This window comes from Balaenoptera physalus (genome assembly GCF_965194825.1).
Source record: "Balaenoptera physalus genome assembly, contig: SUPER_3_unloc_4, whole genome shotgun sequence".
Taxonomy (NCBI): Eukaryota; Metazoa; Chordata; class Mammalia; order Artiodactyla; family Balaenopteridae; genus Balaenoptera; species Balaenoptera physalus.
The window spans coordinates 44,553-116,641 of record NW_028126549.1 but is presented as its reverse complement, the minus strand read 5'-3'; the positions used below and the strand labels follow the sequence as shown (position 1 = coordinate 116,641).

Here is a 72,089-nt window from a genome sequence, read left to right as displayed (position 1 = left end):
GCAGCTGAGGGATGCAGGCTTTAAGTCAGCTGCCTTGGCTTTAAATCAATCAGCCCCCCCTTTAAGTCAGGTGACCCGACTTTAAATCACTGTGTGCCCCTCAAGCCTGCCACTTCAAAAGTTGGGAACTTCACTTTGATCCCAGCACCTCACACAGCTGAATGCACACTGTAGTCACCCCCAAGCCTGGCTTAGAGGCAGGATATAAGGTAAGGGGATGGGCTGCACACATGGTGAGGAGGGTGCACTTCATGTACCAGAAGGGTCCAGGTACTCTGGGTACAGCAAGCAGTGCACGATACAGCAGCTCCCTGGCAAAGCTGGTGATGCACAGGGGGAGCAGGCACACTCAGGCACGCAGAGGTTCCAGGCCGGGAGCTGGGGCACAGCCAGCCAGGAGGGTGTGAAAGCCGAGGATCTGAGCCTTCTTGAGAAAGGCAGAAACAGAGGATGGATGAGAAACAAAGACCAGATGAAACATGGATTTGAAAAGCACACCCTGCTCTTGAAATTGGGGTGGGGTCACCACAGATTTGAGTCTTCTTACGCCCCAGTACCTAGTGCTTTGGCATTTGCCCAATTACTTATAAAATGTGACTGATAATATCTAAACCATAGACTACTGCATTTGGAGTGGTTTTGCGTGTTTATGTTTCTATAGTGGAATAATCTTTTCTACAAGAAAAATGTACACAATCTGAAATAAATTCAAACCCCTCTTTGAAAAGTACTATATCGGAATTCCCTGGTGGCACAGTGGTAAAGAATCTGCCTGCCAAGGCAGGGGAGATGGGTTCGAGCCCTGGTCAGGGAAGATCCCACATGCCGCGCAGCAGCTAAGCCCATGGGCCACAACTACTGAGCCTGCAGACCACAACTACTGAAACCCGCGCGCCTAGAACTGGTGCTCCACAACAAGCGCAGCAAGAGAAGCCACCGCAATGAGAACCCCGCGCACCGCAACAAAGAGTAGCCCCCGCTTGCCGCAACTAGAGAAAGCCTGCGCATAGCAACGAAGACCCAACGCAGCCAAAAACAAATTAATTAATTAATTAGTTAACTATTTGAAACAAAAGTACTATATCCTTCTGTACAGCTTCTCTGGGAAGAACAGAGAGATGGCGTAGGAGAGTGAGAAAGACCCATATTTAGTGCACATCTCTCATGCAGGTGCTCTGCTGGCTCAGATAGATTTATCCCCACTTTACAAAGGAGGAAATAATCTCAGAGAGGTTTAGTAATTTTCCCAAAGCCAAACAGCTATGGAGTGGCAGAACCAAGATCTGAACCAAGTCTGTTACCTTCAAAGCCTAAGTCCTCATCACAACAAAACTCAATTAATATTTACATTTATCGAATTACATTGCAACCTGGGGAGTTCTTGGCACAATCCTGAAGAAGAGTGAGAAAGAAAGAAATAGCATTGTTCCTACAGTCAACCCACATTTTTGGAGCAGCTGCTAGATGCCTGGCCCTTTTTGGGGTTCAGCAGTGATCAAGACAGGAAGAGTCCTGCTTTCATGAACCACGTAGTGGGGAGGAGAGACGGGTGCAACTTGGGTGAGGGATTTCACCTTTCTGGACCTCTGTTTTGTCATCTGGAAAATGGGATGGGTGTTCCTCATTTTCTGGGATTGTCCAGCCCTCACATTCTCTGATTCCATAAGAAGCATTTGTTTTCCTGTTTCTTTCAAATTCATTCAGGCCGTGAGCTGTGATGAATGTTGTTAGCTGCTCCCCAAATCACTCTATTCCCACCCTTTTCCTGTGATCAGGTCTTTCCCGAAACATGACTCACAGTCAGTCAAGTCACAGAACCTAAGGGGCACCCAGCAGAAAAATTCCAACCCTTGCTTCCCAGGAGCTCTGCGGTCTACCTGCCAGGTAAACTTAACTCATCTGGCACAAGGTGGCCATCCCTGGTTTAACATCAACATGATCTCAGGCACAAACCTCCTTGTTTTTCCATTTTGTCTTTAAGTTACTTGTTGAAACAACTGCACAAATATGACACAGATATAAAATCAGGCATCTTCTGCCCCCAGTGCCTACTAATAAATGATTTTCTGCCACTTTAATGATAAAGATAGAACATTTCAACATTCTGCTACCCTTATTATTTGTCATTTTTGTTGATATTTCTATTGACTACATCTTTCAATATTTTAACAATGGAACATTTATTTAGGGTGTTCCAGACCCAGCCTTTAGTGGTAAAGGTTTTGTTGTTATATTTCTATTATGTTTCCTTTAAAAATCATTATCCTATTTAAATGGATTAGGTCAATTCTATAGGCATTTATCTTATGATATTGATGAAATTGATACATAGAGGGCAGTAGTACAAGTTGATTGGACTTGAGAACCTCTATTAGCACAGTTAAGTATAAATATTATGTATATGTAAACCAAAGTACAGGCCGAGTGAGATTCTTTGACTTTTTTCCTCTGTCTGCCCCTCAAGCCTGTGAGAAATGGAATATTTCTTGCCCTATCAGTAAACAAAGGATGTCATAGTCTTCAGCCCTTGCAGCCCTCCAATGTGAGCCGGCGGGCCCTGAGGCACTCAGGATATGCAAATACAGAATGCAGGCCCCAGAGAGCTGAGGTGCATATCAAAGGAAGGAATTCAGTGAGCCCAGGCAAAGAAAAGCGCCGCATTCCTCACCTTGGGAGAGCTGGTTTTCCTTAGTTAACAATCACCTTTTGATGTTCCCCATTACCTGCGCCAGTCCACTGCCCTGTCCCCTCCCCCCGGTACTTTAGCTCAGGGAGGAAGGAGCGCAGAGGGACTCGGCTGAATAAGGGGCCTGCGTGCCTCCGGAGGAGTTTTCAGCCGCTTTCCCCGCAGTCGGGAGGAGGGGAGCTGACGCTGCAGCCGGACCCTGCGCCTCCCTTGCCCCGTTTCCCCTCAGGACGCTCAGGCCGACCCTCTCCCCACGCCCACCAGGCCTCGCTAGCCAGGCCGAGGGCAGGAGCGAGAGGAGGGCCCGATGTTCCCGGGGACCATACGCTGGAGGCCGTTCTTTCTGCACAGCAGCGGCGGGTGGCAGCGAACCCCTGCCCCTCAGAAGCTGGTCTTCTGCTACCGCCCGGGCACCGGACCAGGTGGAGGGTCGGCGCCCACTTACCCGGCCCGCTGTCCCCGCGACTGTCATGGCTTCGGCCGCCGGGAAACCTCCAGAGCCGGCAGCCTCAGTGAGGTCGCCCTCCCCTCGGTCTCCGGGGCAGTTCCCTGAAGGCGGAGGGAAGAGACCCCGCCTGAGCCGGGAGTTCCAGCTCTGAGGAAACGCGGGCTCTCTTCAGCGCGCAGTGGGTGGGACCGCTCTGCCCCGAGGCCTTCCGGGAGGGAGCGGGGCGGCGGGGGAGGGAGCCGCCAGGAGCGCAGGGCCCCGTCGGGGGTCCTGGAGGGGCGGCCCGGCCGGGGGGCCACGCCCACTGTGGCCGCAGCCCAGGCCTTTTTCCTGGAATCCGACACAAAAAAATTAGAAAGATACACAGTCTATAGTAAATACTCACAAATGATTGTTGCTGCTGTGCTCACTATTCTATTAAAGGTGTAAAATCCATAAAACACTTTAAGTTCAAAATTAAATATGAATTTTTACCTTTCTAATTATGTCTCTGATATTCACAGTTGTGGTTAATGAATCAGAGACTGTGGCATCACTAGTTAAAAATGAGCTTGTTAAAAAAATAGAACTCAGGCCCACCGGACCTACTGAATCACAATCTGCACTTTTACAATCTCCCCAGTGTACTCGTGTACCCATGAATAGTTGAAAGGTACATTTCTACCTCGACAGCTCTTTTCTCTATGAGAAATACACACATTTTATCCAGTTTGATATAAATAAAACACTCAAAAATGCATATGCCTGTGTTGAAACCATCATTTTATCATTTCTTTTCCAGACAAGTATAGTCTCTATACTGGTTTTGTGGATCACATGCCATACTCTTTTCTTGTAGTTAGAAATAAGGTAGAGAAAGTTACTTTGTAAAAAAAAGTATATATATATGTATTAATGGATAATTGAAGACACTCTTCTAAATTAAAACCTTCTCTTAACTTGCTGTTTTCTTCTTGGGTCATATTATGAACTCTTCCCGTGGCCACATGACATATGTACGTTTAATTTCAGGGACTGCTGACATTCCAGGATGTGGCCATAGATTTCTGTCAAGAGGAGTGAGAATGCCTGGACCAAGATCAATGGGAATTGTACAGGGATGTGATGTTAGAGAAGTATAGGAACCTGCTCTCCTTGGGTGAGGATACCTTCCTTCCAGAATTCCTTATCCAACCACAGGGTTTGGAGTCCTTCATTTGTAGAATGTCTCCTGGAATCTTCTGCTTCCTACAATAGGGTTTCAGATTGCAACGTTTCAGGAAAGATTGGGAGTTTGTGGGTGTAATTTTTCTTATTCCTTTAAAATTGCAGCCTCCCTTTTAATATACTTTGTAACTGCTTGGGATGTGTCTATATGAACTGTGTACTATATGCTTCTGTTATAGTCCTTACAATATTTTATTGCCTTATTTTCTCTAACAATTTTCCATGGATTCTTTGGGCTTAAGGTATATTAAAAGGGAGACTGCGAATCTGGGAATTCCCTGGTGATGCAGTGATTAAGAATTCACCTGCCAATGCAGGGGACCCGGTTCGATCCCCGGTCCGGGAAGATCTCACGTGCCACGGAACAACTAAGCCATGGGCCACAACTACTGAGTCTGCATGCCACAACTACTGAAGCCGGTGTGTCTTGAGCCCGTGCGCCATTTATTTTTTGGAGAATAAAACCACTTCTGAGTGATTAAAATTTAGGCCAGCTAGTCAAAATGCTTTATCACCTGTTCTTCTAAAACACTGGTCAATGGAACAAGTTTTACTAGGGATAACAGTGTAATTGTATTCTGGAGTTCATATGGGCAGTATGGTTTATGACCTTGATGCTGGATCACGACATTTCAACGGTATAACTGCTATTAATTCTCTGTTTGTTCAATGATTAAAGTCTCACGTGATCTGAGTTCAGACTGGAGTCATCCTGGTTGGTTTCTGTCTATTGCAGATTTCTTCCAGTATGAAAGGACAAGAGCAATACGGCTTCCTTTACAAAATGTCTTCAAACTAAATGATGATATAATCTACATTCAATTAATTTATACATACCCTACTGTAGAACAGGGTTCGTTACGCTGGCAGAGCCCGGTAATTATGTAAAACTGAAACTTTTTCTGCACTGGTTCAAGTCCTCTTCCTAAGAATATGTTTATAATCAACATTCTTTCACAAATTACCCAATTTCATTCACCATAGCATTCCTCATATTAACTAAATGGAAAATCATAGGCTATATACAAATCCAGAAAGGGTCAAAAATCATCAGCCCCCATTGATGATCACAATCCATTGCTGAGGCATTCAAATTACTTATTAAAGAACCACTATGTCCATCAACATCATCAATTTATATATTATTGCCCCAATGCTAGCCTTAACCCTGGCTCTCACAACATGAATTCCTCTTCCCATATCTTATCCACTAATTAGTATAAATGTAGGCATATTATTTCTATTAGCCATATCACACCTAGCCATTTATTCCATCCTCAGATCTGGATGAACTTCACATTCAAAATACACACTCACTGGAGCTCTAGGAACAATAGCACAGACAATCATCTCATATGAAGTAATGTAGCAGTTATTCTATTCTCAGTCTTACTGATAAATGGATCATTTACACTTTCAACAGTAATTATTACACAAGAACACCTATGACTAATTTTCTCCTGACCCCTACCCAGAATTGGTTATCTCCGCAGTAGCAGAAATCCAATGAAGCCCCACTTGATTTAACGGAAGTAGCATCAAAACCTGTATATGTCTTCAATGTAGAAAATGTAGCAGGCCCATTCACCCCGTCCCTCCTAGAGAATATGTCAATTTCCCTATAATAAACATTACCACAACAATCTATTTTTAGGAGCATTCGACAATCCCTAGGTGCCAGAATTATATACAGCCCAAGTCATCATTAAAACACATCTAACAATCTCCTTTCTATGAATTTGAGCCTCCTACCTACAATTTTGATATGATCAACGCATACATCTCTTATGAAAAGTTTTTTTACGACTAACATTAACCTTATGTATATGAGAGTTTTCACTACTTGTCATCATACCAGGCAACCCACCACAAATTTAAGAAATATGTCTGACAAAAGAGTTACGTTGATAGAGTAAATCATAGAGGTTTCAATGCTCTTATTCCTGGAATTGAATTCTTCCTAATAATTTTACATTCTCCATGCTACCTACCACATTACACCACATGCTATATAGTAAAGTTCTCTAAGTAAGCTTCAGGCCCATACCCCCAAAAGATTTTTGTATATCCTTCCTGTGCTAATAAACTCTCATTGTTTTTACCATCATTCTACTGACCATTTTCTCAGGAAATATAATTGTATAACAAGCTCACACTGGTTAATGGTATCCCCATTCTAATAAAAAACATGAACCCATAAGCTACAGAAGCATCCAACAAATATTTCCGAAAACAGTCCACCACATCAATACTACTTATAATGGCTATTATCATTAATCTAATATACTCTGGTCAAAGAGCACAATGAATAACAAGAATCTTTAATCCAGCAGCATCCACCCTCATGACAATCGCCCTTGTCACAAAAGTAGGACTTTCCCCATTTCACTTCTGAGTGCCTGAAGTCACACGAGGCATCCCATGAACAGCAGACCTGATGCTATCAACATGACAAAATTGCACCCCTATCAGTTTTATACCACATGTCACCATCCATCAACCTAAATATACTATTAATCATAGTGATATTATAAATCATAGCTGGAGGCTGAGGCAGACTTCGCCATACTCACCTGGAAAATATTACACCCTCCTCATCAATTGCCCATAGAGGATGAATAACAGCTATTATAATGTATATTCAGATTATAACAATCCTAAACATACTAATTTATATCATAACAACACTATCTTCTTCTTATTTATGCCCAGATCATGTACTACAAGAGTATCATGATCACACACATGAGATAAAACACCTCCCATCACAATCCTTTTCCTCACCATTATAGTATCATTAGGACATCGCCATTCATTATCAGGCTTTCTACCCAAATGAATAATTATCCAAGAGATAACAAAAACGACAACATCATTCTACCAACACTAATAGCCATCATAGCAGTCCTCAGCATATATTTCTACTTGCAGCTAACATACTCCACATCACTAACTATATTCCCTTCATTAAACAACACAAACACAAAACAATTTGAACATACAAAGAAATAACCTTCCTATCATTACCAATCATAATACCCACACGGTTACTACACACAACACCCATTCTATCGGTGCTGGACTAGGAATTTAGGTTAGTTCAGACCAAGAGCTTTCAAAACCCTAAACAAGTGAAATTGACTTAATTGCTAAAAATAAGGATTGCAAGACTTTATTCTACATCAATTGAATGTAAAGCAAACACTGTATTGAAGCCAAATCTTTACGAGATTGATGAGTTTTTACCCCAGGAAACTTTAGTTAACAGGCAAATCCTCTAGTCAACTGGCTTCAGTCTACTTCTCCTTCATTTGAGAAAGAAAAAAAGAAAAAAAAAAGGCAGGATAATCACTGGCAGAACTGAAGCTGCTTCTCTGAAGTTACAATTCAATTTGTTGATTCACCACAGGGTTTGCCAGAAAGAGGGCTCAATCTCTGTCTTTAGATTTACAGTCTAATGCTAACTCAGTCATTTTACCTCTGTTCATACACTGCTGATTATTTTCAACAAATCACAAAGATATCGGCATTTTATATTTACTATTTGGTGCTTGAGCTGGAGTAGCAGGCAGCACCTTAATTATATTAATCCAGGCTGAGCTATGCTGACCTGGACCGCTACTTGGAGATGCCCAAATCTGTAAGGTTGTCATAACAGTCCCTGCACTTGTAATAATTTTCTTTATAGCTGTACCCGTTATGATTGCAGGCTTTGAAAACTGACTTGGGCCACTAATAACTCGGACACCTGAAGTAGCATTTCCCCCAATAAATCATATAAACTTTTGACTACTTCCCCCATCATTCTTACTCCTACTCATATCACCAATAGTAGAAGCTGGTTCTGGTACCAGTGGGACCGTGTATTCAGCTCTAGCCTGCAATCTGGCCCATGCAGGAGCTTCTGTCGACCTAACTGTTTTCTCCTTACATTTAGCAGGTGTCTCCTCAATTCTTGATATTATTACTTTTATTACTATAGTCTTTAATACAAAACCAGCAGTCATATCCCAATACCAAACACCATTCTTTGTTTAATCTTCCCCAACTATAGCCATATTACTATAATTACCAATCAAAGTCCAAGCAGCCAGAATTGCCATGCTGTTAAGAGATAGAAATCTAAACACTACTTTCTTTGACCCTGCAGGAGGAGACCGAATCCTATACCAACACCTCTTTTGATACTTTGCTCACCCTAAAGTCTGTATTCATGGCCTAACAGGGTTTGTTATAAACTCACATATCATTACATACTATTTAGGACAAAAATTGCCTTTCAGCTATCTGGGAATAGTATGAGTCATGTCCACTGGTTTTTTAGGAGTTCTCTTGTGGGCCCATCATATGTTTACCATAGGGATAGCTGTGCACTCAGGAGCATACTTTGCATCAGCAACCGTAATTACTTCTATCCCTACAGGAGTAAAAGTATCTAGCTGATTAGCAAGTCTTTATTTAATTTTTCTTTTTCTTTTCTTTTTTTTTTTTTTTTTGGCTGAGTTGGGTCTTGGTTGCTGCGCATGGGCTTTCTCTGGTTGCGGTGAGCTGCAGCTACTCTTCGTTGCGGTGTGCGGCCCTTTCATTGCAGTGGCTTCTCTTGTTGCAGAGCACGGCCTCTAGGCGCGTGGGCTTCAGTAGTTGTGGCTTGCGGGCTCTAGAGGACAGGCTCAGTAGTTGTGGCACACAGGCTTTTTGCTCCGCGGCATGTGGAATCTTCCCAGACAAGGGCTCGAACCCGTGTCCCCTGCATTGGCAGGTGAATTCTTAACCACTGCGTCACCAGGGAAGTCCCTGGTTAGCAACTGTTCACGGAGGTAATACTATATGACCTCCCACTATATTATGAGTTTTAGGCTTTAGTTTTTCTTTTTACAGTAGGTGGTTTGACAGGAATCATCTTAGCCAACTCATCCCCAGACATTGTCCTCCAGGATACATACTATGTAGTAGCACACTTCCATGACCTAATGTCCATGGGAGCAATCTTCACTATTATAGGAGGCTTCCTACACTGATTCCCACTATTCTCAGGTTATTCAGTTAACTCAGCATGAGCAAAAATTCACTTCACAAGTATATTTGTAGTAGTAAATATGACTTCCTGCAGCACTTTCGTGGCCTCTCAGGGATGTCACTACGTTAGTCTGAGTACCCTGAGGCACACACAACATGAAATATTTTGTCTTTAGGCTCATTCATCTCAGTAGCAGCAGTAATGCTAATAATCTTCATACTTTGAAAAGCATTTGTGTCTAAACAAGAAGTCTTAGCAGTGGCAATTGCTACTCCTAACCTAGAATGGTTACACGGATGTCCTCCACCATATCCTACGTTTCAAGATCCTACCTATGTAAATGTAAAATAAGGAAGGACTCAAGTCCTTTTCAACCAGTTTCAAGCCAACACCATAACAATTATGTCTTCCTCAATAAATGATAAAAGTAAAAACTGATGTAGCTTTGTCAAAGTTAAATGATAGGCTAAAATCCTGTATATGACTAAGGCATATCAATTTCATCTAGGCTCTCAAGATACAACATCACCGATTTTGGAAGAACTTTTACATTTTCTTCATCACACATTAATAGTGATTTTTAAAATAAGTTCTCTAGTCCTCTATATCATTTCACTAATATTGACATCTAAACTCATATGCATACAATAGATGCACAGGTAGAGAAAATGTGAACAATTTACTAGCTATTATTGTAATCTTAATTGCCCTATCATCATTGTGAATCCTTTACATGATACATGAAATCAATAACTCTTCCCAAACCATAAAAAACTATGGGTCAGTAATGATACTGAAGCTACAAATACACAGATTACGAAGATTTAAATGTTGACTCCTCTGTAATCCCCACATCAGAGCTAAAACCAGGAGAATAATGACTAATAGAAGTCAACAACCGAGTAGTTAGGGATAGTCATTGAATATTAGTTTCATCTGAAATTGTTGTACACTCCGGAGTTGTTCCTTCTCAGGCCTAAAAGGAGCTGCTATCCCAGGACGCCTAACTTAAAGAATCCTAATATCAACAGGACCAGGCCTATGTTGTGGACAAGAGAGCTCGTTTTCCTGAGTTCAAAGACAGGACAGAGGGATATGGCTGAGACATGGGGTGAATCTGCAGCCCATGGGGATGCACTCTCCAAGCTCCAGTATAGGAATGGGGCCTCTAGGGTCCCAGGCCACCCACCACGCCCTCTGGAGCAGGATCTGGGCAACATTCCCTGTCAGTGATGAGGCAGCCCTAGCACTTGTCACGCCCCGATGTCGTGTCCTATGTGGGCCCCATGCTCTTGGGACCACACCCCACACTCTGCAGGTCCATGCTACAGGGTCCTTCATGCCTCAGGAGTAGAGACCACACAGCAAGCAGTTCCCTCCGCAACCAGCAGGAGGAGGGGAGGAGAGCAGGGGCACCAGGGGACTGTCACTCAGACAACAACACCCCAGCGGTGCCAACGGGGACAGTGATGATGCAGATGAGGCACAGACCAAGAGATGGGACCAGAGGACCCAAAAGGCAGCTGGTCAGGTCCTGGCTCACCTGCACCCCGGACACCTTTGTCCCGCATACACCCCCTTCCTCATACACCCTCTCCTTAAATGCAGATTCTTCAGGTGCGAACAGGCAGAGCTTCAGACTGAAAGTCAGCTCTTCCAAAATGACCCGTCAGCAAACACTGCAGGATTCCACTCCAGTGGGTGCCCTGGAGTCGACAACTCAGGGACTGAAGTGCATATCGGTGCCAGGGGCAGTGGGAGGGAATGGGGAATGAGACTTTCATGGTTGTGGAATTTTGGTTTTGCAGGATGAAAAGTTCCAGTGATGGTGGTAATGGCTCCACGAGAAAGTGAATCTATCTGATGCCTCAGAAACGTGCACTTAAAATGGTGATGATGGTAAAGGGTATGTGACGTGTGTTTTATTTCACTTGAAATAAATTCTTAAAATAATGTCTTGTTAATTGAGATTCCATTTCGACTCCCCTTCATCACAAATGTCGGAGGCCCAGACACAGTCCCCTACCTTAGGGGCCATCACGGTACCCTCACAGAGCACGTGGGAGACCATTCTTAGGGGGGGCTAGTCTGTGCTCACCTGACCTCTGTCCAGGGGGACCCAGGCAGTGGTGACCCCCATAGATTAGACATATGATATGCTATAGTATTAATACGATACCACCAAGTGTTGTCACTCACCGGAACACAGAGCAGCAACCCACTCAAACATGCCTGACCTCATATGATTGTGACAAGATGAAGAGAAGAAAAGGAACCACAGGTTAATCAGGACAACACCCTTAATGCAGAGGTTGGAAATCTCAAAGGGGACAGGACACACTGCAGGCAAAGAGCGCATATGCGGTCTCCCCATCCATGTGATCCTGACGCATGCAGGTATGGTGAGACCCACACAGTCCCCGCACCCTATACCTGGGGCCACACATCCACACTCACCAGGGTGACCCACCTCCCCAGACCCCTCCACCTGGGTCACATGTCCACAGTCCCAGGGTGACCTCACCTCCCCAGACCCTGCACCTGGGGTCACACGTCCCCTTGGTCAGGACACCATGGCTCTGCAGGGGGCTCCCCCAATGTGTCAACAAGCTGGGTCCCTGGGACCTCCTGGGATGGGAAAAAGTGTCAGGTGGGTCTCCTTTCCCCACACTTGTCCCAGAGGAGTCCTCCTCTTCTCACTTTGGTTCTGTGTGATTTTAACTGTTTTTACAGCTTTCATACTAGACTTGAACACACGACCCTGGTGCTGGCATGCTCAGTCCTTTCTCGTCTCACTTACATGTTGAGAAAACTCACAGGACAGCAGGGCTGAAAGCCGAGGGGCAGCTCTGGACTCTGCTGAGTAGGGACGGTAGACTGGAGGGAGAGCTCAGCAGCAGCCTCAGCTGTCACCCATCGGGCTTTTGCCCGATCTGCGTGCCCTGCAATCAGTTCAGCAGCTAAACCTGCATCCCTATGCACCATGCACGTGCTGGTAAATTGGAATTATTGCCAGGTAGTCCTCCTGAGGATTCTCCATGAGCCCCAGGGAAGGTGAACCTTGCAGGGATTAAGACTAAGGCCCCGACCATAGCACTGACCCTTGGGAGGACCAGGTCACCACACTCAGAAGAGAGGCTGTTACGTAGACAAGCCCACCTCAGCTCCAGACCCCAGACATCTAAGCACTGACATTCAGATGCAGGCACGGAGCTTCCCAGTACTGAGGCCAGGCCGGGTCTCTACCCAGGTCCCCATAGTCCTAGCGTACACAGAACATGGTCAGGTCTAAATCTTCTTATTATAGACAACACATGGTCAGCTCCAAACATAATCAGTAGACAGGACATGCAGAGGTCTAAATCTACCATGTAGACACAACTTGATCATGTTTAAACTAGCTTAGGGCTGATCTCATAGGAGGTACAGATCACACACATGGGTCTCTCATCTTTGGACACCCACATCAGGAAACTGAACAAAATCTTTGTCATTAAACATTTCAACAGGCAAAACAGAAATGTTCCCAATTTCTCTGGCCACCTGATGGTCAGGATCCACGGGCGAGCCACGAACTTCTTAGAGTGCAGCCCAGTCTGCTGCCAGGACAGACAAGAAGTGGCCTGATTCCAGCCTCCCAGGCTTCCAGAAGGAGGCGGCCACACTGCAAGCCAGGTCAGAAGAGTCCTGCATGGTCCGGGCCGGGAGATCCGGTCTGTCCATTCGGCTGGCCGATTCCGGGCGGGGCGCTCAGGGCCGCTGAGAGCCCTGCACTCAGGTCCTGCTTCCCTGCAGCGTGTGCGTGTGCGTGTGCGTGTGCGTGTGCGTGTGTGTGTAGAGGGGGCGGTGGCTGACGGCTCGCATGGTTCCCAACCCGGGCACCGCGCTGTCTTCGAGGGGAGGCACGGGGAGAGGTATGGACACAGAAGCCGTTGGAGAGGAGAACCCACCGCGGAACTCCTTGCACACTGGCTCGCCCCACCCGGAGACCCGCCTGCCCATCGTGGGCCGCATGTCGCCCCCCAGTCCCCCACCCCCGAGGGCAGGGTGCCTGCTCTTTCAACAGCACAGGGTCTCACATGAAGGAGACCCAGTGGGGACTGTCAGCCCCCGACTCCTGATGCTGTGTTTGGGGAGAATGAACCCCCTTGACTGGGCGATGGGACCCTGTGAGGAAAGAGGTGGTGGCCCGATCCAAGTCGGGGCCTGGCTGAGATATGAGAAAACAGGAGCCAAGGGCAGGGCCTGGAGGCCAGGCCAACAGGAGGGGCACCCCCAGCCTTGGCCGGGCTCTCCAACGGTGACATTGTTGCTTTAGGGGACCTGGGACAGGTGACTGAATGTAATGGGAGTCTAAACTGGACCCTGAATGGGGCTTAAAGAAGGTGTGAAGGATGTTACTGAGACAGTGACAGTCATTGGAAGACAAACTCTGTGTCAGGATATCCTGCTCCATCCATTTAAATCCCTGAGATCTGTGACCTTTACGTGGCTACGCAGGATTGTTAGAGCAGCTGCGTGTGGATATATCTGGGGCACAATTCAGTCTGCAGCCAACTTGCAAGTGGTTCCAGCAAACACACAGGTGTGCGCACAGGCAGGCACAGCACACACACAAACATATGCACGTGCACAGCACAAATATATTCACACACTAGCATGTGAACACACATGCACCCATATGCCCATGCACACACTAATGTGTGCAAGTTCACATACCTATGCACATGCACAGCATATGTATGCAAACAGGCACATGCACACGCATAGCACACACACAGGGAATAAAGTGAATCCGTAAAGCATTAATTCCTGAACACAAGTGAAGCTGACATGTATTTTTCCCTTTTCTTAGCCTTGATGTTTTCCACAACAAAAAGTTTAAGAAAAAAGTTAATGGCAAATGACTTTTGATTCATAGGACTTTCTGATTTTATTCCACAAATATTATGACAGTAGAAATGAATGTAGATATTACATGTGTCCACTAATGGATGAATGGAGAAGAAAAACACGGTCCATCAATACAAGGGAATGCTATTCAGCCTAAAAAGGAAGTCAATTCTGACACAGGATGCAGCAGGGATGAACCTTGAGGGCATTATGCTCAGTGATGTAAGCTAGACACAAAAAAACAAACAGTGCTTGATCCACTCATACAAGGCCCCTAGAGCAGTCGGAAATATAGAGACAAAAAGTAGGATGTTGAGGGCCAGAGGCTGAGGGAGGGACAATGGGGAGTGAGTGTTTAATGGGGACTGTTTCAATTTTGCAAGATGAAAAAGTTCTGGAGGATGATGGTGGTCAGGTTTGCACAACAGTGTGAATTACTTCCTGACCCTGAAATGTGCACTTAAAAATGGTTAAGATAGTATATTTTATGTTATGTGTACCAGACCACAATTTTTAAAACTTTTCAAAAAACAACAGGAAATAGTCCATGAATACCACAAGATGCACAACTTCACTAACAACAGAGGGATTAAAGCCATAAGAAAAATACTGTGCATACACCTACCAGAATGGCAGACATGAAAGACATAGTATCAAATATGAGCAGGATGTGGAGCAATGGAAAGCCTGGTACACAACGGGGGGATGCAACCACTTCTGAAGCAATCGGGCCTCAGATAGCGAAGTCCGTGCACAGAGACCCACAGTGCTCCTCCCAGTTGAACACAAACCCACCAGCCCTGCACCAGGACACACGGACATGGACTTGCAGCCACAGGAGCCAAACCTGAAGGAACCTGAAGGCCATCACCGACGGATGCAGAAATGAACCATGCACGCTCCTATGAAGGAATATTCCACAGCAATGGAGTACATTTTGTTTAAAGGTAGTAAAACTATAAAAATTATTTTTTAAAGAAAACTATATTTACAAGATGAAAGAATCTATAATTCTGGCACCTAGGGATTGTCGAATGCTCCTAAAAATAGATTGCTGTGGAAACGTTTATTATAGGGAAATTGACATATTCTCTAGGAAGGACGGGGTGAATGGGCCTGCTACATTCTCTACATTGAAGACATGTACAGGTTTTGATTCTACTTCTGTTAAATCAAGTGGGGCTTCACTGGATTTCTGCTACTGCGGAGATAATCAAATTCTGGGTAGGGGTCAGGAGAAAATTAGTCATAGGTGTTCTTGTTTAATAATTACTGTTGAAAGTGTAAATGATCCATTTACCAGTAAGACTGAGAATAGAATAACTGCTACATTACTTCATATGAGATGATCGTCTGTGCTATTGTTCCTGGAGCTCCAGTGAGTGAGTATTTTGAATGTGAAGTTCATCCAGATCTGAGGATGGAATAAATGGCTAGGTGTGATATGGCTAATAGAAATAATATGCCTACATTTATACTAATTAGTGGATAAGATATGGGAAGAGGAATTCATGTTGTGAGAACCAGGGTTAAGGCTAGCATTGGGGCAATAATATATAAATTGATGATGTTGATGGACATAGTGGTTCTTTAATAAGTAATTTGAATGCCTCAGCAATGGGTTGTAATCATCCATGGGGGCTGATGATTTTTGGCCCTTTCTGGATTTGTATATAGCCTAGGATTTTCCATTTAGTTAATATGAGGAATGCTATGGTGAATGAAATTGGGTAATTTGTGAAAGAATGTTGATTGTAAACATATTCTTAGGAAGAGGACTTGAACCAGTGCAGAAAAAGTTTCAGTTTTACATAATTACCGGGCTCTGCCAGCGTAACGAACCCTGTTCTACAGTAGGGTATGTATAAATTAATTGAATGTAGATTATATCATCATTTAGTTTGAAGACATTTTGTAAAGGAAGCCGTATTGCTCTTGTCCTTTCATACTGGAAGAAATCTGCAATAGACAGAAACCAACCAGGATGACTCCAGTCTGAACTCAGATCACGTGAGACTTTAATCGTTGAACAAACAGACAATTAATAGCAGTTATACCGTTGAAATGTCGTGATCCAGCATCAAGGTCATAAACCATATTGCCCATATGAACTCCAGAATACAATTACACTGTTATCCCTAGTAAAACTTGTTCCATAGACCAGTGTTTTAGAAGAACAGGTGATAAAGCATTTTGACTAGCTGGCCTAAATTTTAATCACTCAGAAGTGGTTTTATTCTCCAAAAAATAAATGGCGCACGGGCTCAAGACACACCGGCTTCAGTAGTTGTGGCGTGCAGACTCAGTAGTTGTGGCCCACTGGCTTAGTTGTTCCGTGGCACGTGGGATCTTCCCGGACCGGGGATCGAACCAGGTCCCCTGCATTGGCAGGCGAATTCTTAATCACTGCATCACCAGGGAAGTCCCAGATTCGCAGTCTCCCTTTTAATATACCTTAAGCCCAAAGAATCCATGGAAAATTGTTAGAGAAAATAAGGCAATAAAATATTGTAAGGACTATAACAGAAGCATATAGTACACAGTTCATATAGACACATCCCAAGCAGTTACAAAGTATATTAAAAGGGAGGCTGCAATTTTAAAGGAATAAGAAAAATTACACCCACAAACTCCCAATCTTTCCTGAAACGTTGCAATCTGAAACCCTATTGTAGGAAGCAGAAGATTCCAGGAGACATTCTACAAATGAAGGACTCCAAACCCTGTGGTTGGATAAGGAATTCTGGAAGGAAGGTATCCTCACCCAAGGAGAGCAGGTTCCTATACTTCTCTAACATCACATCCCTGTACAATTCCCATTGATCTTGGTCCAGGCATTCTCACTCCTCTTGACAGAAATCTATGGCCACATCCTGGAATGTCAGCAGTCCCTGAAATTAAACGTACACATGTCATGTGGCCACAGGAAGAGTTCATAATATGACCCAAGAAGAAAACAGCAAGTTAAGAGAAGGTTTTAATTTAGAAAAGTGTCTTCAATTATCCACTAATACATATATATATATATATATATATATATATATATATATATATATATATAAAATTTATTTTTTTAAAAAGTAACTTTCTCTACCTTATTTCTAACTACAAGAAAAGAGTATGGCATGTGAGCCACAAAACCAGTATAGAGACTATACTTGTCTGGAAAAGAAATGATAAAATGATGGTCTCAACACAGGCATATGCATTTTTGAGTGTTTTATTTATATCAAACTGGATAAAATGTGTGTATTTCTCATAGAGAAAAGACCTGTTGAGGTAGAAATGTACCTTTCAACTATTCATGGGTAAACGAGTACACTGGGGAGATTGTAAAAGTGCAGATTGTGATTCAGTAGGTCCGGTGGGCCTGAGTTCTATTTTTTTAACAAGCTCATTTTTAACTAGTGATGCCACAGTCTCTGATTCATTAACCACAACTGTGAATATCAGAGACATAATTAGAAAGGTAAAAATTCACATTTAATTTTGAACATAAAGTGTTTTATGGATTTTACACCTTTAATAGAATAGTGAGCACAGCAGCAACAATCATTTGTGAGTATTTACTATAGACTGTGTATCTTTCTAATTTTTTTGTGTCGGATTCCAGGAAAAAGGCCTGGGCTGCGGCCACAGTGGGCGTGGCCCCCCGGCCGGGCCGCCCCTCCAGGACCCCCGACGGGGCCCTGCGCTCCTGGCGGCTCCCTCCCCCGCCGCCCCGCTCCCTCCCGGAAGGCCTCGGGGCAGAGCGGTCCCACCCATTGCGCGCTGAAGAGAGCCCGCGTTTCCTCAGAGCTGGAACTCCCGGCTCAGGCGGGGTCTCTTCCCTCCGCCTTCACGGAACTGCCCCGGAGCCCGAGGGGAGGGCGACCTCACTGAGGCTGCCGGCTCTGGAGGTTTCCCGGCGGCCGAAGCCATGACAGTCGCGGGGACGGCGGGCCGGGTAAGTGGGCGCCGACCCTCCGCCTGGTCCGGTGCCCGGGCTGCAGCACAAGACCAGCTTCTGAGGGGCAGGGGTTCGCTGCCACCCGCCACTGCTGTGCAGAAAGAGCGGCCTCCAGCGTCTGGTCCCCGGGAACTTCGGTCCGTCCTCTCACCCCTGCCCTCGTCCTGGCTCTCGAGGCCTGGTGGGCGTGAGGAGGGGGTCGGCCTGAGCGTCCTGAGGGGAAACGGGGCAAGGGAGGCGCAGGGTCCGGCTGCAGCGTCAGCGCCCCTCTTCCCGACTGCGGGAAAGCGGCTGAAAACTCCTCCCGAGGCGCGCAGGCCCCTTATTCAGCGGAGTCCCTCTGCGCTCCTTCCTCCCTGAGCTAAAGTACCGGGGGGAGGGGACAGGGCAGGGAACTGGCGCAGGTAATGGGGAACATCAAAAGGTGATTGTTAACTAAGGAAAGCCAGCTCTCCCAAGGTGAGGAATGCGGCGCTTTTCTTTGCCTGGGCTCACTGAATTCCTTCCTTTGATATGCACCTCAGCTCTCTGGGGCCTGCATTCTGTATTTGCATATCCTGAGTGCCTCAGGGCCCGCCGGCTCACATTGGAGGGCTGCAAGGGCTGAAGACGGTGACATCCTTTGTTTACTGATAGGGCAAGAACTATTCCATTTCTCACAAGCTTGAGGGGCAGACAGTGGAAAAAAGTCAGAGAATCTCACTCGGCCTGTACTTTGGTTTACATATAGATAATATTTATACTTAACTGTGCTAATAGAGGTTCTCAAGTCCATTCAACTTGTACTACTGCCCTCTATGTATCAATTTCATCAATATCATAAGATAAATGCCTATAGAATTGACCTAATCCATTTAAATAGGATAATGATTTTTAAAGGAAACATAATAGAAATATAACAACGAAACCTTTACCACTAAAGGCTGGGTCTGGAACACCCTAAATAAATGTTCCATTGTTAAAAGATTGAAAGATGTAGTCAATAGAAATATCAACAAAAATGACAAATAATAAGGGTAGCAGAATGTTGAAATGTTCTATCTTTATCATTAAAGTGGCAGAAAATCATTTATTAGTAGGCACTGGGGGCAGAAGATGCCTGATTTTATATCTGTGTCATATTTGTGCAGTTGTTTCAACAAGTAACTTAAAGACAAAATGGAAAAACAAGGAGGTTTGTGCCTGAGATCATGCTGATGTGAAACCAGGGATGGCCACCTTATGCCAGGTGAGTTAAGTTTACCTGGCAGGTAGACCGCAGAGCTCCTGGGAAGCAAGGGTTGGAATTTTTCTGCTGGGTGCCCCTTAGGTTCTGTGACTTGACTGACTGTGAGTCATGTTTCGGGAAAGACCTGATCACAGGAAAAGGGTGGGAATAGAGTGATTTGGGGAGCAGCTAACAACATTCATCACAGCTCACGGCCTGAATGAATTTGAAAGAAACAGGAAAACAAATGCTTCTTATGGAATCAGAGAATGTGAGGGCTGGACAATCCCAGAAAATGAGGAACACCCATCCCATTTTCCAGATGACAAAACAGAGGTCCAGAAAGGTGAAATCCCTCACCCAAGTTGCACCCGTCTCTCCTCCCCACTACGTGGTTCATGAAAGCAGGACTCTTCCTGTCTTGATCACTGCTGAACCCCAAAAAGGGCCAGGCATCTAGCAGCTGCTCCAAAAATGTGGGTTGACTGTAGGAACAATGCTATTTCTTTCTTTCTCACTCTTCTTCAGGATTGTGCCAAGAACTCCCCAGGTTGCAATGTAATTCGATAAATGTAAATATTAATTGAGTTTTGTTGTGATGAGGACTTAGGCTTTGAAGGTAACAGACTTGGTTCAGATCTTGGTTCTGCCACTCCATAGCTGTTTGGCTTTGGGAAAATTACTAAACCTCTCTGAGATTATTTCCTCCTTTGTAAAGTGGGGATAAATCTATCTGAGCCAGCAGAGCACCTGCATGAGAGATGTGCACTAAATATGGGTCTTTCTCACTCTCCTACGCCATCTCTCTGTTCTTCCCAGAGAAGCTGTACAGAAGGATATAGTACTTTTGTTTCAAATAGTTAACTAATTAATTAATTAATTTGTTTTTGGCTGCGTTGGGTCTTCGTTGCTATGCGCAGGCTTTCTCTAGTTGCGGCAAGCGGGGGCCACTCTTTGTTGCGGTGCGCGGGCTTCTCATTGCGGTGGCTTCTCTTGCTGCGCTTGTTGTGGAGCACCGGTTCTAGGTGCGCGGATTTCAGTAGTTGTGGTCTGCAGGCTCAGTAGTTGTGGCCCATGGGCTTAGCTGCTGTGCGGCATGTGGGATCTTCCCTGACCAGGGCTCCAACCCATGTCCCCTGCCTTGGCAGGCAGATTCTTAACCACTGCGCCACCAGGGAAGTCCGATATAGTACTTTTTAAAGAGGGGTTTGAATTTATTTCAGATTGTGTACATTTTTCTTGTAGAAAAGATTATTCCACTATAGAAACATAAACACGCAAATCCACTCCAAATGCAGTATTCTATGGTTTAGATATTATCAGTCACATTTTATAAGTAATTGGGCAAATGCCAAAGCACTAGGTAATGGGGCGTAAGAAGACTGAAATCTGGGGTGACCCCACCCCAATTTAAAGAGCAGGGTGTGCTTTTCAAATCCATGTTTCATCTGGTCTTTGTTTCTCATCCATCCTCTGTGTCTGCCTTTCTCAAGAAGGCTCAAATCCTCAGCTTTCACACCCTCCCGGCTGGCTGTGCCCCAGCTCCCGGCCTGGAACCTCTGCGTGCCTGAGTGTGCCTGCTCCCCCTGTGCATCACCAGCTTTGCCAGGGAGCTGCTGTATCGTGCACTGCTTGCTGTACCCAGAGTACCTGGACCCTTCTGGTACATGAAGTGCACCCTCCTCACCATGTGTGCAGCCCATCCCCTTACCTTATATCCTGCCTCTAAGCCAGGCTTGGGGGTGACTACAGTGTGCATTCAGCTGTGTGAGGTGCTGGGATCAAAGTGAAGTTCCCAACTTTTGAAGTGGCAGGCTTGAGGGGCACACAGTGATTTAAAGTCGGGTCACCTGACTTAAAGGGGGGGCTGATTGATTTAAAGCCAAGGCAGCTGACTTAAAGCCTGCATCCCTCAGCTGCAGGACGAGACCAACTTTGGCGGTGCACGGGTTTGCTCCAAGCCAGCACTGCTGTTCAGGTAGAGCTTCCAGCAGCACCTTAGTCCATGGGGACTTGGTCCGTTGTCTTGCCCCTGCCCTCAGAGGGGGTCCACCTGCTCTTCTGGAGGAGAATCAGGGAGGGGGAAGTGCAGAGTCCCGGCTGGAGTTGTGGCACCCCTTGTCTGATGGCCGGGAAGGGCGGCGGGGCTGTGTGGTGTCCTGGGGCTGGACTCACCAGGTCGACTCCGCCTCTCAGCCTCCTGACCTCACCCCACACACCCCACAAGAGTTTCCAATAATATGTAATTGCGCCTTAGGTTCTCGGTCTTCAAACTCATCCCCAGGCTCCCAGGTCCCTTGATTCAGCCAATTCCTCTGTGCTCTTTCTTCTATTAGATACAATCCCAGAGGGAGGGGCTGGGGGATGGGACTGGAGGAATGCCGGCAGCACTGGCCTCAGCTGACTAAAGAGATCTGGGGCCTGCGCTATCACACATGTGCGAGGACCCTTAAGGCGGAATCGAGGGGGCCAGTTAGAGGCAGTCCTTGCTGCCTCAAGTGAGTATGGATCACCGTCGGGTGGGGAGCACGCTGACCCCTGAGAAGTACTGTTAGGAGGATGTGTTCCTCCCTCGGCTTCAAGGACGTGGGTGAGCTTCAGGGCTCCAGTTCCCCTCCAGGCCTCCAGGTCCGACTGCACCTCAGCAGCCTTGCAGACCTCGCTTCCTGTCCCAGAGCTTGCCAGGCTCCAGGAAGTATCCAGACTGCAGAGATGGTGCCTGAGCGCTCCAGCTTAAGAAGTGCTGTCCCTGGGGACCCAACAGTGGAGGGAGGAAGGGGGAAGGGAGTAGGGGGGTTGGGTAGGGAGGGGTGGCTGCCCTGGGAGACTTTGAGAGAGAAATATCCACCCCCACACCCCCTGCCCCCTGCAACTGACCCATTGATGCCATAGGATCTCAGGGCCTTTTAGTCAGAGATGCCTCTGCTTCTTTACTCCTGTGTTCAAAACTATGCAAAACCAACTCTTCATCCTCTTGCTGCCTTGCCAGGACTTTTAAAGCACTGTTCTTTTGAAGCACTCGTTCCCTAAACTGCAGTTTGGAGCTGTCCCAGCTATTTAAAAGTGTTCCCCTTAAACTGAGACTAAATCCTACTCTTTTGGAAAAACGACCTTCACTTCAGGGGAGATCGTCTTTTCTGCACATTCCTTCCTTCTACTGTCCTCTTAAGAACCCCTGTGCTCAAAGAGCTTGGTGATTTATTTTTTGCTTGATGTCTAAAAGAAACCTTCCCCATGCACCCCAAAAAGCTTTCCTGGAACATAGGTGTTTCAAAACTATGACAGTGTTTTGCAGTTAGTATACCCTGGGTAGACTGCCTAGCAATCCCTCCAAGAGTCAGAGGTGAGCAACACCTTTACTTATTTGATGGGATGCCCTTCAAGTTTAGGAAGTTTCCATTCTTAGGACCCAGTAGATAAGACAGAGCCCTGGATGGCTGTGGCTGTGATTAGATAACTTCTGATGATTTTATTTCCCGTACTGAGCTGCTGCTTCTAGGTTAAATTCATTTTATTACCTGTCCATTTTTAAAGAAAGACTGACACAGTCACTGTAATGGGTCAGGAGTCTGAGCTCAGGGTTGCTCAAAGGTACTCACAGGGAGGAAGTTGGATAAAAATAGGTGGGTAAAATAGGAGGGTTGGCAAGTACAGCCAGGACACCTGTGTTCATCGTGCATACGAATAAAGGCCAGAATCTCCTCATTTATCTCTGGTGGGAAGTTCTGATGGTTTCACAGGATAAAACTCAGATCATATTCAAACTAGGAGATTTCCCCTGAGCATAAAAGGAAATATCCATCCCTAGCAGGAGTCGCTGCAGAGGAATAAAGACGCAGATGTAGAGAAGGGTCTTGAGGACACAGGGAGGGCGAAGGGTAAGCTGGGATGAAGTGAGAGACTGGCATGGACATATATACACTACCAAAGGTGAAATAGATGGCTAGTGGGAAGCAGCTGCATATAGCACAGGGAGATCAGCTCAGTGCTTTGTGACCACCTAGAGGGGTAGTATAAGGAGGGTGGGAGGGAGACGCAAGAGGGAGGGGATATGGGGATATATGTATACGAATAGCTGATTCACTTTGTTATACAGCAGAAGCTAACACATCATGGTAAAGCAATTATACTCCAATAAAGATGTTAACCACAACAACAACAACAACAACAACAAAACACCAAAAAAACTAAGTCAATCTAGCCAACGGAGACGTTGTATGTGTTTACAGTTCAAAAAATCCAGAAGAGAATCCTTTATTCTGTATGCAATGAATGGTCCATTCGAAAAGAAAAAAAAACTTTCTAAAACGTTGTTTGTCCATTTATTGTTCAGAACATCATTTATATACCTCTGCATTTCTTACTATTCAAAGCCAAGTCACGTGAGTTACAGGGAAAGGGCTGATTGATTTAAAGTTGGGTCATGTGATTTAAAACCCAGTGGCAGCTGATTGATTTAAACCCCGGTCATATGACATGAGGAGAGGGTGCTAAAACCTGCTTTTTCATCTCTGGCTCAGAATATCATATTTATAACTTGGTTTTTCTTAGGATTTAGAAAACTTGAGATGTGTCTCCTTGGAATCATCAGGAGAAAAATACAATATTTCAGGTTCATTCTTGAAACCAACTTCTCACGGTTAAGGTGTATTGACTAAAAGATCTTCCTTCTTCAAGAGATTCCAAACCTCTGTAAGTCACTTCATTGTAATTGGAGAAAAAAGAAGAATGAAATCAGGCCAGCAGCTGCGGGAGGCCAAGGCAGCCCCCAGGACTAGGGAAGGAGGAGGAGGAAGGGCTGAGAGTTGCCATTAGAGCAGACAACCTCCAGAGGGCGCTGAAGCACTGGCAGAGTCCACCTGCCACTCCCAGTTTGGCACTGCAGGGTCAGATTTGGGTTTGGATATGGGGTTGCTGTAACCCCAAGGAGGTGAGCAGAGAGGAGGAGTTGATTACCGGTCTCCTCTGACTCTCTGGCCCAAATTGCCTGGCTTCAGAGGGGGGACAGAGTTTTGCTTTCAGCAACTGATGGGGCACTTCCAGGCTGGTCGGGTTGCCCAGTGGCCCGACAGCCTGACAGGCTGACGGCGGTGTGACCGCCCTTTGTCTCTCCAGAATCTGTACATCAGGAGGTGCATGGTTGCGGGATCCCATTCACCGCCACCACCACCGCCCCCCCTCCCCCCCATGGGGTATGGCACCTTCCCTGGCTGTACCCTATGATCACCAGGTACTTGAAATGAATGCAAGTTTTTTGACTTCAAGGAAAAGCTCACATAACCGCTTCTGCCTCATAATGTGTGGGATTTACTATAATGGAAGGACATTATAAAGAACAGGTAGAAAACTCACCTGTTGGTCTCCATGTAGGAGTTTATTTTGTATGAATCCCTCCTACATGAGTAGATAGCAGAGGTTTATTTTTGTTCCCGTGTGTGTAGTTGTGGCAGAGGATGTAGGTGTGGTGATTTGAAGCCCTCAAAAAATATTCTCAGAACTCTCAAGACTCCTCTTGATTGGAAGGAACCGAAAGAGACATTGAAAAGGAGGAAAAGAAAGGGAGGAGGGAGAAAGAATGACTGTTTCTCAGTAAATTCACCTTCCTGGTTGATTGTTCTGTCTTCTCATTTCTTTTAACTTCTATGTATGTCTAATGGAATAATGTAGAAAGGCTGATTTTTATGCTTTAAAAGATTTTACATCACAAAGAACCTAGAAGTGGCTAACAGAACTTATTCAAATCAATTTTAGATAGACACTTTGGTATTAAATTTGTATACTAAAAATGGGTTGATCCAAATTTTCTCTTTCTTTTTGAGTGAATATTTATAACTTTTTTTGTGGATAATAATTTATCCTAGATATACAAAACTGTGAGAATGGGTACCATTTTTTACCACTTAAATGATTTCTTTTAAATGAAAAGATTGTACACTTTAAATGCCAATGTTTTGTCTTACATGCTGTTTTTTAATTCCTTGATTTCCAAAACTTGTGTTTATTTAATTGATTTCTATCTAATAATCTGTCTCCCCTTTATTGTTTCTTGCTTTATATTTTATTGATCTATAGTTAATTTACATTATTATATTAATCTCAGAGGTACAACATAGTGATTCATAAATGTTTAGGTTCTTCTCCATTTATAGTTATTATAAAAGAGTGGCTATATTCCCCATGCTATACAGTACAATATTGCAGATTATTGATTTTATACATAGGGGATTATACCTCAAAATCTCCTACCACTATTTTGCTCCTCCACCCTATCTCTCCCTGCTGGTAACCACTAGTCTGTTCTTTAATCTGTGAGTCTGTTTTTTTGTTGTTGTTGTTGTTGTATTCAATTTTTTAGATGCCACGTGTAAGTGATAACATACCATGCTTGTTTTCTCTGCAGCTTATTTTACTAAGCATAATACCCTCCACGTCCATCCATGTTCTTGCAAATGGCAAAATTTCATTTTTTGCTGAAATCATCATAAAAACTCTTTTGCATCCACTAACCTATTGAGGAACACTTAGTTTGACTCTATATCTTGGCTATGGCAAATAACACTGTTATGAACATTGGTGTGCAGTTATTTTTTTGAAATAGTGTTTGGTTTTCTTCTGATATACCCAAGAGTGAAATTGCTGGAAATTAGGGTAGTTCTATCTTTCGTTTTTTGTGGAACCCCCATTCTGCTTTCCACAGTAGCTGCACTAATTCACATTCACATCAAGAGTGTACAAGAGTTTCCCTTTCTCCACATTCTCACTAACCTTTCTTATTTGTGATCTTTTTGATGACAGCCATTCTGACAAGACTGAGGTGATATATCTCATAGTTTTGATTTGCATTTTACTGCCGATTAGCTATGTTTAGCATCTTTGTGAGTTCTGGCTGTCTATCTGTATTTTTTCCTTGGAAAAATGTCTATTTAGGTCTTCTCATTTTTTAAAAAAAAAAGATGTTGGGTGTTTTTTTTTTTTTGATATTGAGTTGTATGTGCTGTTTCTGTAGTTTAGATATGAACCCTTGCTTGGTCATCTTTTTGGGGTTAACCTCTTATCACGTGCAAATATTGTCTCTCCTTCAGCAGGTTGTCTTTTCATTTTGTCTTTGGTTTCCTTTGCTGTGCAAAATCTTTTAAGTTTAGTGAAGTCCCATTTGTTTATTTTTGCTTTTGTTTCATTTGCCTTAGTAGCCTGAACCTAAAACTGTTGCAATCATTTATGTTGAAGAATGTTCTGTATTTTCCTCTAGCGGTTTTATGGTTTCTGGTCCTACATTTAGGGCTTTATTCAGCTTTGCGTTTATTTTATATATGGTGTGCTAAAATAATCTAATTTTATTCTTTTCCATGTAGGTGACCAGTTTTCACAGTACCACTTATTGAAGAGACAGTTTTTTCTCCATATTGCCTGCTTTGTCATAAATCAATTAAATATAAGTGTGTGGGCTTATTTCTGGGATCGCTATTCTATTCCAGTGATCTTTGTGTCTGTGTTTGCTCCGGTATGATTCTCTTTGATTACTGTTGCTTTGCAGTATAGTCTGAAGTCAAGGTACGTGATGCCTCCAGCTCTGTTCTTTCTCAAGATTGTTTGGCTATTTGGGGTCTTTGTGTTTCTATACACATTTTAAAATTACTTTTTCAAGTTCTGTGAAAATGCTTTTGTATTCTGATAGGGATTGCATTAAATCTGTAGACTGTCTTTGGTAGTGTGGTTATTTTAACAGTATTAATTCTTCCAGTCCATGCACATGCTATATTTTTCCATCATTTCGTGTTGCCTTCAACTTCTTTCACCAATGGCTGATAGATTTCTGAGCACATGTCTTTTACCTGCTGAGGTGTGTTTATTCCTAGGTATCTTATTCTTTTTGATGTGATTGCATATGGTATCATTTTCTTAATTTTTCTTTCTGACAGTTTGAGTTTTGTTTTCTCTTCTTTTTCTAATTCCTTCAGGTGTAATGTTAGGTGCTTTATTTGATATTTTTCTTGTTTCCTAAGAATAAGCTTGTATCACTATAACTTCCCCCTGTGAACTGCGTTGGCTGTGTCCCATAGATTTTGGATCATTGTGTGTTCATTTTCATTTGTTTTGGGTATTTTTAGAATCCCTCTTTAATTTCTCCAGTGTTCCTTTCTTCCCCTTTTATTCCCTTCATCTGTGATGTGAGGACTATCTTTAATATTATGTTTGGATTTCTTTCAGTTGTGTGTGTGTGTGTGTGTGTGTGTGTGTGATTATTTAAGTTCCTGAGCTCTTAATTTCACATGGACACTACCAACCCTGCATTGTTACTCTCCTCCCCAACAGTTACTGAATTTGACCTTATATTTTACATCTACTTGTTTTGTGTGTCCCTTAACTTCGTATTGTGAATATAGATGATTTTATTACTGTTTTCTTTCATCCTTCCTATTAGCTGTGTCCATGGTTGATTTACTACCTTTGTTGAATATTTGCCTTAACCAATGAGGTTTTTCCTTTTGTAAGTTTCCTTTCCTAATTTTTATGTTTCAGTCATGGCCTTTTCTTTTTCACTTAGAAAAGCCCCTTTAAGATTTCTCATAAAGCTGGTTTGGCGATGCTGAGCTCTTTTAGTTTTGCTTCTCTGTAAAACTTTAGATCTCTCCATCAAATCTGAAGGAGAGCCTTGCTGGGTAGAGTATTTTTGGTTATGGGCTTTTCCCTTTCATGGCTTTAAATATACCATGCCACTCCCTTCTGGCATGCAGAGGTTATCCTGAAAAGTCAGCTGATAACTTTATGCAAGTTCCCATGTTTGTAACTTGTTGCTTTTCCTTTGCTTCTTTTAATAGTGTCTTTTAATCTTTATTTTTATTTTGCCATTTTAATTACAGTGAGTCTTGGTGTGGTCCTCTTTGGGTTGATCCTGTTTTGGCCTTACTGTGTTTACTGGACTTGGATGTCTGTTTTCTTTCCCAGGTTACAGAAGTTTTCAGCTCGTATGTCTTCAGGTATGTTCTACACTGCTTTTTCTTCCCCTTTTGCTTCTGGGACCAGTATAATGCAAATATTAGTACACTTGATGTTGTTTCACAAGTCTGTTCAACTTTCCTCATTTCATTTTAATCTGTTGTTTTACCGTTCATCTTCAGTGATTGCCAGTACTCTGTCCGTCAGTTTTCTGATTCATTCCTCTGTATCATTTAGTCTACAGTAGTTTTCTTTTAGCGTATTTTTCATTTCAGTTATGGCATTCCTCATCTCTGTTTTGTTGTTCTTTAATGGTCTAACTCTTTTTTAAAAACGTCTAACTTCTTGCTCTGGTCGTCCATTCTTCTCCTGAGTTCTTTGATCACCTTTACAGTCCTTACCTTGAACTCTTTCTTGAATAGATTGGTTATCTCCACTTCACTTAGATCTTCTTCTGGGTTCTTATCTTGTTCCTTCATTTGGATCGTGTTTCTGTGTCACCTCATTTTTGCTTAACTTGCTGTTTTTATTGCTATGTATGTAGTAGGTTCGTTACATTTCCTGACCTTGGAAAAATGGCCATTTGTAGGAGAGGTCCTATGTGTCCCAGTAGCCCACTGTGCCCTGGTCACTAGAACTATATGTTCTAGGTGTACCCCCTATGTGGGCTGCTTGGGGTCTTCTGTTGTGGTGGGCTGACTACTGTGGGTAGTCTGGTAGGCTTGGCTGTCCCCAGAATGCTTGTTTGCCAGGCTCTGCCTTGTATGGAGGCTGTCTGTGCTGCTTGGTGAGACTAAAGCACAAAGCAGGTGGATGCACAACTCTGGGGGACACCAAATCTAGTGCTGGTTCACTTATGGGTAGAACTGCAGTCCAGGTGATAATCAGGGCTAGTGCCCAGTCGCTGGTCCTGGGGCTATGCTGGCTACTGGGAGGAAGAGACAGGTTCTGCGTTCTGGCTGCAGGGCCCAGGAGTCGCAGAGTTGGTGTTGGATCACTGTTCCTGACACAGCTCTCTGCAGGGCCGGGGGTATCCCTAATCTTGTGTTGGCATTCTGATGGGCAGGGTCAGGACCCAGCTGCGTCCATGGCTGCTTCTGGCTTGCAAGTGAGTGTTCTGGTCACACGGGCTGCTGGGCTGTGGTATTCCTGGAGCTGGTGTGTGCCTGTTGGTGTAAGAGGCTGATCCCAATGCTAGAGCAGGTTTGCTGTTGGGTAGGTCCAAGCTCCATCCAGTCCCTGTGCAGTAATCTCCTGCCGAAGGTGAGGCTGACTCCAAGGCCACAGCACGCTCACTTGTCAGAGGGGCCGGGGACTCTGGGGCTGGTGCCTGTCCACTGAGGTGTGGAGGCTGGTCCTGGGGCTTTTGGTGGCTGGGCCCATGTCCAGGGGAAGCTGTGCATTGAGAGGGTCTGAAGGCAGCCTGTTTGCTAGTGGATGGGGCTATGCCCCTGCTCAGTTAGTGGCTTGGCCTGCAGCATCCTAGTACTTGTGTCTGTAGTCTGGTGGAAATGGGTAGGGCTAGGTCCTGAGGCTAAAAAGATAGAGGGAGGATTCTGAAATTATGCTTGCTGGTACCAGTGTCCACGAGGTAGAAGGAGCTCCCCCAAATGGCTGCTGCCAGTGTCTTTGTCCCTAAGGCTGTGCTGTAGTTGCCTCTTGCCTCTCTGGGAGACTCTCCAAGATCAGGAGGTAGGTGTGACCCAGGATCCTTTCAAAAAAAAATGACTGCTTCTGTTCTGATTCTCGGATCATGTGGGATTTTGTGAGCCTCTTTTAAGAGTAGAATCTCTATTTCCCACATCCCTCTGGCTCTCTGGAAAATAAACACTACGTGTCTTCAAAGCCCAACTTTCTAGGAACTCTTCTTTCCAGCACAGGATCCCTGGGCTTGGGAGCCTGATGTTGAGTTCATACCCCTGGCTACCTGGGAGCACCTCTGAAATTGTAATTATTCACCCATTTTTGGCCACCCACCTGGTGCTATGGGTCTTGACTCTGTTGAGATTTTGCCCTTCCTTCCTGTCTTGTCGACGTGCCTTCCTTATGTCTTTAGCTGTAAAACATCTTTTATGTTAGGTCCTGGCCTTTTTCATCAACTGCTGCTCTGTAAAGAGTTGTGATTTTGGTGTGCCCATGAGAGGCATCAAGCTCTGGGTCTTTGAATGTTACCATCTTGGACAATCTCTCCACTTCATTCTTAAATCATATTATTTAATTTTTCTTAGTATCTTATTTGATTAGCGACAGTTTGAAATTTATTATCACTCATGTTTACTTCGCCTGTTTAAAAAAAATGAATAGTGCATTCATTCATTTTGAAATGAAGGTAGTGACCTGTGAATTTCCATACCTCAAAAATCAAGGATAGGATAAAAGCCTTTTCTACCTGTGTTACCCTCAAACTCTGCACCCCACCCCAGCCTGGGGATTAACCTCTTGCACCCATGCTCACCTGTGTTTGGACCGTTAACCATCATTGCATCTGTATGTGTGTTGACAAAGTGAACTCTAGTCTTTGCAGTTTTTGTGTTTTGTTTTTTGGTTTAGGGAACAGTCCTACTATGAATGTACATTTACTGGTCTGCTGAAGTTCATATATAAACCTGTCAAGCACATTACCAGAACTGGAATGGCTTGTATATACACTTTGATAAATTTTAGAGACAATGGTAGAACAGAAGTTAATTGTATTTCAAATGCCACAATATTCTCACACCATGAAAACCCTTCCCTTTTTAATATATTTGTGTGTAGTTTATCTTTATGCCCATACTGTATTTCCCAGAGATGGGTAAGTGTTATGTTTCTTGCTGGCACATTTACCATATTGTTCAAAGTCAGGCGTTTAGTGGTTTTAGCATGATCATGTTTCCATGAACTCGCAAATACAAGATCTTTTCTCACACTGTCTTTTACTCCCTGCTGTTTTATATTGCCCTCCTAATTCTCAGTCCTGGTCTTTCTTCATGTTCTTCATCAACCTGGATAGGTTATACTATTTTCTCCCTTATTCAAGACCAATAGAATAGAATAGAACACCCAGAAATAAACCCTGATATATGGCCAAATGATTTTTGACAAGTTGCCGAGAATTTTCAAAGTAGAAAGGATAGTCTTTTCAACCAATGGTGCTGAGAAGTCTTGTTGTCAACATGCAAAAGAAGGAAGATGGACCCTTACCTAACATCATATGCAAAAATTAATGAAAACATATCAAGAAACTAAATATGAGACCTAATAAAATAAAAAGTCTTAGAAGAAGACACAGGACAAGAGCTTAATGACATTGGATTTGGCATTGTTTTCCTCAATATGAAACGAAGGAACAACAAAGGTACAGCTAACAAAAAAATAAACAATTTGCAGTACATAATTTTAAAAAAAATGTGTATCAAAGAAATGTAAACAGAATAAAATGGCAACCCACAAGATGGGAGAAAATATTTGAAAACCATCTATCTGACAAGAGATTTCTATTCAGAATATACAGAGAACTCCTACAACTCAACAAAAAGCGAACACCCTGATTCAAAAATGGATAAAATACTTGAATAGATGGTTCTTCAAAAAGATGTACAAATGACTAAGCACTTGAATAGATGCTCCATATCACTAAATGCATGTTTATATATTTGTGTGCATGCATACACACACAAGCACACACACACATACAGAAGCAGAAAACAAGTATTGGTGAGGATGTGAGGGAGCTGGAACCATTGTGTTATGTCAGTGGGAATGTAGAATGATACAGCTGCTTTGCAAAAGAGTAAGGCAATTTTTCAGATATTGAAAAATAGAATTACTACGTGATCCAGGAATTTTCCTATGAGGTATACCCAGAGGAATTGAAATCAGGGTCTTAAAGAAATATTTGTACTCCAGTGTTTAGAGCAGTAGTAATCACAGTAGCTAAAATATGGAAGCAACCTAAGTGTTCATCCACTAGTTCCTGGATAAGCAAAGTGTGGTATACCTATATAATCCAATATTATTCAGTCTTAAGAAGTAAAAGATCTAGGAATATTCTACAACATGGATGAATCTTGAGGAAATTTAGCTACCCAAAATGCCATTTTTGTGACGTTTAGTGAGTCATAACAATACAACTACTTATTTCAATTATATGGGGTACTTAGTGTCATCAAAACCATAGAAATTGGGAAGGTAATGATGCTTTTCAGGTGGTTATGGAACAAAAAGGAAAGTTATGTTTAAAGGATATAGAGTTACAGTTTTAAAACGTAGAAAAGAATTAGAAAGATAAATGGTGATGTTGATCACCCAATAATATGAATGTATTTAATATCACTGAATGGTGCACTTTATAATAATTAACATGTTATATTTTATGTTATTTGATTTTACCAACATACAAAATTGGGAAAGAATGTAATATCAGGAAAGGGAGTGGACCTGGGATAGAGCAGAGAGTAATCAGAAGGGGGAGACACTGCATGTGTTGAAGAAGAAGAACTGAGAGTCTTCATTGGCCAGAAGAGACTTTATTAAAAAAAAAATTACTCTGAGGGTGTATTAAATAGATATCTATGGGTGTACTGCTATCTCCCATGGGTTATCTTAAAGAGTCTTTAGTAAAGTCCATAAGCCTTGCTGAGGCTTTTTTAAAAACTGGATTCCCTATGAGATAATTAGAGGGTGGTACTTAAGTCTACGTCTAGGTTGACAGATTTTGCAGGGAAGACGAACTTGAGAAGAGTGGAGGTCCTGAGAGTGTAAGTACATGGAAATTAGCAAAAATAATAATAAAGGGAATTAGGAAAACTTTGGACTTCGAAGGTCATGTATTACTGAGTCAGACCTGAGGTTTCTAAGGAGTTATATACACAGTTGCTATTTGGATTACTTGTTGATAAAGATAAGTGGAAAAACTAGAGTCGTTTCCAAGTGTAGGTAAGTTATAATGAGAGGATGGAGGTGGAAATTAGGGAGGCCCAGAGAAAAGTGGGAAGGTCATATTGGCCCAAGATGGTGGTAATATCCAGCAGAACAGATGGTAGGGCAGACTCTGGATTCATCTTTTATATTTCGGCTCCCCACCTCATCCTTAATAATTCTTTGGGAATATTTCACTTCTCTGTGATGCAGGTACAGAATTCGAGTGAGGAGACTACACCCTCAGTGTTCAGCTGTCTGAGTCCTCAGTGTGCTTCAAATGATGGAGAACTATTGCTTCTTTATGAGAAGAGTTAGTACCTCGTAGCTAAGCTTAAGCTGGAGCTTATGTAATATTGATTCCATTTTATATATACTGTTGGCATGGAGGTTCCTCCTCCTCTTTTCTTGACCATTATGAAATGAATCTATATTTCTCAATATTTGGATATATCAGATAAATACATTAAGTAAAGGAATCTTATATATTGGTCCCTGTATAGTTTGTTCTTTCTTGTTTCTCTTTTACCTTTACTAAATTAGCACAGGGAGAGACCTCGAAATGTTCTAATCAGGAGAGATTAGAACATCATATTTCTAGAGAGGTTGGTTGGACAGAGCAGGGGTCCCAGTGAGAATCAAAGCTTCTGTTTCTACTTGGAAGTGTACCTATATAGAGTAGAGGGCTCCAGGAAATATCCTAGAATATTCCCATGTCCCTGCAGGAGCTCATTAAGAGAGGCAGGATCTGTACCAGATCAGTGTACTATGACATGTTTGTCAGTCATCTGATGTGAGATTCTCAGAGCCAGTCCCACGTGGTAGGGCTGAGTGCAGAGTGATGAAGAACCTGTGAAAGCCTTTGATTTCATGTTAAAGATGAAGCTCTGATTTCAGGGAGAATTTTCTTACCTGACTGAATGCCACCCTTCTGTGGGGATGAGATTCTGTGCTTTTCCCCTGTTGATGACCACTTACTGAAAATCATTAGAGGATCCTGTCTAGAAAGCATTCTTTATTTAATTTCTTAAAGAAGAAAACATAGAAAATATTTTTATCCACTTTCAAATCGAGGATCAAGGGGAATGACATCAGTGAAAATGTCAGAGTAGGGAGCTCTGGCTTGTGTCCATCCCCAGAAACACTGACATACGTGGTAAAACCTGTCAAAATGATCTTATCAACACATGTAAGTTTTCTTTCCTTTTCGCCCTGTAGATTTATCTTTCGTTGAAACTTTACTTACTACAGGATGTGGAGGATTAACAAGGAAGTAGAAACTGTATTTCCTGATGAGAGAATCACTAAGTCACATTAGATGTTCTGAGCTCTGCGTTACTCACCGTGACTCTAATTAAAACAAACAAACAAACACTTTTTTTTTTGGTAAGTCAGTTCTGACATTTCCTCGTTAAAGACAAGGTAACAGATACAGACTTACATCTACCAGAATTGAACAAACTTTTGATTGTACCTGTGTTGAACATATGAGCATGACCTGCTACAAATCTTCATTATACTTATTGCCACAACGGACAAATTCCTCTTTTCCACTCCTGATATGTTGCATGTAAGAAATTCATAGGTCACTAACCCCAGCTGGTCACAGGTAAACTCTGCCACATGGATTACTGCATGTTTTCCTGCTGGAAGACCACACATTCTCAAGGATCATGCCTGCAGAGTATCTGGGCTCTTCTTTTCTTCTGGATAAAGGTTAGATCATCACCTAATTTTATGAGAAATATATAAATTGTATTTGCATATTCTTCAGGTTTTTATTTATCCATTCTCTTTCAAGTCCTAAGTGCAAATATTAAAGTGATTTCCAAGAGGGTGGTAAATAAGACAGCTACATTTATGCTCCAAAATTAGCAATAAATCATAATACAATTGTGAATGCATTAATGTGTGATTAATATGTAGATATTTATGTAAATGCAAGTTTAATAATGCTTTGTGGAGAGCTTCAGAATCTAGGTATTAAAAAAAAAGAAGAAGGAGTTCTTGAAACTCTCAGGGATTTATAGTGAAGTCTTTGTGTCTATAAATATCATTCTGAAATAATGCATATTCTCAGAAATAAACTAGGCATAACATTGTAGGAAAAAACTTCATGAAATGAAAGAGCATGTGAGATGGCCATACAAGAAAAAGAATATTCTCAGAGAATAATGAACAGTGTGGAGTTCAGCAGAAGGGTCATACACATTCAGAGATGAAAACTTTGGAGACCCTAATTGTGAGTTCCTCATATTTCATCTTTGGAGACACGGTAGTCATTTGAAATATGATGTTATAAGATGACGTTAACATACTTAAATACTTTCGTTTAGAAATGACCACTTAGAACCAGAGTAAATGAAAGAGAACACAAAATTATGTTTATGTTGATTTTTAAAGACCTCAGGTGAGTGCTGATAATTTAAAAATACATGATGTCTTTCACTGCAAAGTAAAGGAGCTGTTACATTGGAGGATTACTGGACTGTATGTCAATATTATGACACAGTATGAGTGTGTTTCGTGTTTGGTAATTGCAATCATTGTTGCTTTTGTTGTGGTCATCCATTGACAGTGCTTGGTGTCAGTTGATTTATCTCTTGTAAAAATAAAATACAGTCTGTGTGTGTGTGAAAAAAACATACATGATGTCTTGACTAAAGTTGTATGGAATTTGAGATCTGGAAAAAAGCATTTCTTTTCTGTAATGCTAGGATGCTAATTGGACAGTTTTGCAAGAAAGAGATTTCAGGATGCAAATCTCGTGTCTCTAATGTGGGAAGTCAGTTCATGGCGGAACATTCTATTAAACTTGTGTGAGTGGAGAAATATTTCTTTGGAAGGAAGAGGTCAAGAATCCCTTTTTAAGAGTTAATGGTTTATAGTATACCGAATGAGCAAAATGGCTATTTCTGAACTTTAGAAAAAAATAATATAGTTTTTCTGCATTTATAACATGAAGCTGATGTAAAATATCAAAAATTCTTTATTTTGAAAAGCAATGTAATCAATTTGACACAATTCATATATATTGAACCTGTGGTACACACACACACAGTAAAACTTACATTCAGAAAACTGTTTGCACTTAAGAAATATTTTCAAGTGTAGTTGATTTACAATGTTGTGGGTTTTTAAAATACATGTTTATTGGAGTATACTTACTTTATAACACTGTATTAGTTTCTGTTTTACAACAAAGTGAATCAGCTATATATATACATATATTCCCCATATCCCCCCCTCTTGAGCCTCCCTCCCACACTCCCTATCCCACCCCTCTGGGGGACATAAAGTACCGAGCTGATCTCCCTGTGCTATGCGGCAGCTTACCACTAGCTATTTTACATTTGGTAGTGTATATATGTCAGTGCTACTCTCTCACTACGTCCCTGTCTCCCCTTGCCCCCTGTGTCCTTAAGTCCGTTCTCTACATCTGTGTCTTTATTCCTGCCCTGTCACTAGGTTCGTCAGTACCATTTTTCTAGATTCCATATATATGTGTTAGCGTACGGTATTTGTTTTTCTCTTTCTGACTTACTTCACTCTGTATGACAGACTCTAGGTCCAACCACCTCACTGCAAATAACTCAATTTTGTTCCTTTTTATGGCTGAGTAATACTTCATTGTATAGATGTGCCACATCTTCTTTATATATTCATCTGTCGCTGGACATTTAGGTTGCTTCTATGTCCTGGCTATTGTAAATAGTGCTACAGTGAACATTGGGGTACATGTATCTTTTTGAATTATGGTTTTCTCCGGGTATATGCCCAGTAGTGGGATTGCTGGGTCATATGGTAGTTCTATTTTTAGCTTTTAAGGAATCTCCATACTGTTCTCCATAGTGGCTGTATCAGTTTACATTCCCACCAACAGTTCAGGAGGGTTCCCTTTTCTCCACACCCTCTGCAGCCTTTATACATTGCTGTATTAATTTCTGCTGTGCAGCAAAGTGATTCAGTTTTATATCTATCTATATATCTATCTATATCTATATATCTATATATATTCTTTTCCATTATGGTTTATCACAGGATATTGAATATAGTTTCCTGTGCTATACAGTAGGTCTTTGTGGGTTGTCCATCCTATGTAGAATAGTTTGCTTCTGCTATTCCAAAACTCCCAATCTTTCCTTCACTCTCTCCTTGGCAACCACAACTCTCTTTTCTATATCTGTGTGTTTCTTTCTGTTTCGCTGACATGTTCATTTGTGTCCTGTTTTTGATTCCACATATAAGTGATATTATATGGTATTTGTCTTTCTCTCTCCGACTTCCTTCACTTAGTATCATTATCTCTATGTCCATCCATGTTGCTGCAAATGGCATTATTTCAGTCTTTTTTATGTCTGAGTAATATCTATTGTATACGTATACCACACCTTCTTTATACATTCATTTTTCAATGAACATTTAGGTTGTTTCCATGTCTTGGCGGTTATAAATAGTGCTGCTATGAACATAGGGTTTCATGTATCTTTTTGAATTATAGTTTTGTCTAGATATATGTCCAAAAGTGGGATTGCTAGATCATATGGCAACTCTCTTTATAGTTTTTTTGAGGAACCTCCATACTGTTTTCCATAGTGGCTGCACCAACTTACATGGCCACCGACAGTGTAGAAGTGTTCCCTTTTCTCCATACCCACTCCAGCATTTGTTAATTGTAGATTTCTTTTTTAATGATGGCCATTCTGATCAGTGTGAAGTGATACCTCATTGTAATTTGGATTTGCGTTTATCTAATAATTAGTGATGATGAGCATCTTTTCATGTGCCTATTGGCTCTCTGTATGTCTTCTTTGGAGAAATGTTTATTTAGGTCTTCTACCCATTTTTCCATTGAGTTATTTGTTATTTTGTTATTGAGTTGTATGAGCTGTTTGTATAGTTTGGAAATTAAGCCCTTGTCAGTCTCATCATTTGCTAATATTTTCTCCCAGTCCATAGGTTGTATTTTCATTTTGATTATGGTTTCCTTTGTTGTGCAAAAGCTTATAAGATTGATTAGTTCCTGTTTCTTTTTTGCTTTTACAGTAAGTCCCCTACATATGAACAAGTTCTGTTCCAAGAGTGCGTTTGTAAGTCCAATTTGTTTGTAAGTCCAACAAAGTTCGCCTAGGTACCCAACTTACACAGTCGGCTATATGGTATTGTACCGTAATAGGTTTATAATACTTTTCACGCAAACAATACATAAAAAACAAGCACAAAAACAAAGAAAGCATTTTTAATCTTACAGTACAGTAACTTGAAAAGTACAGTAATACAGTACAACAGCTGGGATACTCGGGCTGGCATCGAGGGAACAGGCGAGAAGAGTTACTGATTGGAGGAGGGAGAGGAGGTGGGAGATGGTAGAGGTGAAGGATTATCAGCAGTAGGAGACAGAGGGCAAGCTGCAATTTCACTCATACCTGACGTTGATGGCAAAGGTTCTGGTTCCTTGCTGGATTTAATTCTATCTACCCTCTTTAAAGAATGATCCATTGATGTCTGGGTAGTAGCTCTTTTTTTCTCATCATAGATGACAAGGTAGCACTGGATTGCATTCTGAATGGCTGCTGCCACCTTTGGGTCCCATTCTAGGTTCGGGTCCTGTGTCTCAAAAACTAACAGTGCTTCCTCAAATAACGAAGATTCCCTTGCCATTTTCTGTGTTGTGAATCTCTTCAGTTCTTCAGTTACTTTTTCTTCCTCCTGTCCCTCTTCATCCTTTCTCTGGGCCTCCAATTCCATCAGTAAGCTCCTCATGTTGCACAGCAAGGAGTTCAGCGAAATCGTCCTCTTGCAGATCTAGCTCCAGCTTCTCGCTGAGGTTCACTACGTTGCTGAAGACCTCTTCGGACTTCTGATCTACCTTCTCAAATCCACAAAAATCATGAACAAACTGTGGGCAAAGGTTCTTCCAAACCCCATTCATGGTGACCGCCATACCCTCACACCACGCAAAGTCAATGTTTTTTGTGGTCTTGTAGATGTTATAGTCCTTCCAAAGTTGTCCCTAGGTTGTTCCTGATTTGTCACTTACCTTTACTGCCTGACAAAAAGTGTGACGTAAATAATATTTCTTGAAAGTCGCTATAACGCCCTGGTCCATAGGTTGGATGAGCAACGTAGTATTTGGTGACAGATGCAGTACTTTGACGTTGGGATGAAAGTCATCCATGAATGGGGGGTGGCCCAGAGCATAGTCGAGCAGCAAAAGAATGTTTTGCTGGAACGTCCTTCTCCAAGCAATATTTCTCTACATCTGGGATAAAGTGGTGGCAAAACCAGTCCTGGAACGTGGCCTGTGTAATCCGGGATTTGGGGTTACGCTTCCACACAACAGGAAGAGAGCCCTTGGCTATGTTTTTAAGGGTTCTTGGGTTGTGTGAATGATAAACTAAGAGAGGTTTCAGCTTCAATTCACAGGAAGCATTGCCACCAAACAACAGTTAGCCTATCCTTTGCTGCTTTACAGCCCGGCATCAACTTTTCCTCCTTACTGATGTAACTTCGGTCTGGCATCCTCTTCCAGTACAGTTGTGTCTCATCCACATTAAAAACCTGGTTGGGTAAATGCACACTATCATCAATAATTTCTCAAAGTGTTTCTGGAAGTTCCTGGACAGCTACCCTATCTGCATTTGCTGCCTCTCCACTTACTTTTATGTTGTGAAGGTTGGCTCTAGCCTTGAACGGATGAAACCAGCCATGGCTGGCATTAAAAGATGTGCCCTCTGATTCTTTGCCGTGTTTCTTCTTCAAGTCTTCATAAAGGCTTTTAGCTTTCTCTTGAATCAGCGTTAAGCTGAGCAGGACTCAGCGCTGATGTTGATCCTGCATCCGCACACTGAGAAGTTCCTCCATCTCCTCCATCACTTTTCCATGCTTCTTCGATATTTTGTCAACATCATCGGCCCAGCAGACTTCACATGTTCCATGATCTTGTCCTTGTTCTTTAGATTCGTGCCAATGATTGAATGATTTATGTTATAAGAATGAGCGATGTCTAACATCTTTTTGCCCCGCTCCACTCTCAATTATTTTCACTTTTGTTTGCATCATTATCGCTTGGCACTTCTTAACAGTACCAGCTACATCACCGCTGCTTTTACGCTTGCTTCCAGACATCTTGGCCTTGAAATAAAGGTACTGTACTACTGTACTCTATACAGTACTGTAAAGTACACAAAAGCACAACCACTTATGGAGGATGCACGCACGTGACAATGTATGCCAGACACGTGAACTAATTTACATGATTGGACATGCGAATGGACATTTGCATCTTTGAAAGTTTGCAACTTGAAGGTTCGCATGTAGGTGACTTACTGTATTTGTACTGCCTTGGGAGAACTAGCTAGGAAAACTTTGGTGTGATTTATGTCAGAGAATGTTTTGCTTATGTTCTCTTCTAGGAGTTTTAAGGTGTCCTATCTTATATTTAAGCATATAAGCCTTTTGGAGTTTATTTTTGTGTAAGGAGTGAGGGTATGTTCTGACTTCACTGATTTGCATACAGCTGTCCAACTTTCAAAACACCACTTGCTGAAGAGACTGTCTTTTCCACATTGTATTTTCTTGCCTCCTTTGTCAAAGGTTTGTTGACCATAGGTGTGTGGGTTTTTTTCTGGGCTCTCTATTCCATTCCATTGATCCATGTATCTCTTTCTGTGCCAATACCCTGCGGTTTTGATTACTGTAACTTTGTAGTATTGTCTGAAGTTTAGGAGGATTATGCCTCCTGCTCTGTTCTTTTTCCTCAGGATTGTGTTGACAGTTCTGACTTTTTATGGTTCCAGATACATTTTAGGATGATTTGTTCTAGTTCTGGGAAAATATCCATGGGTAATTTGATAGGGATCACATTAAATCTGTAGATTGCTTTGGGTAGTATGGCCATTTTAACACTATTAATTCTTCCCATTAAAGAGCATGGGATGTCTTTTCATTACTTTGAATCATCTTCAGTTTACTTTACTAATGTTTTGTAGTTCTCAGCATATAAGTCTTTCACCTCCTTGGTGAGGTTTATTGCTAAGTATTTTATTTTTTTGATGCCATTTTAAAAAGGGTTGCTTGTTTACATTCCCTTTCTGATATTTCATTGTTAGTGTAAAGCAATGCAACCAGGGACTTCCCTGGGGGCTCCGTGGTTGAGAATCCACCTGCCAACACAGGGGACACGGGTTTGAGCCCTGGTGCAGGAAGATCTCACATGCCGTGGAGAAACTAAACCTGTGCTCCACAACTACTTAGCCTGCACACTAGAGCCCGTGAGCCACATCTACTGAGCCCGTGTGCCACAACTACTTAAGCCCATGTGCCTAGAGCCTATGCTCCGCAGCAAGAGAAGCCACTGCATTGAGAACCCTGCGCACCACAACAAAGACTATCCCCCAGTGGCCACAACTAGAGAAAGCCCGTGCACGTCAATGAAGATCCAATGCAGCCAAAATGAATTTAAAAGAACAAAAAAAAAGAAAAACCAAGAAATGTAACCAATTTATGTATGTTAATCTTGTATCCTGCTACTTTGCTGAATTTGTTTATCAGTTCTAGTAGTTTCTGTGAGGAATTTTTAGGGTTTCCTTTATATATATTATCATGTCATCTGCATATAATGACAACTTTACCTCTTCCTTTCCAATTTGGTTTGATTTTATTTCTTTTTCTTGTCTGATTGTTGTGGCTAGGACATCCAATACTATGTTGAAGAGAAGACGTGAGAGTGGGCATCCTTGTCTTGTTCCAGATTTTAGTGGGAAGGCTTTCAGCTTATGAACATTGGGTATTATATTGGCTTTGGGTTTGTCATAAATGGCTTTTATTATATTGAGATATATTTCCTCTATACCCACTTTGGTAAGCTTTTTGTGTGTGTGTGTGTTAGTTTCTGCTTTATAACAAAGTGACTCAGCTACAGATATACACACGTTCCCATATCTCCTCCCTCCCGCGTCTCCCTCCCTCCCACCCTCCCCATCCCACCCCCCCAGGCGGTCACAAAGCACCGTGCTGATCTCCCTGTGCTATGCGGCTGCTTCCCACTAGCTATCTATTTTACATTTGGTAGTGTATATATGTCCATGACACTCTCTCATCCTGTCACATCTCACCCCTCCCCCTCCCCATATCCTCAAGTCCATTCTTTAGTAGGTCTGTGTCTTTATTCCCATCTTGCCACTAGGTTCTTCATGGCCTTTTATTTTTTCTTAGATTCCATATATATGTGTTAGCATACTGTATTTGTTTTTCTCTTTCTGACTTACTTCACTCTGTATGACAGACTCTAACTCTATCCACCTCATTACAATACCTCCATATCATTTCTTTTTATGGCTGAGTAATATTCCATTGTATATATGTACCACATCTTCTTTATCCATTCATCCGATGATGGACACTTAGGTTGCTTCCATGTCCTGGCTATTGTAAATAGAGCTGCAATGAACATTTTGGTACATGACTCTTTTTGAATTATGGTTTTCTCAGGGTATATGCCCAGTAGTGGGATTGCTGGGTCGTATGCTAGTTCTATTTTTAGTTTTTTAAGGAACCTCCATACTGTTCTCTATAGTGGCTCTATCAATTTACATTCCCACCAACAGTGCAAGAGTGTTCCCTTTTCTACACACCCTCTCCAGCATTTATTTTTTGTAGATTTTTTGATGATGGCCATTCTGACAAGTGTGAGATGATACCTCATTGTAGTTTTGATTTGCATTTCTCTAATGATTAATGATGTTGAGCATTCTTTCATGTGTCTGTTGGCCATCTGTATATCTTCTTTGGAGAAATGTCTATTTAAGTCTTCTGCCCATTTTTGGATTGGGTTGTTTGTTTTTTTGTTATTGAGCTGAATGAGCTGCTTGTAAATCTTGGAGATTAATCCTTTGTCCGTTGCTTCATTTGCAAATATTTTCTCCCATTCTGAGGGTTGTCTTTTGGTCTTGTTTATGGTTTCCTTTGCTATGCAAAAGCTTTTAAGTTTCATTAGGTCCCATTTGTTTATTTGTGTTCTTATTTCCATTTCTCTAGGAGGTGGGTCAAAACGGATCTTGCTGTGATTGATGTCACAGAGTGTTCTGCCTATGTTTTCCTCTAAGAGTTTTATAGTGTTTGGCCTCACACTTAGGTCTTTAATCCATTTTGAGTTTATTTTTGTGTATGGTGTCAGGGAGTGTTTTAATTTCATACTTTTACATGTACCTGTCCAATTTTCCCAGCACCACTTATTAAAGAGGCTGTCTTTTCTCCACTGTATATGCTTGCCTCCTTTATCAAAGATAAGGTGACCATATGTGCGTGGGTTTATCTCTGGGCTTTCTATCCTGTTCCATTGATCTATATTTCTGTTTTTGTGCCAGTACCAAACTGTCTTGATTACTGTAGCTTTGTAATATAGTCTGAAGTCAGGGAACCTGATTCCCCCAGCTCCATTTTTCGTTCTCAAGATTGCTTTGGCTATTCGGGGTCTTTTGTGTCTCCATACAAATTGTGAAATTTTTTGTTCTAGTTCTGTGAAAAATGCCAGTGGTAGTTTGATAGGGATTGCATTGAATCTGTAGATTGCTTTGGGTAGTAGAGTCATTTTCACAATGTTGATTCTTCCAATCCAAGAACATGGTATATCTCTCCATTTATTTGTATCATCTTTAATTTCTTTCATCAGTGTCCTATTATTTTCTGCATACAGGTCTTTTGTCTCCTTAGGTAGGTTTATTCCTAGATATTTTATTCTTTTTGTTGCAATGGTAAACGGGAGTGTTCTCTTAATTTCACTTTCAGATTTTTCATCATTAGTATATAGGAATGCAAGAGATTTCTGTGCATTAATTTTGTATCCTGCTACTTTACCAAATTCATTGATTAGCTCTAGTTGTTTTCTGGTGCCAGTTTTAGGATTCTCTGTGTATAGTATCATGTCATCTGCAAACAGTGACAGCTTTACTTCTTCTTTTCCGATTTGGATTCCTTTTATTTCTTTTTCTTCTCTGATTGCTGTGGCTAACACTTCCAAAACTGTGTTGAATAATAGTGGTGAGAGTGGGCAACCTTGTCTTGTTCCTGATCTTAGTGGAAATGGTTTCAGTTTTTCACCGTTGAGGACAATGTTGGCTGTGGGTTTGTCATATATGGCCTTTATTATGTTGAGGATAGTTCCTTCTATGCCTACTTTCTGTAGGGCTTTTATCATAAATGGGTGTTGAATTTTGTCAAAAGCTTTCTCTGCATCTGTTGAGATGATCATATGGTTTTTCTCCTTCAATTTGTTAATTTGATGTATCACATTGATTGATTTGTGTATATTGAAGAATCCTTGCATTCCTGGAATAAACCCCACTTGATCATGGTGTATAATCCTTTTAATGTGCTGTTGGATTCTGTTTGCTAGTATTTTGTTGAGGATTTTTGCATCTATCTTCATCAGTGATATTGGCCTGTGGTTTTCTTTCTTTGTGACATCTTTGTCTGGTTTTGGTATCAGGGTGATGGTGGCCTCGTAGAATGAGTAGGGGAGTGTTCCTCCCTCTGCAATATTTTGGAAGAGTTTGAGAAGGATAGGTGTTAGCTCTTCTCTAAATGTTTGATAGAATTCGCCTTTGAAGACATCTGGTTCTGGGCTTTTGTTTGTTTGAAGATTTTTAATCACAGTTTCAATTTCAGTGCTTGTGATTGGTCTGTTCATATTTTCTATTTCTTCCTGGTTCAGTCTCGGTAGGTTGTGCATTTCTAAGAATCTGTCCATTTCTTCCAGGTTGTCCATTTTATTGGCATAGAGTTGCTTGTAGTAATCTCTCATGATCGTTTGTATTTCTGCAGTGTCAGTGGATACTTATCCTTTTTCATTTCTAATTCTATTGATTTGAGTCTTCTCCCTTTTTCTCTTGATGAGTCTGGCTAATGGTTTATCAATTTTGTTTATCTTCTCGAAGAACCAGCTTTTAGTTTCATTGATTTTTGCTATTGTTTCCTTCATTTCTTTTTCATTTATTTCTGATCTGATCTTTATGATTTCTTTCCTTCTGCTAGCTTTGGGGTTTTTTTGCTCTTCTTTCTCTAATTGCTTTAGGTGCAAGGTTAGGTTGTTTATTCGAGATGATTCCTGTTTCTTGATGTAGGCTTGTATTGCTATAAACTTCCCTCTTAGCACTGCTTTTGCTGCATCCCATAGATTTTGGGTCGTCGTGTCTCCATTGTCATTTGTTTCTAGGTATTTTTTGATTTCCCCTTTGATTTCTTCAGTGATCACTTCGTTATTAAGTAGTGTATTGTGTACCCTCCATGTGTTTGTATTTTTTATAGACCTTTTCCTGTAATTGACATCTAGTCTCATAGTGTTGTGGTCAGAAAAGATACTTGATACGATTTCAATTTTCTTAAATTTACCAAGGCTTGATTTGTGACCCAAGATATGATCTATCCTGGAGAATGTTCCATGAGCACTTGAGAAAAATGTGTATTCTGTTGTTTTTGGTTGGAATGTCCTATACATATCAATTAAGTCCATCTTGTTTAATGTATCATTTAAAGCTTGTATTTCCTTATTTTCATTTTGGATGATCTGTCCATTGGTGAAAGTGGGGTGTTAAAGTCCCCTACTATGATTGTGTTACTGTCAATTTCCCCTTTTATGGCTGTTAGTATTTGCCTTATGTACTGAGGTGCTCCTATGTTGGGTGCATAAATATTTACAATTGTTATATCTTCTTCTTGGATCGATCCCTTGATCATTATGTAGTGTCCTTCTTTGTCTCTTGTAATAGTCTTTATTTTAAAGTCTATTTTGTCTGATATGAGAATTGCTACTCCAGCTTTCTTTTGATTTCCATTTGCATGGAAGATCTTTTTCCATCCCCTCACTTTCAGTCTGTATGTGTCTCTAGGTATGAAGTGGGTCTCTTGTAGACAGCATATATATGGGTCTTGCTTTTGTATCCATTCAGCCAGTCTGTGTCTTTTGGTGGGAGCATTTAATTCATTTACATTTAAGGTAATTATCGATATGTATGTTCCTATTCCCATTTTCTTAAATAGTTTATGTTTGTTATTGTAGGTGTTTTCCTTCTCTTGTGTTTCTTGCCTAGAGAAGTTCCTTTAGCATTTGTTGTAAAGCTGGTTTGGTGGTGCTGAACTCTCTCAGCTTTTGCTTGTCTGTAAAGGTTTTAATTTCTCCATCAAATCTGAATGAGATCCTTGCTGGGTAGAGTAACCTTGGTTGTAGGTTTTTCTCCTTCATGACTTTAAGTATATCCTGCCACTCCCTTCTGGCTTGCAGAGTTTCTGCTGAAAGATCAGCTGTTAACCTTATGGTGATTCCCTTGTGTGTTATTTGTTGTTTTTCCCTTGATGCTTTTAATATGTTTTCTTTATATTTAATTTTTGATAGTTTGATTAATATGTGTCTTGGCGTGTTTCTCCTTGGATTTATCCTGTATGGGACTCTCTGTGCTTCCAGGACTTGATTAACTATTTCCTTTCCCATATTAGGGAAGTTTTCAACTATAATCTCTTCAAATATTTTCTCAGTCCCTTTCTTTTTCTCTTCTTCTTCTGGGACCCCTATAATTCGAATGTTGGTGCGTTTAATGTTGTCCCAGAGGTCTCTGAGACTGTCCTCAGTTCTTTTCATTCTTTTTTCTTTATTCTGCTCTGCAATAGTTATTTCCACTATTTTATATTCCAGGTCACTTATCCGTTCTTCTGCCTCAGTTATTCTGCTATGGATCCCGTCTAGAGTATGTTTAATTTCATTTATTGTGTTTTTCATCGTTGCTTGGTTCCTCTTTAGTTCTTCTACATCCTTGTTAAATGTTTCTTGCATTTTGTCTATTCTATTTCCAAGATTTTGGGTCATCTTTACTATCATTATTCTGAATTCTTTTTCAGGTAGACTGCCTATTTCCTCTTCATTTGTTAGGTCTGGTGTGTTTTGACCCTGCTCCTTCACCTGCTGTGTGGTTTTTTTGTCTTCTCATTTTGCTTATCTTACTGTGTTTGGGGTCTCCTTTTCACAGGCTGCAGGTTCGTAGTTCCCGTTGTTTTTGGTATCTGTCCCCAGTGGCTAAGGTTGTTTCAGTGGGTTGTGTAGGCTTCCTGGTGGAGGGGACTAGTGCCTGTGTTCTGGTGGATGAGGTTGGATCTTGTCTTTCTGGTGGGCACGTCCACGTCTGGTGGTGTGTTTTGGGGTGTCTGTGACCTTATTATGATTTTAGGCAGCCTCTCTGCTAATGGATGGGGCTGTATTCCTGTCTTGCTAGTTGTTTGGCATAGGGTGTCCAGCACTGTAGCTTGCTGGTCGTTGAGTGACGCTGGGTCTTGATGTTGAGATGGAGATCTCTGAGAGATTTTCGCTGTTTGGTGTTACGTGGAGCTGGGAGGTCTCTTGTGGACCAGTGTCCTGAAGTTGGCTCTCCCACCTCAGAGGCACAGCCCTGATGCCTGGCTGGAGCACCAAGAGCCTTTCGTCCACATGGCTCAGAATAAAAGGGAGAAAAAAATAGAAAGAAATAAAGAATATAAAATAAAATAAAATAAAGCTATTATAATAAAAAATAAGAAAAAATTATTAAGAATAAATGTATTCAGAAAACATTTTTTTTAATTTTTAAAAATAGATTTATTAATTTTTTGTAGTAAAAAATAAGAAAAAAATTATTAAGAAAATAATTTATTAAGAAAAAATGTTTAATTTTTAAAAATAAAAATATGAAAAAACTTATTAAAATTTTTTTTTAATTTCTAAAAATAGAAAATAAGGAAAAAATTATTTAGAGAACATTTATTAGGAAAAAAAATTTTTTTTGAGTAAAAAAAAACAAAACACGGACGTACCTAACCCTAGTACTAATGGTGAAAGCAAAGCTATACAGACAAAATCTCACCCAGAAGCATACACATATACACTCACAAAAAAGGGAAAAGGGGAAAAATTAATATAATCTGCTCCCAAAGTCCACATCTTGAATTTGGGTTGATTCGTTGTCTATTCAGGTATTCAACAGATGCAGGCACATCAAGTTGTTTGTGGAGCTTTAATCCACTGCTTCTTAGGCTGCTGGGAGAAACTTCCCTTTCTCTTCTTTATTCGTACAGCTGGCAGAGTTCAGCTTTGGATTTGGACCCGCCTCTGCGTGTAGGTCGCCTGAGGGCATCTGTTCCCCGCCCAGACAGGACGGGGTTAAAGGAGCAGCTGCTTCAGGGGCTCTGGCTCACTCAGGCCGGGGGGAGGGAGCGGTACAGAGGAGGCCGGGCGAGCCTGCGGCGGCAGAGGCCGGCGTGACGTTGCAGCAGCCCAAGGCATGCCGTGCGTTCTCCCGGCGAAGTTGTCCCTGGATCACAGGACCCTGGCAGTGGCGAGCTGCACAGGCTCCCGGGAGGGGCGGTGTGGAGAGTGACCTGTGCTCGCACACAGGCTTCGTGGTGGCGGCAGCAGCAGCCTTAGCGTCTCCCTCCCGTCTCTGGGGTCCTCACTGTTAGCCGAGGCTCGCGCCCGTCTCTGGGGCCCGTGCTGATCGCCGCGGCTCGCGCCCATCTCTGGAGCTCGTTTAGGCGGCGCTCTGAATACCCTCTCCTTGCGCGCCGCGAAACAAAGAGGCAAGGAAAAGTCTCTTGCCTCTTCGGCAGCTGCAGACTTTTTCCCAGACTCCCTCCCGGCTAGCACCGAAGCCCAAGCCTCAGCTCCCAGCCCCCGTCCTCCCCGGCGGGTGAGCAGACAAGCCTCTCGGGCCCGTGAGTGCCACTCAGCACCGATCCTCCGTGCGGGAATCTCTCCGCTTTGCCCTCCGCACCCCTGTGGCTGCACTCTCCTCCGTGGCTCCGAAGCTTCCCCCCTCTGCCACCCACAGTCTCTGCCCACGAAGGGGCTTCCTAGTGTGTGGAAACCTTTCCTCCTTCACAGCTCCCTCCCACTGGTGCAGGTCCCATATCTATTCTTTTGTCTCTGTTATTTCTTTATTCTTTTGCCCTACCCAAGTACGTGGGGAGTCTCTTGCCTTTTGGGAGATCTGACGTCTTCTGCCAGCGTTCAGTGGGTGTTCTGTAGGAGCAGTTCCACGTGTAGATGTATTTCTACTGTATCTGTGGGAAGGAAGGTGATCTCCGTGTCTTACTCTTCCGCCATCTTCGGTAAGTTTTTTTATCATGAATGGATGTTGAAGTTTTTCAAATGCTTTTTCGGCATCTCTTGAGATGATCATTTGTTTTGTGTTTTTCCTTTTTTGATGGGGTGTATCATGTTTATTGATTTGCATATGTTGAAACAACTTTGTGACACTGGGGTGAATGAAATTTGGTCATGGTGTATGATCCTCTTATGTGTTGTTAGATTCGGTTTTTTTATCTTCAGGTGAGAATTTTTGCATCTATATTTATTGAGGATATTGGTCTGCAATTTTCTTTTTCTGGTCGTGTCTTTCTCTGTTTTTTTTTTTAAGTCTTTATTGAATTTGTTACAATATTGCTTCTGTTTTATGTTTTGGTTTCTTCTTTGTGAGGCATGTGGGATCTTAGCTCCCCGACCAGGGATTGAACCCGCACCCCCTGCACTGGAAGGTGAAATCTTAACTGCTGGACCACCAGAAAAGTCCCCATCTATTTTTTGTTTGTTTGTTTGTTAGTAAATTTCTTCCTTTCTTTATTTTTCGATGCATTGGGTGTTTGTTGCTGTGCACAGGCTCTCTCTAGTTGCGGCGAGCTGGGGCTACTCTTCTTTGTGGTGTGAGGGCTGATCATTGCGGTGGCTTCTTTTGTTGCGGAGCATGGGCTCTAGGTGTACGGGCTTCAGTAGTTGTGGCTATCAGGCTCAGTAGTAGTTGTGGCTCACGGGCTGTAGATCACAGTCTCAGTAGTTGTGGCACACAGGCTTAATTGCTCTGCGGCATGTGGGATCTTCCTGAACCAGGGCTCGAACCCATATCCCCTGCATTGGCAGTGTGCCCACAGTGTAACCACTGTGCCCCAGGGAAGTCCCCCCCATCTGGTTTTGAAATGAGGGTGATGGTGGCTTCATAGAATGTCTTTGGAAGTATTCCTTACTCTTCAATCTTTTTGAAGAGTTTGAAAAGAATCAGTGTAAGTTCTGCTTTGTATATTTGGTAGAATTTGCCTGCGAAACCATCTGACCCTGGACTTTTGTTGGTAGGGAGTTGTTTTAAATTACAGATTCTATTTTGCTTTTAGTGATCAGTCTGTTCAAGTTATCTATTTCTTCTTGATTCAGTTTTGTTCGGCTGTAAAAAAACAACATATATTTTTAGGTTATGTTAGCACCTAAATACTTACCATGTATTAGACCACAAAAGAGCAAAGAAAAGAATATTAAAATATTTTTTCAAATAGAAAAAGTATTGAAATATTTTTAGAGTAATTGGGATAATAATACTAATTACAATAATGACAAATTGTTCTGAACTTAAAGACTACTTTATGTAAGATTCATATTATATGCTTATCACTTTATTGTTTTTAAATACATGGGATGTTTTCTCCTTTCTAATGTAATTCTTTTATTTTACCTGTATATTGGGAAAAAAATTTAGTTGCACATAATATAAAAAATTACACTTTAATAGGAAATATTAATCCATTTACATTTACTATAGTACTGAAAATACTTAGGTTTACTGTTACCATGTTATTGAGTGCTCTTTTTATTTATTTTTGAAAAAGATTTAATTTGGGAGGGGCATAAATTATTTATTTATTTATTTATGTTCAACATCTTTATTGGACTATAATTGCTTTACAATGGTGTGTTAGTTTCTGCTTTATAACAAAGTGAATCAGCTATACATATACATATATCCCCATATCTCCTCCCTCTTGTGTTTCCCTCCTACCCTCCCTATCCCACCCCTCTAAGTGGTCACAAAGCACTGAGCTGATCTCCCTGTGCTATGCAGCTGTTTCCTACCAGCTATCTATTTTACATTTGGTAGTATATATAAGTCCATGCCACTCTCTCACTTCGTCCCAGCTTACCCTTCCCCCTCCCCATGTCCTGAAGTCCATTCTCAACGTCTGCGTCTTTATTCCTGTCCTGCCCCTAGGTTCTTCCCAATCATTTTGTTTCTTTTTTTTTTTAGATTCCATATATATGTGTTAGCATACAGTATTTGTTTTTCTCTTTCTGACTTACTTCACTCTGTATGACAGACTCTAGGTCCATCCACCTCCCTACAAATAACTCAATTTAATTTCTTTTTATGGCTGAGTAATATTCCATTTTATATTGAAGATGTGCAACATCTTTTTTACCCATTCATCAGTTGAAGGACACTTAGGTTGCTTCCATGTCCTGGCTATTGCAAATAGAGCTGCAATGAACATTGTGGAACATGACTCTTTTTGAATTATGGTTTTCTCCAGGTATATGCCCAGTAGTGGGATTGCTGTGTCATATGGTACTTCTATTTTTAGTATTTTTAGGAACCTCCCTACTGTTCTCGGTAGTGGCTGTATCAATTTACATTCCCAACAACTGTGCAAGAGGGTTCCCTTTTCTCCACACCTCTGCAGCATTTATTGTTTGTAGATTTTTTTGATGATGGCCATTCTTACCTGTGTGTTGTGATACCTCATTTTAATTTTGATTTGCATTTCTCTAAGGATCTGTGATGTTGAGCATTCTTTAATGTGTTTGTTGGCAATCTGTATATCTACTTTGGAGAAATGTCTATTTAGATCTTCTGCTCTTTAATGGATTGGGTTGTTTGTTTCTTTGATATTGAGCTGCATGGGCTGCTTGTAAAATTTGGAGATTAATCCTTTGTCAGTTGCTTCATTGGCAAATATTTTCTCCCATCTGAGGGTTGTCTTTTGGTCTTGTTTACGTTTTCCTTTGTTGTGCAAAATCTTTTAAATCTCATTAGGTCCCATTTGTTTATTTGTGTTTTTATTTCCATTTCTCTAGGAGGTGGGTCAAAAAGGATCTTGCTGTGATTGATGTTCACAGACTGTTCTGCCTATGTTTTCCTCTAAGAGTTTGATAGTGTCTGGCCTTACATTTAGGTCTTTAATCCATTTTGAGTTTATTTTTGTGTATGGTATTAGGGAGTCTTCTAATTTCATTCTTTTACCTGTAGCTGTCCAGTTTTCCCAGCACCAGTTATTGAAAAGGCTGTGATTTCTCCATTGTATATTCTTGCCTCCTTTATCAAAAATAAGGTGACCCTATGTGTATGGGTTTATCTCTGGACTTTCTATCCTGTTCCATTGATCTATATTTCTGTTTTTGTGCCAGTACCATACTGTCTTGACGACTGTAGCTTTGTAGTATAGTCTGAAGTCAGGGAGCCTGATTCCTCCAGCTCTGTTTTTCTTCTCAGGATTGCTTTGGCTGTTCGCAGTCTTTTGTGTTTCCATACAAATTGTGAAATATTTTGTTCTAGTTCTCTGAAAAATGCCATTGGTAGTTTGATAGGGATTGCACTGAATCTCTAGATTGCTTTGGGGAGTATAGTCATTTTCACAATATTGCTTCTTCCAATCCAAGAACATGGTATATCTCTGTACCTGTTTGTGTCATCTTTGATTTCTTTCATCAGTGTCTTATAGTTCTTTGAGTAAACGTCTTTTGGCTCCTTAGGTAGGTTTATTCCTAGGTATTTTTTTCTTTTCGTTGCAGTGGTAAATGGGAGTGTTTCCTTAATTTCTCTTTCAGATTTTTCTTCTATAGTGTATAGGAATGAAAGAGATATCTGTACATTAATTTTGTATCCTGCAACCTTACCAAATTCATTGATTAACTCTAGTAGGTTTCTGGTTGCATCTTTAGGATTCTCTATGTATAGTATCATGTCATCTGCAAACAGTGAGAGCTTAACTTCTTCTTTTCTGATTTGGATCCCTTTTATTTCTTTTTCTTCTCTGATTGCTGTAGCTAAAAATTCTAAAAATGTGTTGAATAACAGTGGTGAGAGAGGGCAACCTTGTCTTGTTCCTGATCTTGGTAGAAATGGTTTCATTTTTTCACCATTGAGAATGATGTTGGCTGTGGGCTTGTCATATATGGCCATTATTATGTTAAGGAAAGTTCCCTGTATGCCTACTTTCTGGAGGGTTTTTATCATAAATGGGTGTTTAATATCGTCAAAAGCATTTTCTGCATCTATTGAGATGATCATATGGTTTTTATCCTTCAGTTTTTTTAATATGGTGTATCACATTGATTTGCATGTATTGAAGAATCCTTGCATCCCTGGAATAAACCCCCCTTGATCATGGTGTATGATCCTTTTAATGCGCTGTAGGATTCTGTTTGCTAGTGTTTTGTTGAGGATTTTTGCATCTATGTTCATCAGTGATATTGGCCTGTAGTTTTCTTTCTTTGTGACGTCTTTGTCTGGTTTTGGTATCAGGGAGATGGTGGTCTCATAGAATAAGTTTGGGGAGAGTTCCTCCCTCTGCTCTATTTTGGAAGAGTTTGAGAAGGATAGGTGTTAACTCTTCTCTAAATGTTTGATAGAACTTGCCTTTGAAGACATCTGGTCCTGGGCTTTTGTTTGTTTGAAGATTTTTAACCACAGTCTCAATTTCAGTGCTTGGGATTGGTTTGTTTATATTTCCTATTTCTTCCTGGCTCAGTCTTGGAAGGTTGTGCTTTTCTAAGGATTTGTCCATTTCTTCCAGGTTGTCTATTTTATTGTCATATAGTTGCTTGCAGTAATCTATCATGATCCTTTGTATTTCTGCAGTGTGAGTTGTTACTTCTCCTTTTTCATTTGTAATTCTATTGATTTGAGTCTTCTCCCTTTTTTTCTTGGTGAGCCTGGCTAATGGTTTATCAATTTTGTTTATCTTCTCAAAGAACCAGCTTTTAGTTTTTTTTTGATATTTGCTGTTGTTTTATTCATTTCTTTCTGATCTGATCTTTATGATTTCTTTCCTCTGCTGACTTTGGGTTTCTTTTTTCTTTCTTTCTCTAATTGCTTTAGGTGTAAGCTTAGCGTGTTTATTTGAGATGTTTCTTGTTTCTTGAGGTAGGCTTGTATTGCTATAAACTTCCCTCTTAGAACTGCTTTTGCTGCATCCCATAGATTTTGGGTCATCATGTTTTCATTGTCATTTGTTTCTAGGTATTTTTTTAAATTTCCTCTTTGATTTCTTCAGTGATCTCTTGGTTATTAAGTAGTGTATTGTTTAGAGTCCATGTGTTTGTATTTTTTTACACATTTTTTCCTGTAATTGATATCTAGTCTGATAGCGTTGTGGTCGGAAAAGATACATGATACGAATTCAAGTTTCTTAAATTTACCAAGGCTTGATTTGTGACCAAGATATGATCTATCCTGGAGAATGTTCCAGGAGCACTTGAGAAAAGGTGTATTCTGTTGTTTTTGGATGGAATGTCCTATAAATATCAATTAAGTCCATCTTGTTTAATGTATCATTTAAAGCTTGTGTTTCCTTATTTATTTTCATTTTGGATGATCTGTTCATTGGTGAAAGAGGGGTGCTAAAGTCCCCTACTGTGGTTGTGTTACTGTCGATTTCCCCTTTTATGGCTGTTAGCCTTTGCCTTATGTATTGAGGTGCTCCTATGTTGGGTGCATGAACATGTACAATTGTTATATCTTCTTCTTGGATTGATCCCTTGATCATTATGTAGTGTCCTTCTTTGTCTCCTGTAATAGTCTTTATTTTAAAGTCTTTTTTGTCTGATATCAGAATCGTTACTTCAGCTTTCTTTTGGTTTCCTTTTGCATGGAATATCTTATTCCATCCCCTCACTTTCCGTCTGTATGTGTCCCTAGGTCTGAAGTGGGTCTCTTGTAGACCGCATATATACCGGTCATGGTTTTGGATCCATTCAGCCAGTCTATGTCTTTTTTTGGAGCATTTAATCCATTTACATTTAAGGTAATTATTGATATGTATGTTCTTATTACCATTTTCTCTAATTATTTTGGGTTTCTTATTGTAGGTCTTTTCCTTCTGTTGTGTTTCCTGCGTAGAGAAGTTCCTTTAGCATTTGTTGTAAAGCTGGTTTTGTGGTGCTGAATTCTCTTAGCTTTTGCTTGTTTGTAAAGCTTTTAATTTCTCTGTTGAATCTGAATGAGATCCTTGCTGGGTCGAGTAATCTTGGTTGTAGCTTTTTCCCTTTTCTTCACTTTAAATAGGTCCTGCCAGTCCCTACTGTCTTGCAGAGTTTCTGCTGAAAGATCAGCTGTTAACCTTATGGGGATTCCCTTGTATGTTAATTGTTGTTTTTCCCTTGCTGCTTTTAATATTTTTTCTTTGTATTTAATTTTTGATAGTTTGATTAATATATGTTTTGGCATGTTTCTCCTTGGGTTTATCTTGTATGGGACTCTCTGCGCTTCCTGGACTTGATTAAAGATTTCCTTTCCCATATTAGGGAAGTTTTCAACTATAATCTCTTTAAATATTTTCTCAGTCGCTTTCTTTTTCTCTTCTACTTCTGGGACCCCTGTTTTCGAATGTTGGTGCATTTAATGTTGTCCCAGAGGTGTCTCAGACTGTCCTCAATTTTTTTGATTCTTTTCTCTTTATTCTGCTCTGTGATAGTTTTTCCACTATTTTATCTTCCAGGTCATTTATCCATTCTTCTGCTTCAGTTATTCTGCTATTGTTTTCTTCCAGAGAATTTTTAATTCCATTTATTGTGTTGTTCATCATTGTTTGTTTGCTCTTTAGTTCTTCTAGGTCTTTGTTAAACGTTTCTTCTATATTCTCCATTCCAGTTCCAAGATTTGGGATCATCTTTACTATCATTACTCTGAATTCTCTTTCAGGTAGACTGCCTATTTCCTCTACATTTGTTTGGTCTGGTGGGTTTTTACCTTGCTCCTTCACCTGCTATGTGTTTCTCTGTCTTCTCATTTGGCTTTGGGGACTGTGTTAGGGGTCTCTTTTTCACAGGCTGTAGATTCGTAGGTCCCATTGTTTTTGGTGTCTTCCCCCAGTGGCTAAGGTTGGTTCAGTGGGTTGTGTAGGCTTTCTGGTGGAGGGGACTAGTGCCTGTGTTCTGGTGGGTGTGTCTGGATCTTGTCTTTCTGGTGGGCAGGTCCACATCCGGTGGTGTGTTTTGGGGTGTCTGTGACCTTATTATGATTTTAGGCAGCCTCTCTGCTAATGGGTGGGCCTGCATTCCTGTCTTGCTAGTTGTTTGGCATGGGATGTCCAGCACTGGATCTTGCTGGTCTTTGAGTGGAGCTGGGTCTTAGCATTGAGACGGATATCTCTGGGAGAGCTTTCGCCGTTTGATATTACAAGGTGCCGGAGGTCTCTGGTAGACCAATGTCCTGAACTTGGCTCTCCCACCTCAGAGGCACAGGCTTGACACCTGGCTGGAGCACCAAGACCCTGACAGCCACATGGCTGGGGGTGAGAGCAAGAGGTAGCTTTGGTACATCTCAAAGACCACCAGTGAGATTCACTGGCCATTTTCTCTCCATCGGTGAAGAAAACAAAATTCAGTCTTTGGCAAGTCAGCCACTTTGGTAGCCAGCCTCCAAGATGGCCCTAATCATCCCTTAATTATCTCCCAGTCTTCATGCACCTGTGTGGCTCCTCGCACTTGAAAAGGGCTGACTATTTAACTAATAAGACATTGCAGAAATGACAAAGTGCAGCTTCCAAAGTTATAAAAGACATTGCAGCTTCTGTTTTGGTTTCTGCCAAATCACTCATCCTGGGGTAAGCCAGCTGCCATGTCATGAGGACATTCAAGCAGCCCTAAGGAGAGATCCATGTGGCAAGGAACTGAGGCCTCTTACCTACAGCCACGTGAGTGAGTTGTCTCAGAAGTGAAAAGATTTAATTTTATTTATTTTTGGTTTCATTGCATCTTCGTTGCTGTACAGCGTTTGTCTAGCTGTGTCAAGCAGGGGTTACTCATCCTTGTGGTGCACGGGCTTCTCCTTGCGGTGGTTTCTCTTATTGTGGAGTATGGGCTCTAGGTATGTGGGCTTCAGTAGTTGTGCCATGCAGGCTCAATAGTTGTTGTTTGCAGGCTCTAGAGCGCAGGCTCAGTAGTTGTGGCACACCGGCTTAGTTGCTCTGTGGCATGTGGGATCTTCTCAGACCAGGGATTGAACCCCTGTACCATGCACTGGCAGGCAAATTCTTACCCACTGTGCCACCAGGGAAGTCCAGTGTGCTCTTTTTTAAACCTAGTCTGTTTTCATTACTTTCTATCTTAACGATTCTGTATTAAATGAAAAGAAATAATACTCCTTTCTACCCCTCCTCTTTGAGGATTATATATGAAGAAGTATGTCTTATTTATTAATCTCAAATTTTCACCTTACTTTTAAGAAGTAATCACAATGTCAAGTATTTAATACCTTTCACTTCCACCTTGTAAAGCATGGATATTAAAGTGCTAATATAATTACCTTCCCTAGTCTATCTTTTTTCCTTTTTGTTATGTATAAAAAACAACTAAAAACATGCATGGTTTGTAAGGAAATGACAAATTTCAGTAAATTCAGAATCTGAATACATTCTATACGTAGCTTCTAGACAAAGACACAGAAAATTGCCAGATACTCAGAGGCCCCCTGGTCCCATTGTAGTGACTCCCCTTAAGGTTTAATATTGTTCTGGTATCTAACAAAAAGATAACTTTACCTGTATTTTGTATTTTATATAAATGTTATGGCACAGTAAAATCACTTTTGGATTGGGCTTTTTAATTTTATGTTGTTTGTGAATATGCCTATATGGTTGCCTGTAGTTGTGCTCATGCATTGTCACTGTTGCATAGGATTCCATAGTGTAAATATTTAACTATTAATCAATTTATTCTAATGTGTATTACAATATGAGTGATTTTCAGTTTGTGTCTATTGAGAATAGCACTGGTATATAAATTCTAGAACTTGAGCTTTGGTGGTGTGTGTATAAATTATTGTTCAGTATACATGTAGTAGTAAAATTTTCGAGTCATAGCTTTCATGTGTTTATCGTTTTAGATATTTCTAAATATTTTCAAAACATTTGTATGATTTTTCATCCTCAACAGCAGTGAATGAGATTCAAGGATTATACACATTCTTGTCAAACTTGATAATACCTGTCATTTTCATTTGAACTTTCTGGTTGGTGAGTGATAATTCCAGATATCACTTTTTTGCATTTAATTGACTACTAAGAAGCCAAGCATCTTTTGATATGTTTACTTAACATTCTGTACTCTCTTTTTGAAATATCTTTTGGTATATTTCCCCCATTTTTGCTATTACATTATCTTCTTATTGAAGACTTCTTTTTTTTAACATCTGAAGACTTCTTATTTAGGAGTTTTAATTATATGCTTGATATGAGTTCTTCTCTCTTTCTGTCTTTCCTTCTCTTTCTTTAGATGAGTGTCAGTTTTTAATGTTAATAACATCTAATTTCTTATTTTCCTATTTATTTAGTCGTATTTCTATTTATTTATGTAGTCTTCTTATCTGTAGCAGAACACATTATTTATTCTAAACCACAAATATATTTTCGTTTCTTCAATAAATCTAATTATTAAGCTTTAAATTTAAGTTAACTTTCTAAACTAAATGTGTTGTATCATAGTGAATATTAATTTTTCTATGACAGCTGAAAGGTTACATTTATTCAGAAAATGTTACATTCAGCTTTCTTTCATTTGCTCCCACTTCTCATTGATTCACAGAGGTAAACATCACTTTATCCACGGATCTGACTTTTCTCTGATTTCTCATGGTCATTCTCACTAATTCTTCTTGCCTCCTGAAAGCTTTAGCAATCCCATTATTCCACAATAGCAAAAATCTTCCCCGGGCCTTTTTCCTCAGATGATTGATTATTCCCACATTTTAAATGGGAGATTTCAATAGGTTAGGAGAAAATGCCACAAGGGTCTCTCATTTTTTTTTCACATCTTGTATTAGCCTCTGCTTGCACTCTCTGCTCAAAGATTTTTGTATAACACATTGATTGAAGATGCCAGTTGTTTCTCTCCTTGGGGCAAAAGACAGATTCATTACCTGACAAATAAAATAAAGACAGTGTCTTGCTCTGTTCAAATGTTGGACAGGATTGCTTGCATCCTAATTTAAGAGTTTCAGGTGACCGAAGCTTAAGATTCCTAAGCTTTAATCCATACTTGCACCATGCACAGCACCCAACAGGACTGCTTTACATAACCCCGTGAGACTTCTGTGTGCAAGTGGAACAGATAAAAATATAAAACTATTGCTGTCTTTTTGTGTCATAAAAATGATTTTTTGTCTCATTTAAAATATTTTTTTCTAAATTCCAAAAACGTGTCAGGCTAAAATATTGGAATTTCAAATATGGTAAAATCTAAGACCCTTCAAATTTCTTTCCAATTTTGTTGATGATGGGATGCCGTTAGAGATAAGACTTCATTAAACACAGTAGGTAAGATTCATTCATAGGCCTGATTGGGGAATATGAAAATAATCTCTGGAAAAATCTGGACATTCTCCAGTTCTCAAGTATTGGTGAAGATGGTAGAAAGGGCCCTTCATTGTCCTATATGTGAATGCAGATCAATTGTGAGAGGTGGGGATAAAACAAGCAGCCTAAATATCCTTTATGTTTGTTGTACTACTAGTAGAAAGAGGAAGGGTCAACATGTCACCATGGTTGATATAGCAAATAAGCTGCTTGAAACTACACAGAAATGTACCTGCTTGTATTTTCTGTGCAGTTACCCTCTCTTTTGGTGTGCCCTGATACCTCCCTCAACTTATGTACCAACACCAGCAGCATTAAGCAGAAATCCAAAGAAATCTATTCTTTGGAATTATGAGGAAGGGAAGAGTCGAAAATTTTATAGCATGCTTTATACAACTATACACGTCACCATCCTTACCTATGTGATGCCATGCATAGAGGGTCAGTAGGTTCAGGGGATTTTGGAAGTACCAATGTCTGTGTGGTTAATCACAGCTGCACTCATGGGCAACAAAAGAGAAGGGCCTTATCTTGGTCACTTTTTCAATGCTAGTAGCTACAAAAAGAAGAGGGCAGCAGACATCTTAGGGAGAAGAGCCAACATTAAATGAAATGTCCTAATTACTCTAGGCAACCTCTCATGATAGCCTCCCATAGCTCCTCAAATCCCTACATACTTGCACAAGGGATAGTGTAATATTACTGGAGCATGTGACTGCAGATTAACATTATTTCTGTTGAAAAAAATAAAAATAGGTTCAAGTGATAGGGTTTGAAAAGGGTTCACAGTTCGAGGGAAACTACTGTAACAATGTGGACAGAACCCTTTGAATGGATTCATCATGTATTTTTTTTGTTTGTTTTCTTTTTTTGATGCTTCAGAATCTGTAGTAGAGGCTGGTGTGTTCCATGATGCATTCCCACTTCTTATAAGTTTTAGATGGAATACCCCATTAAGAAGAAGTGCACATAAGGAAGATTAGTGAGTCAAACTCCTCTGCCCTCTGTCAGCAGTGGGTGCAAAGGGATTTAGACCAAGTGATTTCATCCTTTGATGTGCAAAGTTTTCACTATATGAATGATGTTTTGTTTGTCTGCAGGTCAGTAGCCTTGGTCTCAATATCCCTGTTTAAAAAGTGTTATCACATGTCTGCCAGAAAGAATTGCTGATGATACTGGAAAAAATTGAGAGTTATCCTTAACAATTAAGAGTTTTGTAGCAACATGGATGGACCTAGAGATTGTTATACTGAGTGAAGCAAGTCACACAGAAAGACAGATATTATATAATATTGCTTATATGAGGAATCTAAAAAAAAGGTACAAATGAACTTATTTACACAACAGAAATAGAGTCATGGATATAGAAAACAAACTTATGGTTACCAGGGGATAAGTGGGGAAGGGATAAATTGGGAGATTGGGACTGACTTATACACACTACTATATATAAAATAGATAAGTATTGATAAGGACCTGCTTTATAGCACAGAGAACTCTACTCAATGGTCTGTACTGTCCTATACGGGAAAACAATCTTAAAAAAAAAACTCAAAGGTTTGGGGATTATATAATAAATATAAATGTGCAAACCTTTAATATGAAAGGAAAAATCAATTAACTCTGTGGTCCCTGTTATGGTGTAAACATTTTGTACCTCTAATTTTAAAATTTTGAAACCCACCTCCCATGTTGATGGTATTAGGAGGTGGGGCTTTTGGGAGGTGATTAGGTCATGAGGCCAGAGACCTCAAACATGGGATTAGTGACCTAATAAATGGAGCACACAGAAGATCTTATGCCCATTACATGATTTCATTGCCGAGCCAGAAGACCCACATTATGAATCAGAAATTGGTCCCTCACCAGACACTAAGTCAGCTGGCAACATGTTCTTTTTTAAAAAATAATTAATTAATTAATTAGTTAATGTTTTGGCTGCGTTGGGTCTTTGTTGCGGGGCGCGGGTTTCTCATTGGGTGGCTTCTCTTGTTGTGGAGCACAGGCTCTAAGTGTGCGGGTTTCAGTAGTTGTAGCACACAGGCTCAGTAGTTGTGGCCTGTGTACTCTAGAGCACAGGCTCAGTATTTGTGGTGCACGGGCTTTGTTGTTCCATGGCATGTGAGATCTTCCCGGACCAGGGCTCGAACCCGTGTCCCCTGCATTGGTAGGCGGATTCTTAAGCACTGCGCCACCAGGGAAGCCCCTGATAACTTGTTCTTGAAATTTTCAGCCTCAGCAATTATGGGAAAATAATTATGTTATTTATAAAATACCATGTCTCTCGTAGTTTGTTTTAGCAGTCAAAGAGCTGGCTGAGGAGAAATATCTGTGAGCTTGAAGACATATCAAGAGAAACCTTTAAATCTCAAAAGAAAAGAGAAAATGGGCAGGAAAGAAATCAACAGAACAGTGTAATCAATAATTGTGGAACAATGAAAAATGTTGTGACCTATACGTAATGGGTATAGCAGGAGAATCAAGATAACAAAGAACAGAAAATATTTTTTTTTAAAAATGACTGAGAATCTCCCCAAATGAATGTCTGACACTAAATCCACAACACCCAAACTTAGAGGAACATACGAATAATAAAGAAAATTGACCAATATCTCTCAGGAACATCAATGCAAAAATCCTCAACAAAATATTAACAAATCGAATCCAACAATATTTTGAGAGAATTTTATATCACTAATGAGAGGGAATAATCCCAGGTACGCAAGGCTGGTTCAACATTCTAGAATCAAATAATTATATCCATCATATCAACACCCTAAAGACAATCATTAACATATCTATAGATTCAGAAGGCCTTTGAAAACATCTAACGCCCCTTCTTCATAAAAACTCTCAGTTAAAGAAATAGATTGGAGCTTTCTCAAGTTGATAACAAAGATCTACAGGAAACTTTTATCTTACATCATGATTAGTGGTCAAAAACATGAAGCATTTCCACTAAGTTCAGGTAAAAGCAAGGATGTCCCCTTTCATGACTCCTTTCCCATATTTTACTCCAAGTCCTTGCTAATGCAATAAGGCACGAAAATAAATAAAATAAATACAGATTTGGTAGAAAAAAATGAAAGCAGCCTAAATAAAATGTGGACCAATATACTTTATGGACACCTCACCAAAGAAAATAGACACTATGCATATAAGTATACAGAAGAATAATCCATATTACATGCTGCCATGAAAAAGCAAATTAAAAATATAATTACATACCACTATGTAACACTTAGAATGGCTAAAATGTGAACAATGACAAGAACAATTTCTGTAGGGGATGTGGAACAATAGGAAATGTCATTTGTTATTGGTGGAAATGAAAAATAATACAGTTATTTGGCAGTCTGTTTGACACTTGCTATAATATTGAACATTCCCTTACTGTACAATCCAGCAAGTGTTCTCATGGATATTTACTGAAAGAAGTTTAAAACATACGTCCAGACAAAAACCTGCATATGGATATTTATAGCACCTAACTCAATATTGCCAAAATGTGAATGAAACTAAGGTGTCCTCCAATAGGTGAAAGAAATGATATAGTATTAATATATTCTGGGAATGGGACAATATTGAGCACTAAAGAAGTAAGCTATCAAGCCATAAAAATATATGGGAATTCTTTTTTTCTTTTGAAATATAGGTGATTTTCTTTATTATTTTAATTTAAATTTTATTGGAGTATAGTTGATTTACAATGTTGTGTTCATTTCAGCTGCACAGCAAGTGATTCAGTTACACATATGCATATATTCATTCTTTTTCAGATTCTTTTCTGGTAAAGGTATTCCCAAAATATTGAGTAGAGTTCCCTGTGCTCTACAGTAGGTCCTTGTTGCTTATCTATGTTATATATAGTAGTATTCGTATGTTTACCCCAAGTTCCTGATTTATCCCTACCCCCCCCCACCTTTCCCCTTTGGTAACCATAAGTTTGTTTTCCAAGTCTGTGAGTCTGTCTCTCTTTTGTAATTTAGTTCATTTGTGTCAATTTTTAGGTTCCACCTAGAAGTGATATCATACAATATTTGTCTTACGCTGTCTGACTTACCTCACTTAGTACAATCATCTCTCGGTCCATCCATGTTACTGCAATTGGTATTATTTTCTTCTATTTTATGGCTGAGTCATATTCCATTATATATATGTACCACATATTCTTTACCTATATTCATATGTTGATAGACATTTTGGTTGCTTCCATTTCTTCGCTTTTGTAAATAGTGTTGCAGTGAACATTGGGGAAGATGTTTCTTTTCAATTTACGCTTTCCTCCAGATATGCACACAGGGGTGAACTTGCTGGATCATCTGGTAGCTCTATTTTATTTTATTTGACTTCATTTCATTTCAATTTCAATTTTTTTGGAATAGAGTTGATTTACAATGTTGTGTTACTTTCTGCTGCACAGCAGAGTGAATCAGTTATACATATATCCAATCCTTTTTGGATTCCTTTCCCATACAGGTCATTACAGAGTATTGAGTAGAGTTTCCTGTGCTATACAGTAGGCCCTTACCTGTTATCTCTTTTATATATAGTGGTGTGTATATGTCAATCCCAATTTCCAATTTATCCCTCCTGCCTCGCCTTACTCTAGTAACCTCCATTCTGTGCTCCATAGTGGCCGTTACCAATTGGCATTGCCACCAATAGCGTAGTATTGGTGGCACAGTGGTTAAGAATCCGCCTGCCAGTGCAGGGGACACAGGTTCGAGCCCTGGCCCGGGAAGATCCCATATGTCGCAGAGCAACTAAGCCCGTGCGCCACAACTACTCAGTCTGCGCTCTAGAGTCCATGAGCCACAACTACTGAAGCCTGTGTGCCTAGAGCCTGTGTGCCACAACAAGAGAAGCCACCTCAAAGAGAAGGCTGCATACCACAATGATGAGTAGCCCCCGCTGGTTGCAACTAGGGAAAAGCCGCGTGCAGCAACGAAGACCCAATGCAGATTAAAAAATAATAATAATAAGTAGTAGGTTTCTCTTTTTCCACACCTTCTTAAGCATTTCTTGTTTGTAGACATTGTGATGATGGCTGTTCTCAGTGGGTCCATGTGATACTTCTTTGTACATCTGATTTACATTTGTCTAACATAAAGCAATGGTGAGCATCTTCATATGTGCTTTTCTTCTTTTAAACAGTGGGAGTAAAATTTACCCCTTGGAAAAGGGTTATTGAAAGGTTGACTTGTTTTGAAGTCTACTTCGATTACCTACCCCAAGACATTTTATGAGGGCTGTTGTCATTTACAGCTCCCCAGGCATTGTGAATATGAAGTGCCTATAAGGTCCAGTTTTAGAATTGTTGTTATGGGAAACAGAAGGCGGCAGGATTTCTACTGTCCCTCTCTTGTTGCTGACACCACCGTAGATGTAGGGAAAGTCCTGTTCCTGGAATTGGAGTGGAATGTGCCTGACCAAACATGTAAGGGCTTCTGTCCTATTCCTTCTTCCCCCTTACCCTTCATCCCCCGAACAAGTATAAACCCCTGCAAAATCACCTGTTGAGGGTGCTGTCTTGCAGAGTGGGATGACCCTAACGAAGGACTCTGGAGGTTGGAAGCCAAACACCAGGATATGCTGAGACCAGGTGATTTTCCAAATGTCATCCAGCCCAGAGAGTCCACCATCTTTTGAGTGTCAGAGGGTTGGTTTAGTAGTATGAGGGCACATTTAGATCTGGGGATTGTGATCCCATGCAGAGGGGACCAGGTAGTACACGTTCAAGGGGGGCGAATTAGCTGGCATATACTCCCGAGGTCCTCAGGCCCACAACAGTCCAGCCTTGGGACCAAATTGGGTCTGTGTCCAGGGATGTGACATTAGCACACTCACCGCGACTAAACGAATTTAGTAATCATTTTTCTTTTCTGTAATTTAATTTCAAATTTATAATGGACTATAGTTGATTTACCATGTTGTGTTTGTTTCTGATATACACCAACATGATTCATTTATACAGAGATGACTATATATTCTTTTTAGAATTATTTTCCCATTGAGGTTACTAAAGGGTGTTGAGAAGAGTTCCAAGTGCTCTACAGCAGGTCCATGTTGATTACAAGTTTTCTCTCTGTAAATATGTGTATACTGACTCCAACCTCATGATTTATGCCTCCAACACACCTTTCCAGTTTGGTAACCATAAGTTTATGTTCTAAGTCTGGGACTCTGTTTCTGTGTTGTAAGATAGTACGTTTTTTATCAATTTTTAGATTCCACCGATAAGTAATATCATATGATATTTATCATTCTCTGATTTATGACACTTAGTATGAATGTATCTAGGTCCTTCCGAGTGGCTGCAAATGGCCTTATTTCATTCATTTCATGGCTGAGTAATATTCCATTGTACATATCTAGCATAATTTCTTTATCCATTCTTCCTTCCAAGGACATTTAGGTAGCTTCCAAGTAGAGGCTCTTGTAAACAGGGCTGCATAAATTTTGGAGTGCCTGGTTCCTGTCAATTTACGTTTTTTCCAAGATACAGGCCCAGGACTGGAAGCGCCATATGCTCTGAAGATCTGTTTTTTTAGATTTTTAAGGAATCACCATCCATTTCTCCAGAGTGGCTGTTAGCAATTTACATTCCCACCATCAGCTTGTCAGGGTTCCCTTTTCTCCATGCCCTGTCCTGCATTTCAGGTTTTACACTTTGTGAGGTTGGCCATTCTGACTGGTGCGAAGTGATACCTCTTTGTAGTATTAATTTGCATTGCCCGCCTGTTTTGTTGGCCAAAAATGGAGTATTAGTGTTTTTCCTGAATATATTAAGGAATAACGCATACGGCCTTTTTGGCAAACTGCATCATTGGGGATGTTCAGCAGCTTTGCATGTGCTTTAATGGCAAGTGCAAACTACCTCTTGAAATACTTTTCCTACAATTCTGCCTTGCTTACAAGTCCTTTACGAATACTTGGCTCAAGAAATGACTCCATTAGAGGTGTCAATTACAACCCTGCATGTTTGTGAATTGCAGTGCCCCTGAGCACCAGTTTTCAACTTGTTGTTTAGTGAAGCAGCCACAAAGGGGCAGGATTTCTAGAGACCCATTCCAGTTTCTGTGGCACCTGAAGGACAGGGAAATTCTTCCAGATTAGGAAAGTAGAGTAGCATATGCCTGTCCAAGCATCTAGGGCTTGTGTCTCATCCCATCCCCCCATTCCCCTTCTTCACCCGGAAAATTCCAAGCTGTGCAAAACCGGCTGTTGAGTGTGCTGCCTTCCCAAAGTGGGGAGACTCTAAGGAAAGGAGCTGGAGGGGGAACCCGAATACCAGGAGAAGTGGAGATGAGGTGACTTTTCCAGACTCTTCCCGAACAGACGGTGTACCATCCTATGGATGTCCCATTCATGTTTCAGCTGTAGGAAGGGTCCTTTGCGCCTGGAGATATGGGACCCATGGAATGGGGACCAGGCACTATTACTCTAAAAGGGCTGCATTTGGTGTCCCATCCTCACCAAGCCCCTCAGCCCCACGAGTGTAGAGCCTTAGGTCCCATCCAGCTGTGTGTCTAGATGTGGTCAGTCCAGGTTGCATCACAGCCCTTGAACAAATTTTGTAAGAAGTTCTCTCCCTCTCACTGTCTTTTCCTTTTTGGTTCTTGATATTTAATTTTATAATGGGGTATAGCTGATTTTTAATACTGTGTTTCTTCGTGCTCTACATCTATCCACTTGATTCACTTAAAGAGAGACATCAATAACTTATTTTACAGATTCTTACCAGTCTTATATATCCTTTTCTGTTGACAACAGTGTGCTGAGTCCAGCTCTTTGAGCTATACAGTAGGTCCAGTCTATTACCTCTTTTGTTTACGGAACCGTATCTATGCTATTTTCAACCTCTTGGTTTATGCATCACCCCGCCCCACCTTTCTCCTTTAGCAGCCATAAGTGTGTTTTCTAAATGTGTAACTCTGTTTCTGTTTTGTAATTTAGTTCATTTCTACCCATTTTGATATACCATCTATAAATGATACCTTATGATATGTCTCTTTTTATGTGTATTATTTCACGTAGAATGATTGTACCTAAGTCTCCACGAGTTGCTGCAACTGGTCTTATTTCATTGATTTAATGGCTGAGTAATATTCCATTGTACATAAGTACCACAAATTCTTTATCAATTTTTATCTTTCCTGGGATATTTAAGTGGTATCTGAGTAGAGGTTCTTGTAAACAGAGCAGACCTAAACTTTGGGGTGCCTGTGTCCTCTTGATGTTTGGTTTTCCCAAGATATAAGCCAATGACTGGAAGTGCCGTATTGTCTGTAGCTCTATTTTTTAGATGTTTAAGAAACACCATACACTTCTCCAGAGTGGCCGTTGGCAATTTACATCCTGCCCATCAAGGGACCAAAGCTCCCGTGTCTCCATGGCCTGTCCTGCATTTCTGCTGTTTCCACATTTTCAGGATGGCCCTTTTGACCGATGCAACGTGAGACTTGTTTGTAGTGCTGAATTGCCTTGCCTGCTTGTTTGTTTGGCCAAAATGGGCGTATACGTTTTTTCCTGAATATATTCAGGAAAAAACGCATACACCCTTTTTGGCAAACTGCATCAGAGTCGACATTTTGCCGCTTTTCATGTGCTTTAAAGGCATTTGTAATCTACCTCTTGAAAACTGTTTACTGAAATTCTGCCTTGTTTTCAAACCCTCTCCGTTGCCTTACCTCAATATATTTTGGGACGATAGTTATCATTTATAACACTGCAGGTTTGTGAGTTGCATTTCCCCTGAGCTCCATTTTTCAACTCGGTTTTTTGGGAGCTGGCCGCCAACCTGCAGGATTGCTTCAGTCCCTATTCTGGTTCCGGGGGTCAGGCTGAGCCTTTGGTTAATGGTTCTTCCTGATTGGAAATTAGAGTGATATGAACCTTTCCAAACACCTAGACCTAGTATCTCATTGGTTCCCCCTCTTCCCGTTCATCCTCCGGACAAATTGCAAATGGTACGAAACAGGGGGTTACAGGTGTAGATTCTCCAACTGGGAAGATTGTTAGTGAAGCGGCTGGAATGGAGAACCCAAGCACCAGCAGATCAGAAATGAGGTGCGTTTGAGAAACATTTCCCGATCCCACGGTGTACCATCCTCTGGTTTTCCCATACTTGTTTTAGCTGTAGTAATGTTCCCTTGAACCTGGAGATTTGGGACCCAAGGAATGGATACCATGCAGTGTTACTTCAAAGGGTCTGCATTTGCTCACCCAACCTCAAGAATCCTCTCAGCCCCAAGAGTGTCCAGCCTTATGACCCATCCAGCTGGGGTCTAGATGTGCTCAGTCCAAGTTGCGTCACATCCCCTGAACGAATTTTGTAAGAATTTCTCTCTCTTTCACTGTCTTTTTTTTTGTAATTTATTTTTATAATGGGGTTTAGCTGATTTTCACTGCTGTGTTTATGCCGCTTTACACCCACTTGATTCACTTACAGAAAGATATCAATAAATACTTTTTAAGATGCTTACTAGTCAGATATATTCTTCTGTAGTGAATACAGAGTGTTGAGTCCAGTTCATTGACCAATATGTAGGTCTTGTCTATTGCATATTAGGTTTGTGGAACGGTGTCTGTGCTAATTTCAAACTCTAGTTTTATGCATCACCCCACCTCTCCTTTCCCCTTAAGCAGCCATAAGTGTGTTTTCTAAATGTGTGACTCTGTTCTGTTTTGTAATTCAGTTAACATGTAGCGATTTTTACTTTCCCTCTCTAAGTGATATCTTATGATAAGTGTCTTTTTCTGTGTGACTTATTTCACTTAGAATCATCGTACCTAAAACCACTCATTATGCTGCTACTAGCCTTATGACATTGATTTCATGGCTGAGCGATATTCCATTGTACATAAGTACCACAGCTTCTTTATCCATTTTTCTCTTTCCTGGGATATTTAAGGTGTACCGAAGTCGAGGTTCTTGTAAACAGAGCAGACCTAAGCTTTGGGGTGCCTGTGTCCTGTCGATGTTTGGTTTTCCCAAATTATAAGCTCATGAGTGGAAGTGCCGTATGCTCTGTAGCTCTGTTTTTTAGATGTTTTAGGAAACACCATACACTTCTCCAGAGTGGCAGTTGGCAATTTACATCCCACCCATCAGGGTAACCAGGCTCCCATGTCTCCATGGCCTGTCCTGCATTTCTGGTTTTCCCACATTTTCAGGATGGCCCTTTTGACCAATGCGACGTGAGACTTCTTTGTAGTGCTGATTTGCCTTGCAGGATTGTTTGGTTGGCCAAAAAGGGCGTATGCGTTTTTTCCTGAATATATTCAGGAAAAAACGCATACGCCCTTTTTGGCCAACTGCATCATAGTCGACGTTTTGCCGCTTTTCATGTGCTTTAAAGGCATTTCCAATCTACCTCTTGAAAACTGTTTCCTGCAATTCTGCCTTGCTTTCAAATCCTGTTCGTTGCCTTACCTCAATATATTTTGAGACGATAGTTATCATTTATAACACTGCAGGTTTGTGAGTTGTATTTCCCCTGAGCTCCATTTTTCAACTCGGTTTTTTGGGAGCTGGCTGCAAACCCGCAGGATTGCTTCAGTCCCTATTCTTGTTCCGGAGGTCAGGCTGAGCCTTTGTTTAATGGTTCTTCCAGATTGGATATTAGAGTGACATGTGCCTTTCCAAACACCTAGACCTAGTATCTCATTCGTTCCCCCTCTTCCCGTTCATCCTCCGGACAAATTGCAAACGGTACGAAACAGGGGGTTATAGGTGCAGATTCTCCAAGTGGGAAGATTGGTAGTGAAGCGGCTGGAATGGCGAACCCAAGCACCAGCAGATCAGAAATGAAGTGCGTTTGAGAAACATTTCCCGATCCCACGGTGTACCATCCTCTGGTTTTCCCATACTTGTTTTAGCTGTAGGAGTATTCCCTTGAACCTGGAGATTTGGGATCCAAGGAATGGATACCATGCAGTGTTACTTCAAATGGTCTGCATTTGCTCACCCAACCTCAAGAATCCTCTCAGCCCCAAGAGTGTCCAGCCTTATGTCTCATTCTGCTGGGTTCTAGATGTGCTCAATCCAAGTTGCATCACATCACTGAACGAATTTCATAAGAATTTCTTTCTTTTTCACTATCTTTCTTTTTTAAATTTACTTTTATAATGGGGTTTAGCTGATTTTCACTGTTGTTTTTATGCCGCTTTACACCCACTTGATTCACTTACAGAAAGATATCAATAAATACTTTTTAAGATGCTTACTAGTCCGATATATTCTTCTGCAGTGAATAGAGAGTGTTGAGTACAGTTCATTGAGCAATATGTAGATCTTGTCTATTGCATATTAGATTCATGGAACGGTGTCTGTGCTAATTTCAAACTCTTGTTTTATGCATCAGCCCACCTCTTCTTTCCCCTTAAGCAGCCATAAGTGTGTTTTCTAAATGTGTGACTCTGTTCTGTTTTGTAATTCAGTTCACGTGTAGCCATTTTTACTTTCCCTCTCTAAGTGATATCTTATGATAAGTGTCTTTTTCTGTGTGACTTATTTCACTTATAATCATCGTACCTAAATCCACTCATTATGTTGTTACTAGCCTTATGACATTGATTTCATGGCTGAGTGATATTCCATTGTACATAACTACCACAGCTTCTTTATCCATTTTTCTCTTTCCTGGGATATTTAAGGTGTACCGAAGTCGAATTTCCTGTAAACAGAGCAGATCTAAACTTTGGGGTGCCTGTGTCCTGTCGATGTTTGCTTTTCCTAAGATATAAGCCCATGAGTGGAAGTGCCGTATGCTTTGTAGCTCTGTTTTTTAGATGTTTTAGGAAACACCATACACTTCTCCAGAGTGGCCGTTGGCAGTTTACATCCCGCCCTTCGGTGTAAAAAGGCTCCCATGTCTCCATGGCCTGTCCTGCATTTCTGGTTTTCCCACATTTTCAGGATGGCCCTTTTGACCGATGTGACTTGAGACTTCTTTGTAGTGCTGATTTGCCTTGCCCGCTTGTTTGGTTGGCCAAAAAGGGCGTATGCGTTTTTTCCTGAATATATTCAGGAAAAAACGCATACGCCCTTTTTGGCCAACTGCATCATAGTCGACGTTTTGCCGCTTTTCCTGTGCTTTAAAGGCATTTCCAATCTACCTCTCGAAAACTGTTTCCTGCAATTCTGCCTTGCTTTCAAATCCTCTCCATTGTCTTACCTCAATATATTTTGGGACGATAGTTATCATTTATAACACTGCAGGTTTGTGAGTTGCATTTCCCCTGAGCTCCATTTTTCAACTCGGTTTTTTTGGGAGCTGGCTGCAAAGCCGCAGGATTGCTTCAGTCCCTACTCTGGTTCCGGGGGTCAGGCTGAGCCTTTGGTTAATTCTTTTCCTGATTGGAAAGTAAAGTGACATATGACTTTCCAAACACCTAGACCTAGTCTCTCATTGGTTCCCCTTCTTCCTTTCA

The 72,089-nt window shown here is 41.2% G+C and overlaps 1 long non-coding RNA gene across 1 annotated transcript; it reads left to right on the top strand.

The window, feature by feature from the left end:
- The first annotated feature begins 18,054 nt into the window (after positions 1-18,054).
- LOC309659099 lies at positions 18,055-69,023 on the top strand. The gene is made up of 2 exons (XR_014262588.1): positions 18,055-18,196; positions 68,791-69,023. It is a non-coding gene; the product is annotated as an uncharacterized lncRNA (long non-coding RNA).
- The last annotated feature ends 3,066 nt before the right edge of the window (positions 69,024-72,089 follow it).